Source organism: Perca fluviatilis, chromosome 13 (assembly GCF_010015445.1).
Source record: "Perca fluviatilis chromosome 13, GENO_Pfluv_1.0, whole genome shotgun sequence".
NCBI classification, from domain to species: Eukaryota; Metazoa; Chordata; class Actinopteri; order Perciformes; family Percidae; genus Perca; species Perca fluviatilis.
In genome coordinates, this window is record NC_053124.1 from 9,179,352 (window position 1) to 9,251,440 (window position 72,089).

At 40.7% G+C, this 72,089-nt stretch overlaps 2 protein-coding genes across 4 annotated transcripts in view; one reads left to right on the plus strand and one right to left on the minus strand.

Annotated features, from left to right (window-relative positions):
- The first annotated feature begins 10,614 nt into the window (after positions 1–10,614).
- Positions 10,615–49,408, plus strand: kcng2 (potassium voltage-gated channel, subfamily G, member 2). Its single transcript, XM_039820982.1, has 3 exons — positions 10,615–11,137; positions 26,697–27,596; positions 48,169–49,408. Exons 2-3 carry the CDS (start codon positions 26,808–26,810, stop codon positions 48,994–48,996), a joined length of 1,617 nt encoding a protein of 538 aa, XP_039676916.1. The 5' UTR covers positions 10,615–11,137; positions 26,697–26,807; the 3' UTR covers positions 48,997–49,408.
- A 21,247-nt stretch (positions 49,409–70,655) lies between these two features.
- LOC120571024 (solute carrier family 66 member 2) overlaps positions 70,656–72,089 on the minus strand; it is a 36,827-nt gene continuing 35,393 nt past the window's right edge. For all 3 annotated transcript variants that reach the window (XM_039819711.1, XM_039819712.1, XM_039819713.1), the window contains one exon: positions 70,656–72,089. This exon is cut by the window's right edge and continues 486 nt beyond it. The gene's annotated coding sequence lies outside the window, so the exon portion shown is untranslated.

The following is a 72,089-nucleotide window of genomic DNA, read 5'->3' on the forward strand; positions in this document are numbered from 1 at the left end:
GCAAGCAGTGCGACCAGTGCAACAGTGGCGAGGAAAAACTCCCTCTTGGGAAGAAACCTAGGACAGACCCAGGCTCTTGGTAGGCGGTGTCTGACGGGCCGGTTGGGGATGTGATGAACAGTGGCGATAATAGTCACATTAATAATGGAACAGTGACTTCAAATGGTAGTCGTAGTGGTTCATGTCATATCAGGGCACTGCAGGGCGTTACAGGATGTAGCGTGGCCCAGCAGAGCATGGATGGACGTAGCAGGAAGCTGCAGGGTTCAGCAGGACGCAGCATGACATTGCAGGGCACTGCTGAGCTCAGCAGGGAGTGCAGCAGGACCACGGCGACAGCTGGAACCAAGATCTTGGTGCCAACGTTCTCCAAGGAAATACGCTGGGGGAAAAAACATAAGGACTCCGGGGAGTAAACTCCCCAGAAGCTAGGATTAATAACAAGCATTTCTGGGACGGGATACACACAAATGGTAATAGAGAGGGAGAGGAGAAAGCAGCTCAGTGTGTCAAAGAAAGGAAGGAAGTCCCCCGGTAGTCTAAAACTATAACAGCATAACTAAGAGAGACAAGTCATAAGGAGAGGTAGCTTTTTCGGGCTTGGAACTCTCCCCTGCCGGATCGGGCTTTGCTGGCCTGCCTCCCTCTACTTTGTTATATATTATTAATCTAACAATTATGAAGAGAAGCAGGTGGGCCAGTTAGGTGGACACTGCAACTCCTCACTCTCTAACTATAAGCTTTATCAAATAGAAGAGTTTTAAGTTCATTCTTGAATGCGATTACAGTTTCTGCCCCCCGAACCCAGATCGGGAGCTGGTTCCATAGGAGAGGAGCCTGATAACTGAAGGCTCTGGCTCCCATTCTACTTTTAGAGACTCTAGGTACCACGAGTAACTCTGCATTCTGGGAGCACAGTGCTCTAGTGGGACAGTAAGGTATTAGGAGGTCTTCTAGATATGATGGTGCTAGACCATTTAGAGCTTTGTAGGTCGAGAGAAGGATTTTAAATTCAATCCTGGATTTTACAGGAAGCCAGTGCAGAGAAGCTAATACAGGTGAAATATGATCTCTTTTCTTAGTTCTTGTGAGAACACGCGCTGCAGCATTCTGGATCAGCTGGAGAGTCTTAAGGGACTTATTTGAGCAACCTGACAGTAGGGAATTACAATAGTCCAGCCTGGACGTAACAAATGCATGGACTAGTTTTTCAGCATTGTTTTGAGGCAGGATATTCCTAATTTTGGCAATGTTACGAAGATGAAAAAAGGCTGTTGTTGAGGTTTGTTTTAGATGGGCGTTAAAGGATATATCCTGATCAAAAATAACCCCTAGATTTCTGACAGTAGTGCTGGAGGCCAGGGCAATACCATCCAGAGTAGCTATGTCTTTAGATAACGTGGTTCTGAGGTGTTTAGGGCCCAGGACAATAACTTCAGTTTTGTTAGAGTTTAACATCAGAAAATTATAGGTCATCCAGGATTTTATATCTTTAATGCACGCTTGAAGTTTAGCTAGCTGACTGGTTTCATCTGGTTTGATTGACAAGTACAATTGTGTGTCATCCGCATAACAGTGAAAGTTCCCTAATGATATTACCAAGAGGAAGCATATATAAGGAGAATAGAATTGGTCCAAGCACTGAGCCTTGTGGAACGCCATGGCTAACTTTAGTGTACTTGGAGGATTTATCATTAACATTAACAAATTGAGATCGATCAGAGAAATAGGACTTAAACCAGCTTAGAGCAATTCCTTTAATGCCAACTAAGTGTTCCAATCTCTGTAACAGGATGGTATGGTCAATAGCGTCAAATGCAGCACTAAGATCTAGTAAAACAAGAATGGAGCAGTCCTTTGTCTGCAGCAGTTAAAAGGTCGTTAGTAATTTTCACCAGTGCCGTCTCTGTGCTATGATGCTTTCTAAATCCTGATTGAAAGTCATCAAATAAACTATTGCTATGTAGAAAATCACATAACTGATTAGCAACCACCTTCTCAAGGATCTTGGATAGAAAGAAAAGGTTAGATATAGGTCTATAGTTTGCTAAGACCTCAGGATCGAGGGTGTTTTTTTTCAGAAGAGGTTTTATCACAGCTATTTTAAATGACTGCGGTACATAACCTGTTAATAAGGACATATTGATCATATCTAGTAATGAAGTGTAAACCACGGGTAACGCTTCTTTAAGTAATCTCGTTGGGATGGGGTCTAAGAGACAGGTAGATGGCTTAGCTGAGGATATCTTTAACATTAATTGTTGAAGGTCTATAGGATAAAAGCAGTCTAAGTATATGTCGAGACTAGTCGTTATTTCTAGTGACCCTGCGTTTAAAGGTGAACCGTTAGAAGTTGAGGGCAAAAGGTGATGAATTTTATCTCTAATTGTTGTAATTTTATCATTAAAGAAGCGCATGAAGTCATCACTACTCAGAGCTAGAGGAATAGATGGCTCAGTAGAGCTGTGACAATCTGTCAGCCTGGCTACAGTGCTGAAAAGAAACCTTGGGTTGTTCTTATTTTCTTCTATTAGTGATGAGTAATAGTCCGATCTGGCCTTTCGTAGGGCCTTCCTATAGGTTTTTGAGACTTTCTTGCCAATCCAAACGGGATTCTTCCACTTTTGTGGAACGCCACTTACTTTCGAGGTTTCACGAGATTTGTTTTAATTTGCGAGTTTGGGAGTTATACCAAGGTGCTAGTTTCCTTTGCTTCATCATCTTCTTTTTCAGGGGAGCAACAGTCTAAAGTCGTCCGTAGGCAGGTCGTAGCACCGTCTACAAATGTATCAATTTGAGAGGGACTGAGGTTAACATAAAGGTCCTCTGTTATGTTAAGGCATGAAAAAGAGTCAAATGCAGTTGGAATATCTTCCTTAAATTTAGCTATAGCACTGTCAGATAGGCATCTAGTGTACACCCCCAACCGGCCCGTCAGACACCGCTTACCAAGAGTCTGGGTCTGCCGAGGTTTCTTCCTAAAAGGGAGTTTTTCCTTGCCACTGTCGCAATAGCCACTGCTAATGCTTGCTCTTGAGGGAATTACTGTAATTGTTGGGGTTTTGGAATTTATAGAGTGTGGTCTAGACCTACTCTCGAGATAACTCTGTTATGATTTGATACTATAAATAAAATTGAATTGAATTGAATAGTGTAGAAGTTTTTATCTAATTTAGTATAGTTAGGTAGTAAGAATTCAAAAGTAATTAAAGAATGATCTGATAATACCGAATTCTGCGGAAATATTATTAAATCCTCAATTTCAATACCATATGCCAACACAAGGTCAAGGGTGTGGTTAAAACAGTGCGTCGCCTTGTGCACACTCTGACTGAAACCAATTGAATCTAGTAGTGAGTTGAAAGCAGTACTAAGTCTATCATTGTCAACGTCCACATGGATATTAAAATAAAGAAGAATAAAAAGATAAATGGAGTTTATCTGTGTTTTAAGCCCCCAACGTCTCCTTTCAGGCAGCGCTGCCTGGAAGGCACTAAGATTAGGCAATGGTTATGGTTATGGTTATGCTTAGGGTTAGGCTTAGGGTTAAGGTTAGGGTTAGGTGCCTTGAAGTCAACGGTCGCAGCGCTGCTTGGAAGGAGACGTTGGGGGCTTAAAACACCATGGAGCATAAATGGATGAAATAGACCTACAGTATTTCATACCTAGAGATTGGCATGGTTTTATGTCGGTTAGAAAGTACCCCATGCCAATCTCTAGGTATGGTGAAGGGCATGTGATGATGTGGGGCTATTTTAATTCCAAAGGCCAAGGGAACTTTATCAGGATGCATAGTATCCTGGATCCATGAAATAACTGGTCTTTAAAAATAAAAATCTGCCTTTCTCTATGGGAATTTAACATAGGGGGTGTACTTACTTTTGTTGCCAGCAGTTTAGACATTAATGGCTGTGTGTTGAGTTATTTTGAGGGGACAGCACATTTATTATACAAGCTGTACACTTAATACTTTACATTGTAGCAAAGTGTAATTTCTTCAGTGTTGTCCCATTAGAAGATATAATGAAATATTTACTAAAATGGGAGGGGGGGTACTCACTTTTGTGAGATACTGTAGTTAGCTAAAATAATAAAAAAAACATAATTGAAAGTCCAGCTTCTGCCAGTCCAAGTGATGGTACAAAGTACTACAAATGCAAATGTAGTACAAATGCATAATTGACCAAACCAACCTAAACATTGACAATTCTGTACGAAAACAATAGTCTAACAATATACTTTTTCATCATTTTAAATGAACACATTTGGAACATGACAGGTGGTAACTGGCATACTGAAACTGAAAATAAAAACATGGCTAATTATCCTTAAAGTGCTGTGTTTGTGTCCATTTGTGGGTGTAAGCATCATTAACCGACAGCAAACTGTTCTTAGTCCTGCTTTGTCCCGATAAAACAAGCCCTTATTTTTATTTTTTTTCGCCTCCAATACAGTTTCAGGCTTGAGAGGACACAACGCTGGAAACATGTTGTAACCATAATAGCAGGTTTAGCAGCTCATTACTCACGGCCCAGTCACTTCATCCCACTGCAGAGGAAGGGGGGGTGGGGGGGCCGAGATGATGAAGGCAAAGTTTATTATGTACCCACATGGCTGATGCAGCATATTCGGAGCATGGTAATTCATCAATGTCAAGCGCTTGTGGAGAGCGGCTTATAGGTGTATCAGTGTAACTTATAGTTATTATCTATCACACTCTACGTGTAAACTCATTGGGCTGATGATTTTTGGCAATGTAATGGATGAAAACCTAAAATAGCTGCCTGACTCAGAATGGTTTAATTAAATATGATTTTACACAACGAAAATTCCATTTTTATTTCATCAAGTGATGTGAACTGAAAACACCTTGCATAACACACACACACTGGGACGGGAAAAGTCTGGAGTCTGGCTTGTGAGAGAGAGATGAGTACAAGGGAGTGGATGGCAGGTTGTTAATGTCTGCCAGCAGACAAAAGGGGCCCGGGAGGATCTCTTACCTTGATGTGAGCTAGAATTAACTGTAGAAACAAAGCCACTAAAGGCAGAGACACAAACAAAGAGGGGAATGGACTTGCAGACTTCATAACTCCTAGGGGGGACATCTAAAGGATTAATTTTTTTGGCTGACTGTGTGAGTTTCCTCACTCCATTAAAAAGTCCAATTAACTTTCCCCACATTTAAAGAATCCCTTACTATTAAATTGCTATGGTCTTTTATTCTCCCTAAAGTCATCTCATTGGGTTATTTTTAAGTTGCGTAAGGACATTTTCTACTCAAGATTACCTTGCAGATAGTGAATGATTCTAGCCTGGTTGACACCAGACCGTTCTCAGTTGTAACTGAGAGTGGGTCTGGGGAAGGTTCATTAACAGCCCATTTCCAAAGGGGGCGTCACCAACGGACGCCGCTCAAATGCCTCTGGGCTTAATTGGATAGTCCTTCAACCAATCAGAGCAACGATCCGGGTGATGTAGCAGCGACAGAGGCATCAACGGGTTACTGCGCTTCGGTGGCCGTCGTGTTGAATGTAAACAAAAAGCTGCTCGCCGTCACTGAGCTATTGTCAATGTGTAAAGCCCGCCTCAACGGTTGTGATTGGTGGCCCAAGTTTGGAAAAATTGGAAATGGGCTTGAATGGGCTCTTGGCCAGACTGACTTGCAGAGCAAATCTCTAATTTGCCGGAAGTTTGTCAGGGTTTTCCCAGGCTAGCAGGATTCAACATGCTTCTTCCTGCATGCCTTCAACGTCTAGAATCGATACTACTACGTGCAGCTCCTCTCCAAAGCCCGGACAGGAGAGACATGTCAAAGAAAAGTAAATGGAAAAAGAATACATTTACATGTTACATGTCATTTAGCTGACGCTTTTATCCAAAGCGACTTTCAATTAAGTGCTTGACGGTACAAACTCCGGACAACAAGAAGTAAGTGCAAGTATATATATTTTTTTAATTAATTTCTTTCTTTTTTTTTATCCAAGGTGCAGTCAGAAGAGATGTGTTTTTAGCCTGCAGCAGAAGATGTGTAGGCTTTCAACCATCCTGATGTCAATGGGGAGCTCATTTCACCATTTAGGAGCCAGGAAAGCTAACAGTTGGGATTTCGTTGAGTGATTAATTGCCCCTCGTGTGTGATGCAGAGCGGAGTGAGTGGGCTTGGGTGTAGGGTTTGATCATGTCCTGGATGGAAGCTGGGCCTGATCCGTTCGTGGACCTGTATGCAAGTACTAGTGTCTTGAAGCGGATGCGGGCAGCTTCTGGTAACCAGTGAAGAGAGCGGAGGAGCGGTGTGGTGTGAGAGAACTTGGAGAGGTTGAAGACCAGTCGAGCTGCTGCGTTCTGAATGAGCTGCAGGGGCCTGATGGCTCATGCTGGCAGGCCAGCCAGGAGGGAGTTGCAGTAGTCTAGACGTGAGATGACTAGAGCCTGAACCAGAACCTGAGCTGCCTTCTGCGTTAGAAGGGGACGTATCCATTTCTTAACTGTACATTGAAAGTGGAGATTCTTGCTCTCTGCCATTTACTGTACTTATAACTCAAGACCCTGTGACTTTGAAATTAGACATAACACATTCTTTATCTTACAAATGAAAGTTTGAATTCATAGCTATTATACTAGGATCTGAGTGAATACTCGATTCTGATTGGCTGCAAGATGTCCACTAAAAAGTGATATAGGACACCTACTAAGGATTTCTGGTGAAAATGACTGTTTACCATTCTAAGGTTAGTCCTAATTGCTGGAGCGGTTCACACCCCTGCTCATGTCAATACACTCTACTGAGTAGAGTCTACTCGGTCTGGTATGACCAATAACTAATGGTGGCTAATGTAACTACAGTAATACAGTAAACTCTAAAGCAAACTTTAGAGTTTTGCTGAGTCACAGACATTATTATGACTCATCTTTACTTGTGCCACTATTGCGCTACATACATATATATATATATATAATATAGGGTTTGACCATGTCCTGGATGTAAGCTGGGCCTGATCCTGTTCGTGGCCCTGTATGCAAGTACTAGTGTCTTGAAGCGGATGCGGGCATCAACTGGTAAACAGTAGTGAAAGCTGTAATAATATACAGTTTATTATCACTTCTGTCTTATTTGCGTCTCATTAAATTAGTCTAAAACACAGTCCTGTCCAACTTCTATCTGTGGACATGTTGCCAAGCTGTTTGTATGCGCATAAAACAGCGTGAAGCGTTGTTATCAACTGGTAATGCCAACGATGGCTAACCTGGATGGAGCGAACCCCACAGTCAACTTCGACTTGTTTTAATGGAACGCGGTTCACACGCGGAACACTATTACCTATCTTTTTTTTCCTGTGTTTTTCCAGCGTGTGCCCAGCTCGTCTTCTCTTGAGCCAGCATGTTTCCCGCCACTGGTTTCTTCTTTCGATACAATCAACATGCTAGATTTTTTTTCATCAGTTAAAGAACTCGCTTAAAGCTTTAATGCGTAACTTTTTATTATATATTAATGAACGTCTGTTACATTCAAGCCATTGCCAAATGAATTCCTACAAAGCTAATTAAGACTATCAGCTCTGTTTGTATCTCTCAGTATGGCTATGATCAGAAGACTGTGGCGTCCGGCGACTCGAGTGAAGATAATTACCTCTTCAAAGGGTCCATCGTGTTTTTTTTAATCCTCCGTGTCTCTTTGGTTACAAGCAAGGCTTGTATCATGTGGACGCGCCGACAGCTTTGTTGTCATTACTTCTATTTCTTCACGGGGGTGGCAGAAACTACGCACTAAAGCTTTAACCTGTCTCCGACTCAGTGGGTCCAGAACACTTAAAAACCCAACGCTTTAGGCCTTAAAGGTCCCATGACCTGGTGCTCTTTGGATGCTTTTATATAGGCCTTAGTTGTCCCCTAATACTGTATCTGAAGTCTCTTTCCCGAAATTCAGCCTTGGTGTAGAATTACAGCCACTAGAGCCAGTGCCACAATGAGCTTTCCTTAGTATGTGCCATTTCTGTGTCTGTAGCTGTTGAGGAGGAGAGAGGGGGGGGCAAGGTGGAGGGTGGGGGTGTGGCCTTGACCAACTGCCACTTTGTTCCTTTTGAAAGCCATGATGTCTCTCTCTCATGGGTGGGCCAAATTCTCTGGGCGGGCAAAGCAGAGAAAGGGGAGGTAACCTTGCTCCTTATGACCTCATAAGGAGAAGATTCCAGATCAGCCCATCTGAGCTTTCATTTTCTCAAAGCCAGAGCAGGATACCCAGGGCTCGGTTTACACCTATCACCATTTCTAGCCACTGGGGGACCATAGGCAGGCTGTGGGGAATGCATATTAATGTTAAAAAACCTCATAAAGTGAAATTTTCATGCAATGGGACCTTTAATGGAATTTGTAGAGTTTTGGTAGATGTGCTCAGATGGAGGGCAGAGGCCTGTACTACGAAGCAGGATTTGGCGTTAACGAGCTAACTTCAGGCTCAACCCAGGATTTTCTGTACTGGATTAGTTGTTATCGGGTTCAATCGCCGTAGTAACTCATGCTGAACACCTAACCTGGTCGGGAGCAGGTTAAGTTGGAGATTAGAGATCAACCGGTGTAAAAGCACCGCCTACTGACCAATCAATAGATTGATAACGGCGTCACCGTTCTTAAAGAAGATCAGGCGGAGCTCGGTGCAGAGAGAGAGAGAGAGAGAGAGAGAGAGAGAGAGAGAGAGAGAGAGAGAGAGAGAGGGGTGCGCTCATAAAAGTTTAAACATTTAGAGACCGACAACCCCGTTAACATTCCCTGATGGGTATTTTTATGAAATATATATATTTTAATGGGAGGGAATTACATATCGGCTTCTTGAGCCGTGTGTTGCCAATGCGCATATCGGTTTGAATTATGTTTTGTTATATTCTATTTGCTCTCACGATCGCTTCCCACTGCCAGGGTTGCAACTGAAACAATAGGCTAAAGCAACGACAGTTTATGGAAAGCACAAGTGTAACTATGGTCAGATCTTTGTCCTGACTGATGGGGAAGTGATATTGATAAGAGTAATTTTCGCATCTACAGCGTGATCGGCAATTTTTTTTTTTTTGCCAGCTTTCCTTCCTGTTTTAGGAAGCAGTGACTGTATTGCGTTTTCCCTGTAAAACCGAGTCTGTGTTCTTCATATTTATGTAGAATTATAATTTGCTCTTCTTATATATAACATGCGGCTCTGGTAGATGTTTGCGATTGGTCATGGTGCGCAAACCTCGCCTCTTTTATGTGAACGCGCGCGCCGCTGGATTGGGAAACCCTGAGTTGACTGAACTAGTTGATAACCAGCTTCGTAATACAGGTTATGCGGGACCGCGGTTGTTAGGTTTGGTGAAGCCGGATTACTGAAAGAAATCCAGGACATGTTGATCTTGCTTCGTAGTACAGGCCTCAGGTTGGGAGTTTTGTGGATTTAAAGGGGAACTCCACCAAATGAACACATACATGTCAGTTCACTACTCACTGAGAGTACTACTTTATCGTGGATTTTATAAGATGCACTTGTCCTATAGAAGTTAAGTCAATAAAAGTTAGATTTTCAGTTAGTAAGTTATTTTATTTTTTTTTTTTTTACTCCACATGGAAAATCCTCTCTTTTTTTTTTCTTTTTCACAGAGGGGTCGGAGGTCAAACTCAAAGCCACAGAGCAGCACCTCTGCAACTGGCGAGTGCTCATAGTTTGGCTCAAGGACATTCGAGCATGAGTGGGAATTTAACGGCATGTCATGTCGCTGACGGGTTGTTTCTGCAAGCAACGCGCAGCAGTCCCTTAAAACAACCACCTGTCCTCGATTCTATTTCTAGTCGGTGAAAACGCTTCCTATTTAACATTTTGGACAGAGTCTTATTTATTTATTTTTATGTCAGCACATTTGCAGCTTTCACCCTGAGCTGTTAGCAGGCATTTAGCAAAGCAGAGATCCTGCAAATGGATGCTTCTAGTGCCATCACCACTGTTTACTCTGGCATCAATCAGACTCCTGCAATTATTGGCTCTCTGCTCTCTGTCTTTTGAGTACACTTCGTTGAGCTCACGTTGGTGTTGACAGACCCGGCCTAAAATGATAGAGAAGCTGCAGCCAGTTGGAGACAGGCTTTCTGCATGGTCTTGCAAAGCCACACCTACTGTATCAGCTGGGTGTGACTGCCCATGACTTTGTGTCCAGTGGGGTGGATGCCTCAGCCACACAATGTTAACACTAACTGTCACAATCTATTAGACAGCTCTTTTAGTTGTCTTTTTGTCTCTTTAGGAATACATCTTAAAGAGTAAAGATGATAAACAAAGTATACCATAAATGTGTAGTCAATATAAAAAAACAACAACAACTCCACAATAATACATTATATGAGGATTCAGCTGAGCTAAAATGAACTATCATATGTTACTGATAAACTTTACAAACCGGAAATCCTTTTAATGAGCAGATTTCTTTGCCATATTTGTAATATAATGAGGATAACGCAGTGCCATTTATTCACAAGGAAAGAAACAAATAATTAGAGTCCATGGTTAACTCATAACAGTATACAGAAGCAATGCATAACAAAAACTACCCCCACCCACCCGACTCTGTGGAATTGTACTGAAGCAGTCGTGTGGTTTTGCCAGAGACGCGGTTTGGCAGAGCGCAGCGCGCTGCTCCGGACGCACCTGAACAGTCAGAGCGCTGTGACCATCAGGGAGCTGGAAACAGTCTTTCACTTGCTCCGAGCCCCACACACACACGCATGCACACACACACACACACACCCGCACACACGCACGCACGCACGCACGCACGTCGCGCTCTGCCACATCTGCCACGACGTCTCTGATGGAGAGCGGAGCAGTCTGACGGAGTCTTTGTGGATGTGGAGTTACATGTTTGGCGGCTCCTGAGGACCAGATCATCCTCATGGAGCTCTGCCCTGAAATATCTGTGAACGTTTAAACGACGACTTTAAGAAGCCTCGAAAAGAAGTCCGCGCGGCGCGTCCGCGCTGCATGTTGATCCCCGCGTTATAACTTGACCACGATGCCCCCCCAGACCAACTGCGTGGAAAACTTGAAGGCATGCCGCATGTCGAGAATTGCGAACGCGCGAGCAAGCTGAAACAGATGGACACGAGTCCAACAACACCCTGGGTAAGTCTGGCAACCAGGATTCTATCACACTGCTGTTTTTGCTTTCATAAAAGGCACGCGTAGTTCTCAATCGTCATATGCGTTTAAGGGCCATAACGAGGAAAACATTTTGACCAATCAAGTCTGTTATATATACAGTATATAATACATATTACATGTGACAAACTTCTTCCATGTCTTTGTAATATCCGATTTGTGTCCCATTAGAGGGTAGTAAAGGGGCTAATGGTTCTCATTGAATGCTTTCATAATGTGCTCATATTTTTATTTTTTTTGTCATTATTATAATAATGCTTTCATGTTCCTGAAGGGGACTCGGAGCGCTTCCAGAAGTGCCTTGTGGTACTTAATGTATGTCCTTCTGTTATATTATTACACTGTTCCTATGGGAGTACTAAAGGCTACTTACTCCCTTTCATTTAAGGACGTCTCCTCGCATAATGGATGAGCTCCTGGGATCATCACATGTAGGCTTTTTGATTCCCAAGCGCGCTCTACTTTTACATTTGATCAGATCTGTGGGATAGCTGTGGCTCTCAGTCAAAACACACTATTTATTATTTAAAAATAAAAATCTGCCTTCCTCTATGGGAATTTAACATAGGGGTATGTATACTTATGCCCTCTGTATTTTAAGGAAGGACATTTATTTATTTACAATACATTATTCATTCACAAAAGAAATTGGTGTCCTTAAATGGTCGGATTTTTCCTCATTTTTTTTAATTAAGGCATTAAGATCAATTTCCAAATGATGATTTTTTTATTCCTCTTTTTACTCAACTTTAGCATGGGTATGTAAACTTATGAGCACCACTGTGTGTATATACAGTATATATATATATATATATATATATATATATATATATATATATATATATACACGTGTCTCTGCCCCCTCCTGTGCCATGATCATTGACCTGTTGATGTGCGGAGACGGATGCTCGTGTGTCTCCAGCGCAGTAAATTGTCATACCAAAGCACACACCGGTGGGCCCTTAGAAAACCAGGGAGTCCAAACAAATGACAACAGATTGAAGCCCGATTTTTGGGCAGTCTGTTCTGAACCACTGGTGGTTTTCAACGTGTCATGTGTCCGGTTTTGCCCCGCGACCAAACACTACATTCCGCTCATTAGTGCTCCTGCTCTGTCGCTGAAGGTGAGCTAATGGGGAACCTGCACACTCCCGGGCTACACAGCCTAGAAAGCCACTGCTGCCATTCTGCGTGTTTTTGTAACATGATGAGAATGTAAAATAGAGAAAAGGGGAGAAAAAGAAGAAAGGCGATGAGCCACTGCCACGTTCTTCACGCGTTCGTAGGCGTCTGTTGTTCTTCTGTTTTGTATTCTGCTGTGATCTCTAAACTCTTTTGTCCTAATAACTGTGCTTTTCCGCAAAAAAACATTCAGACTCTCCGCTTTCATTTCAACCATCAAATAGATCCTTTCCCTTTCAGCACTTCCTCAGCCCATTATCTCCTCTCCCTGTCTCACACTTTGTTTTAAATCCAGCCCTTTCAACTGATTGACATTGACTTTCAGTCTCCAAGCGCTCGCTTCATTTTCAATCGGAGATTGTCACCGTAGTTCTGGAGGTTCTGGCCAGTCAGCGGTACTGATGAGACTGGCTGTTAACAAAAGGCAGGTATTATTCATTCATGAATGGATTACATTCCAGGAACTTTCCACAACGTGTTATAACCTTTATAATCAGAAGACAAACTCAACACAAACAAGTCAGCAGTAAATCAAGTTTATATGTTTGTCCTTGCGCTTACCTCGCGATTAGACCTTGACGACTGGGCTCTTTACTGTAGATAATAAAAAAAAAAAAGAGAGACTAGGACAGAACTCCAATTTTACTTTGTAATATATAATATGTAATAATATGTAATATTGCAACACGGACGTTCGGGCAAGACGTCCTGAAGAAGGGTGTGTTCTCTGAAAAGTCTGTGTGGCAATAAGTCAAATTGGAGTGTTGTCCTAGTCTTTCCTTTTAATATCTATAATAGCCTCTGCCAAGAAAGTTATGTTTCATGGTGTGTTTGTTACTTTGTCTGTCTGTCGACAGGATTGCGGAAAAACAACTGGCCCAATTTTCTTGAAACTTGTTGGAAGGGGTGTAGCATGGAGCCGAGGAATAACCTATTACATTTTGGAGCGGATCTGAATCAGGGGGCGGATACACAAACTATTTTTCACTTTTGTTAACATTGCGAGATGTTTGTGCTGCATTCGCGTGGTGTCAGAATAATCGGAGAAATGTATTCCCGACTGGGAGGATTGACACTGCATTAACTTTGTGAAATTGGGCATGCCTTGGCGGAGCTCCTTCTAGTTACAACATGTATTAAGATCAAACTTGCCTGGGAGGTCCAGTGAGCAGTGTCAGTGGGTCAGTGCCACACTACGTAGTCTATATCCACGACGTCCAATTTCGCAGAATGTCACTCTTTTCGGCCAGATGTCCGTTACCTTCCGCTTCCTTTGTGTTGTAATTTTAAACTTCAGTGGATTTCTGAGGACTATGGTTAACTGCTCCTCAGATCTCTGCAGGGTAAATCCAGACAGCTAGCTAGACTATCTGTCCAATCAGAGTTTTCTGTTGCACGACTAAAACAACCTTAGAACGTACAAATGTTCCACCAAAACAAGTTCCTTCCCGAGGCTATTTTGCAGCTGCACCCTGGCTCCGCTCGGCGCTTAGCACCGCCCAAGACGATTGTGATGAGGGGTGGTACGGTTCATGAAAAAACACCCGAACCGCTCGGTTCGCTAGTCTCGGTTCGGAGCGTGTGTGTACCGCACGGTTCGTCAGTACACTGTTAATGTGCACTAACCTCTTACTGCCGTAGTGCCCACTTTCGACACCTAGGTTAAAACAGTTACTGGAAATGACGAGCGGGATGGGCGTGACAAACGCAACCCATGGCAGCTGATTGGACGATTGCGTCACATGGGTCTGGCTGGTCCCAAATTTCAAAGCCAGACTGTCATGGCGCTCGTTCAGAATACGATCTCATATTGTACTAAAATAGTTTTACGAAGCGTGTTTCTGAAAACATTTTAAGCGAGAAATAGGCCATGCAGTTGCTGAATCTGTCTTCATTTCAGATCGACAAAGGTCAGTTTAAAAGATTTTCATCAGATTGTGAGACGACACCGCACCGCACTAAAGTGGAGTGGGGTGCTGCTGCAGGTCACGTCACGTCACCTGCAGAAATGTCAAGTGGGAGAGAGGCTGCCCAGAGCTGGAGGATGCGCCAGCAAGCGTCGTTTATAGTCTGGTGTGTGGGAACATTTTGGATTTCACGTTACCTATGATGAAATAAAACAATATAGAACTGCCACTGTGTGCACGTTTTGTGCAACATGCATTCAATATGCTAATTTTAGCTATATGCTGAAGTATATTCTGGAGTGATAAAGAAAAAATAAGAACCGTACTGAACCGAAAACCGTGACCCTAAAACCGTGATACGAACCGAACCACCACCTAATTGTGATTGGTTTAAAGAAATGCCAATAAACCAGAGCACGTTTTTCTCCCATCCTGGAATGCTGTGTGGACTAGCCAGACCTTCCTCCGCAGCGCTGTGTAGGAAGGTCTGGCAATGCAGGCCCCTTAGTGGATTTGCACTTGGTCTCCAGTGTGTTCTGCAAAATGCACATCTCCCAATACCTCTGAATTAGACAGCTCCAAACTCAACGAGTGAAGAGTCCAAGTCCATTTGTTTAGCTTTTAATGCTTTTTCGCTAAGTAAATAAATGGGCTTTTGGGGTATAGAAAGGCTTGTCTACTTGGATCAGCCCATTTGTAATTCATACTGTAGAAACCAGGCCATTATGTTTTGTCAAAATGGACATTGTGAATTGAATCAATAAAAAAAGCATCTCTTTCACGAGAAAAATCCCATCTGGTCAACAAAACCATCATTTCCTGTGACTCAGAATCTAAAATGTGCTCTCCGTCTCGGCCCTTCCGACTCTTCACGGATGTGATTATGTTGTAAAAGGTACTCTTTCCATGATTATTGCAGTTGGAGAGAGACGTTTTGCGTCAAATTGTTTTCTCTCTGCTGATTGCTGCTCTGCTTTTCGCAGGCAACAAACTTAATTGTCATTGACAACAAGACACTCTGGAGGAGACCACTCAGGCTGATTTTGGAGCAGGTCAGGTGATAGTTCAGTTACATTCAAGATCTCCGTGGCCCAAAATAGACTTCTCCTTCAGGCCCTTTTTACGAAGCCAATAGCCGCTTTCCGAGCGGAGGGATTTTTGCAGTTCCAAGAAGATAACGTTCCTAGAACCCTTTTTTTTTCTCCTGTTTCAACTGGACCAATTTGGGGATTATTAAATTCCTCTGGCCACAGTTCCTGTATCTCTTTCAGCTCCTACTTCAGGGCAGGGTCTTTTCCCTTTCCCCCTTTCCGCATAGTGGTGGTTAGATGGCTGTGATTATAATAACAAAAGGTCAGTTCCTATGGCCACTTGGCCAGTGTGAATGCAAATGGCAAAACCGGTTTTGGGGGAGAGTAGTTAGTAGAACTGTTTAGAAGTGGACTGTTCCTATAACTACGTTCCTGTAACTACTTGGTCGGACAGACTGAGTGGATGTGAAAGGGCAGATGTTTCGGTAACGCATGAGTTGCAGGGATGCAAAGAGGCATGTTGATTAAATTTGCATGAGCAACTGGTGGTAAAAGAATAAAGCAGAGTTCAAAAGTACTCCACCTTTTTTTTTCCATGTACTATTTCTGAAGAAGGGAAAGAGAGAAAATCCCCCTGGAGGTATTTCTTTAAAAGAAGCAGCTTCATCCGTTTATAATTGACTGTTTCGTCAGAGAGCCTGATTCAGCATGCCAAACACAAGCACACAGGCGGTCGGGGGTCACAGGTCTCGGGCAAAAGCCTTTTGTGTTGAGGATGAAAGGCAAGAACATGACTTCATATGCTGCACTCACCCTTCCCTAATGAGGATGAGACGTATGTAAAGTCTTGGAAATGAAAGCAATTTTTCACTGCAAATCATACCTAATAGGTAAAGTGTTGCATTAGTGGACTGGTTTATTAAATTCGAAAAATTGCTTTTGTGTCAAAGCCTCGCTTGTATTTGTTTTTCAGTGATTTATTGACATAATATTAGAGACACATACAGATGTTAAGGCTTACACGATTAGGAAAGTAGTACAACAGAAATATGGGTTACATCCACCTGTGGTTGAACTTCTCACAAAAGATCATCTGAGAGCTCCATTTATTATTCTATTACTAATTCACTGGACAAACATATTAGATGTCACTGATTTGTTGTCCAAATTTAATAAGTTTTTCCAACACCAAACGATAAAAAGAATGTTCTTACCTTATAGTAACACTTGGTTTTACTTTTTACACTTTTGTCAGTCTGTGTTCCTTCAGAAACAGTCCAAGAATACACAACTGTGGGATAGGATACATTTTCGAAAAGGACATTTAGTGCATTTTTCTCAAACACCCAAACTACTATACACTTACACATTCCTCTAAATATCTGCCATGAATGTAACAGGGAGAAGTCACCCACTGCCAATGTTATCAGCCAATAGACTGGCCGTAATCAGTTGTTATCACTACCATAGATATGAGGCAGTATGGCACTGCTCTAGTTAGCTCAGGAGGCCGTTATCATCTTTTGGTAAGCTGGATCATCCATCCGCTCAGAGCAACTGTTTGACCGCGGTGCTGTAACATGACATAGTAGCGAGCGACAACGGTAGGAAGTAGTACTAGAGACCATCTTCTGATGGGATCACACCAGCCGTGACGCCAAATGGGACCGCATCTTGCACGGTTGGGACGCTATCACTGTGACAAAATCTGTCCGCAGAAAGAAATATAAACACTTGGCAAAAGTTTTTTAAAAACTCCTCTGTGGCAGATCCGCCACAGTAGGTGTTTTTCAGAACCATGTTTTACTGTAATGACACAGACGCCGGAAGTAGGGGGGTTGGAAGCAGGGAAGGGGCCATTGGCCAACCTCCACTACGCTGGCCAGATTCCTCTCCCTCCTCCTTGTGGTCTAATGGCATAACAACCAATCAGAGCTGCAATTTATCAGACTTTGCGTAGCTACAGTACCTGGAGTGGCACCTTAAGTACAAACTCCTTAAAAGCACTGGCTCTGATGGCTGGATTTTAAATAAACATTTCGGGATAAACTCTGTACTATATACTGTATATTTGAAGCTACAGCCAAGAGACAATTGGCATACAAAAATGGAGGCAAGCAGCCTGACTTTGTACAAAAGTTTTGAAAGAAAACGTACAAAGAGGTGCATCCCTTGCCGTAAATCTGCAACTTCTCCTTTAAACAAATGATATACAAAATGTTAGTGAGCTTTAGGAGTGCTGGTGGGTGGATTTTGTTACCTTTGGACACATACTGTAGGTGTAATTCACAGGGGGGATGGAGGGTTACAACCCCCAATAATCCAAACTGGTCTGTGCAACCCCCCCCCCCAAAAAAAAAAACCCCAAAAAACTATTATAATTCCCTTTACATAAATAAAGCCATTTGCACCAAAAAATTCACACATCGTTGCCGAAAAATTCACCACAATGCAGCAAAATGAAGTGTTTAAACTCTTTATGACTTGAATACATTCTCTCAGTGCTCCTTCAAGCCACCCCGGGGTGCAGTGTCATGCTCAATAAACTGCTCCTGTCAGCTGTAGAGGTACAGTTTTCTGCCCCCCTTCCCTGTTTCAAAATGATTGGCCTCACAATAGATGAGCGAACTCAAAGGATAGCTAGAGGGGGCCCAATCTTAATTCGTTGCAATAATGTGCCCAGCTTCCCTACATCAGCTCCGCTGCCTCAGGTCCGTACAGTCGTCCTCAGTGAGGAAAGGACCGCTGGCCTGTTGCTGTACTAACAGCCTGTCTTATCTGGATTGTGTATCCAGATGGCCACATTAAATAAAATAAGAAGTGCCTCAGCTTGTTAAGACAGCATGGCTTTAGCAAAGTGTAATGGAATCTAAAAAGCTTTTTTTTTTTTCCTACAGATGTGAAAAGAGTCAGTGCCAACAGACGTGTTACTTTTGGATCAGGGAGGGATGACACTGGTCTGATTCAGCAAAAACAGCAGGCAGTCAATGTCTTGACGGAGTCAAAAACGTGCCTTATTTTTGCTTGATCATCAGCTTTTCTTATCTAGCTTTTTTTTTTAGATTCTATCCAACATCCAACCGAGTCACCCAACCCCTAATACAAAATATGTACTTATCGTTTTTTAATTAGATTATATTATAAGTTAAATAATATAGGCCCATTCTTGATCATTTAGAATAAAAGCTAACAGGTGGCAGATTTACAAATACATATTTAATCTAACATTTAAGATTATTCTTTTGGGCAATTTTAGACCTTTATTTTGACAGGACAGCTGAAGACATGAAAGGGGGAGAGACAGGAGGGAATGACATGCAGCAAAGGGACGCAGGTCGGAGTCCAAACCCCGGCCCGCTGTGTCGAGGCGCCCAATCTAACATATTTAAATAAACAATGAATACAATAAAATATGCCAATATGTATTTCATTTCTTTCAACATTTCGATTAGCTTATGTTTAAGTTGTACAAGGACAAACAAACAAGTGAAAAAAAATAGTCTCAGGAAGGAACTTGATTTGGTGGAACAGTAAGAGTAACGTGAGCTATTAAAATTAGCTGATACGTAGTGAAACATAATTAGCTCTTACCAGTGTATCTCCGTTGTACTTCATCCACAGCAATCCCCACCAATCGGTCCCAAAACGTCCCAGTTAGAGAGGAACTGCCGTAAACATATTTTCCTGCCTTGTTGAACGATCCAAATGTTCTTCAAAACTTGCCATTTTCAGCGTGTGGCTTGTTAACTCGAAGTTTGTCGTTTCCCGTAGCGAATGGACTTTAAGAACGGCAACACACAGAGGGCTAGATTTACTAACACTAGCGCAGTTTGCGCTGCGTCTGTTTATGCGAGTTCGGTAATAGCGCACGCTATGCTTCCACATTTTGCGTAGTATTTATCAACCCTGACACCCATCAGGCAATCAGCGTCTTTCTCTGCCCACTAGACCGTAAATTGCGCTGTAGCAAAGCGGTACTTGTGCTATGATACGGCTGAGTGCAGACTGCGATATTCCCACTGCTGATGCTATGACTGTTTGAAATGATCCTGATCCCAATATTTGTAATGTAGCGAGGAGTTTAACAACTGCTGGAATGGGATGTGAACGCTGAGTGGGAGATTCAATTTCATCTTTGATTTCTTCCAGTAACTCTAATATTGCATGTCTGCTTGATCTGTAACGCTAAATGATGTTGTGTTCACTGACAAAGTGTGGTTCTTGTGTTTAAAAATATTTTCAGTCTCGCCTATGTCTTCGTCTTGCTCAAATTACTGTTGCCATTTCACCAGCGGCATAAAGGTCTACGAGGAAACTCGACTGCGGCTGGTTTAGACCTGCTTTTACGAGGCGGAGAATTTCCCCCGCAGAATAGAGGCGTGCTCTTACTGACAGTCTTTGTAAATACCACGGAATATATAATTAGGGGCACTTTGCGCTTATCCTCCCACCTTTTTGGGTGGAACTCCCACTTTCCCCACGACCCTCCCACGAACGCATATTGAAAGCGCAACTTGTCTCTTCTCGCTCATGTGGCAGACAATCTGCGATTTTACCCAAGTGCGCCCTGTTTGTAAATAGCCCGCATCGGTTACGTCCGTCTTTGCGACCAATTAGCGCCTGGAAACAGGCGTAAACGGCTTGATAAATCTAGCCCAGAGAGCGGAAGGGGAGGGGCAAAGCTTGACATCAGGCTTTATCCTGGAAATGTACTTTCGTTGATCCAGATGTCTATTTTTCAGACTGCAAAGCTCTTAAAAAAAAAAAAATACTGAGCGAGGAAGTGGCTTGTGTTACTATGACAACGGGCAACCTTGAGTTCTCATGTCATAAGCTTGTGGCATAACTGCAAATGAAACATAGTGATTTTGATATTTATTACTTTTATCTTCTGTTTGATATGTGATATGTGATAAATATTGCAGCCCCTGGGGTTGAGGACCACTGCTCTAGAGGAGCATGTAAACCCAACTTCCATCCATCCATCCATCCATCCATCCATCTTCGTCCGCTTATCCGTTGTCGGGTCGCGGGGGGAGCAGCTCCAGCAGGGGACCCCAAACTTCCCTTTCCCGAGCAACATTAACCAGCTCCGACTGGGGGATCCCGAGGCGTTCCCAGGCCAGGTTGGAGATATAATCCCTCCACCTAGTCCTGGGTCTTCCCCGAGGCCTCCTCCCAGCTGGACGTGCCTGGACACCTCCCTCAGGAGGGCGCCCCAGGGGCATCCTCACCAGATGCCCGAACCACCTCAACTGGCTCCTTTCGACGCAGCGGAGCAGCGGCTCACTCGAGGCTCCTCACGGATGACTGAGCTTCTCACCCTATCTAAGGGAGACGCCAGCCACCCTCCTGAGGAAACCCATTTTGGCCGCTTGCACCCTGGATCTCGTTCTTTCGGTCACGACCCAGCCTTCATGACCATAGGTGAGGGTAGGAACGAAACTGACCGGTAGATCGAGAGCTTTGCCTTCTGGCTCAGCTCTCTTTTCGTTACAACGGTGCGATAGATGGAATGTAATACCGCACCCGTTCCGCATTCTCCGACCAATCTCCCGCTCCATTGTCCCCTCACTCGCAACAAAACCCCAAGGTACTTGAACTCCTTCACTTGGGGTAAGGACTCATTCCCTCCGGAGAAGGCATTCCATCGGTTTCCTGCTGAGAACCATGGCCTCCGATTTAGTGCTGATCCTCATCCCAACCGCTTCACACTTGGCTGCGAACCGATCCAGTGAGTGCTGAAGGTCGCAGGCCGATGATGCCATCAGGACCACATCATCTGCAAAAAGCAGCGATGAGATCCCCAGCCCACCAAACTGCAACCCCTCCCCACCCCGACTACGCTCGATATCCTGTCCATAAATATTACAAACAGGATTGGTGACAAAGCGAGCCCTGGCGGAGGCCAACCCTCACCTGAAACGAGTCCGACTTACTGCGGAACCCGGAACAGCTCTCACTTTGGTCGTATAGAGATTGGATGGCCCTGGAGTAGAGACCCCTCACCCCATAACTCCGCAGCACCTCCCACAGTACTCCCCGGGGGACCCGTCGCACACTTTCCAAATCCACAAAACACATGTAGACCGGTTGGGCATACTCCCAGGCCCCCTCCAGGATCCTTGCGAGTGAAGAGCTGGTCCGTTTTTCCACGACCAGGACGGAATCCGCATTGTTCCTCCTCAACCTGAGGTTCGACTATCGGCCGAACCCTCCTTTCCAGCACCTTGGAGTAGACTTTACCAGGGAGGCTGAGAAGTGTGATACCCCTGTAATTGGCACAACCCTCTGGTCCCCTTTTTTAAAGAGGGGAACCACCACCCCAGTCTGCCACTCCTTTGGCACTGTTCCAGACTTCCACGCAATGTTGAAGAGACGTGCAACCAGGACAGCCCCTCCACACCCAGAGCCTTGAGCATTTCTGGACGGATCTCATCAATCCCCGGGGCTTTGCCACTGTGGAGTTGTTTGACTACATCAGTGACTTCCGGCCCGGAAATCGCGACAATCCCCCGTCTTCCTCCAGCTCTGCCTCTAACATAGAGGGCATAGTATTAGTCGGATTCAGGAGTTCCTCAAAATGCTCCTTCCTACCGCCCTATTACCTCCTCAGTTGAGGTCAACAGTGTCCCATCCTTACTGTACACAGCTTGGATGGTTCCCGGCTTCCCCCTCCTGAGGTGGCGAACAGTTTTCCGGAAGCACTTTGGTGCCGACCGAAAGTCCTTCTCCATGTCTTCTCCAAACTTCTCCCACACCCGCTGCTTTGCCTCTTTCACGGCAGAGGCTGCAGCCCGGCCCTTCGGTACCCTGCAACTGCCTCCGGAGTCCTCTGGGATAACATATCCCGAAAGACTCCTTCTTCAGTCGGACGGCTTCCCTGACCACCGGTGTCCACCACGGTGTTCGTGGGTTACCGCCCTTGAGGCACCTAAGACCCTAAGACCACAGCTCCTCGCGCCGCTTCAGCAATGGAAACTTTGAACATTGTCCACTCTGGTTCAATGCCCCCAGCCTCCACAGGGATGCCCACAAAAAGCTCCGCCCGGAGGTGCGAGTTGAAAGTCCGTTGGACGAGGGCCTCCTCCAGACGTTCCCAATTTACCCGCACTACACGTTTGGGCTTACCAGGTCTGTCCAGAGTCTTCCCCACCCCTGACCCAACTCACCACCAGATGGTGATCGGTTGACAGCTCTGCCCCTCTCTTCACCCGAGTGTCCAAAACATACGGCCTCAGATCAGATGAAACGATTATAAAATCGATCATTGACCTTCAGCCTAGGGTGCTCTGGTACCAGGTACACTTATGAGCATCCCTATGTTCGAACATCACACGGGTGCGCTACCACCCATGTGGCAGCGCACCCGACCCCAGCGGTTCCTCCCACAGGTGGTGGGCCCATGGGCTGGAGAGATGGGAGCCACGTAGCTTGTTCGGGCTGTGCCCGGCCGGGCTCCGTGGCAAACCCGGCCACCAGGCGCTCGCCGACGAGCCCGCCGTCTGGGCCTGGCTCCAGACGGGGGCCCCGGGCTTCCTCCGGGCAGGGTCACTCCATTTCTACCTTGTTTTTCCATTGGGGTTTTTGAACCATTCTTTGTCTGGCCCCTCACCTGAGACCACTTTGCCTTGGGAGACCCTACCAGGAGCACAAAGCTCCAGACAACACAGCCCTCAGGTTCACAGAGACACACAAACCTCTCCACCACGATAAGGTGATGGTAAACCCAACTTAAAATCACCAAAACAACACATTACAAGGAAAAGCAAGCTGTCATCCATAGATAAAATAAATATATATGTACTCTGTGATACGTTGTTCGGTCATATTCCTTTCTTTCTCTTCTAATTTCACTCATGTGCCATTGCAATTACCGTAAGTGCATCCGTGGGGAAATCATTTTCAGTTTCCTGTGAAGTTTCTCCATTTCTTCTTGTGCCATTAGTTCTCTCTTTCAAACATTCTTTTTTATTGCCGTACATGAATTACAAAGAGAAATAATGACTTTCACTTTGGATTTGAATGCCTCACCATACAGTCAGTTATGCTTACAGTAGTTGTCCGTTTGATCCTCAGAATAAATGAAGAAATAAAGAAACAAACTATGTTTCATGTTGACAGGGAAGCCTGTAGCATAATATATTGTGTGATCATAAGAAATGAAAAATTAACAAACCCGTGTCACATAAATTAAACATTGAACAAACAGTATGTTTACTTCACATGTGTTGTATAATAGCAGTTTGTTACACAATGCTTTAAATTGTCTCATCCCAGAGCCTGGCGATGCGGTAAATAGAAAAACGACCTTATTCATTTCTGCAAGAAGTTGTATTTGATGTTCCTCTCTTAAAATACAGACTGTTTTGACTCGTGGGTTGTCTTCAACATTATTACTGTGTTCTGTTTTCATTCCGACAAGAAAGATGGTGTTCGGACTATGTGGATCACTTTCACACAGTTTACACGTTTACTTTCCTGTGTGGGGACTACATGTTCTTACTGTGTTTGATTGGGTTTCCTCTCACAGCCTGAAAATATGAAACTTAAAGGAGTACGCCACCGTTTGTTGAAATAGGGCTTATCACGGTCTCCCCTAGCTGTAGATAGGTGGGCCAATGCATTTTTTGTCTCAGTGCAAGTAATTAGGTTGTTTTTTCGTCTTTTGTTGGCTCACTTTTACTCACAACATGCTAACCGGCAACATAGGATTCTATTCACTATGCTAAGCTAACTAGCGGCGGTGCTGCCGGTTTTGCACCGGACTAAAACAATGCATGCACAAAAAATGCGTTGGCCCACCTATCTACAGCTAGGGGAGACCGTGATAAGCCCTATTTCAACAAACGGTGGTGTATCCCTTTAAGTGGATTGGAGAGGATCCAGTCTGATCTCACTGAAATATGTGAAATGACCACGACCTCTTAACACAGCAGATGCCAAAAAAGAAGTATTAAATTTTTTTTTTTTTAAACACCACATGTGCCAGCACCACAGAAACAATGCCAATGATAGGTCAATTAGGATCCTTTGTCGTGGTGGACACATGAATGAATGAATGAATTTTGATATATATATATACATCAGTTTTTATGAAAAAACGTAAAAGCCCAGTCTCAAAGTGTGCATGGGGGGAGGATGGATGGGTCAAACAAACACAGGACTTTCAGCCACGAGACGACAGTGTCCCGTGTGAAACCAAAAGTTAACATTGATTATTTTTTACCTAAGTAAAATAGGTTAAAATACCCAACATGCTTAACTTATGCCACATAGCCTACGTAGTGTACTTAACTTATGTACTGTACGTAACATACTTAACTTTCAGGTCAAGTTGACCTGAAACGTACGACGATATTAAAAATCCTCTTCATACTAACAGACCTTTGGCTCTGGTATTCCCCTGATTTCCCGTCTAAGTGCTCCCCAGACAATGTTTGTTCTTTGCTATAAGTGTTTTCCAAATGCTTTGGCTCTGTGTGCCTTCTTTCTAGTAGCTGTTGTTTTCACTATTTCTCAGAATAACTTGGCTGCAGTCTCCTGAGTCCTTACCCCAAGTGAAGGAGTTCAAGTACCTTGGGGTTTTGTTCGCGAGTGAGGGGACAATGGAGCGGGAGATTGGTCGGAGAATCGGTGCAGCGGGTGCGGTATTACATTCCATCTATCGCACCGTTGTGACGAAAAGAGAGCTGAGCCAGAAGGCAAAGCTCTCGATCTACCGGTCAGTTTTCGTTCCTACCCTCACCTATGGTCATGAAGGCTGGGTCATGACCGAAAGAACGAGATCCAGGGTACAAGCGGCCAAAATGGGTTTCCTCAGGAGGGTGGCTGGCGTCTCCCTTAGAGATCGGGTGAGAAGCTCAGTCATCCGTGATGAGCTCGGAGTAGAGCCGCTGCTCCTTTGCGTCGAAAGGAGCCAGTTGAGGTGGTTCGGGCATCTGGTAAGGATGCCCCCTGGGCGCCTCCCTAGGGAGGTGTTCCAGGCACGTACAGCTGGGAGGAGGCCTCGGGGAAGACCCAGGACTAGGTGGAGGGATTATATCTCCAACCTGGCCTGGGAACGCCTCGGGATCCCCCAGTCGGAGCTGGTTAATGTTGCTCGGGAAAGGGAAGTTTGGGGTCCCCTGCTGGAGCTGCTCCCCCCGCGACCCGACACCGGATAAGCGGACGAAGATGGATGGATGGATGGATGGAACTTGGCTGCATGGACCCCGAGACCACCATTTGACATATATATTAAATTAGTTTATGCATTAAATAAATAAATATTATTAAAATAAATAAATATTCTATACTTGCGTAACATACTTATTTTAACCTAAACCATAATCTTTTCCTAAACCTACCTAAGTAGATTTGTTGCCCAAACCTAAAGTGTTTCCTTGGCGCTGGCACATAATTTTAACACATTCAAATTACGTAGTGGCAGCATTACTACTGTAAAGAAGTTGGTCGTTTCACGAATTTCTGTGAGATAAGGTTGCTTAAGTCACAGTAAAGGCCAGGATATGCTCAAAGTGAACTATCTGACCATATCTAAAGCCAAAAGTGTTTTTTTGTTTGTTTTGAATGGCCACACTTAGGACAAGGTGGGACAAAAAGCTTGCGATCTAAAGATCTGATCACACCCTCCAAATTAATCCGCACATCTACGCAAAATATTTAATTTTAAAAGCTAGGTGACATACAGTAGTGTACACTCGCAAGGCTGACTGCTAGCAAACTAACTAACTGCTGTGGGCTGCCTAGGTGCCGATTTTACGAATCAAGGAGACCAAGATGGTGCAATACAATCAGACCAGAGTAAGTCTACAGATAGCAACTGAAGCCTATCTCAGCATTTGTTTGTTTTATACATTGGGAAAGTGGGCTCTTACTCAATCACCATACGTCATCTTCTCATAAAACTGACCACATACATCCCATGCATCTAACAGGACAATCCAGACGGCTTGTTCTTGGTCAACAGCGTGGACTAGACACCAAACACTTGTGCTGGATGTACTTCGCCTCCATGAGCGAATGCAAGAATCAAGGGGATTTAACTGGAAAGAATTGCATGAATTTAAATGCTGACCAACATTATGACCAGGCCTGAAGAAAGGGGGTGAAACACAAGACAAATCATACAAGTAGGGACAATGGCACACACATTCTCCAGTCCCAGTTCAGATGTCGGAAACGGTTTAGGGAGAGGGGATGTCAGACATTGTTCAACCATCCAACAAGTACTTTGTCTGAGGCAGACTGACACTTTTAGAACTTTCATAGACGGACCTGTCTTGGATGATAGAATAGAGAGAGAGGGACATATAGATAAAATTAGGTCCTGCTATCCTAAAAATTGTGTAAAGACACTAAATAAATGTAATTGTTGACTGGTCTTTTTTTGTCCTACAGAGACGTGCTGTGTTGCTGAATGGGTGACAAGCTCCCAGTCACCTCACATACCCTGAAGCCCACCTCCCATCGCATTGTGCAGGACAGGGTCCCCCCAGCTCAGGGGCAGTGATGTACCAGGAGGTGGCCTTCCTGGCTAATAGCACTGAGCACCAGTTCACCCCCTTCCACTTCAAACGTGTGGAGAACCCTCAGGAGGTCCAGTCCAAGAAGGGCTTGTTCTACAAGCGAGCGCAGCTCCTGCTCCAGCCGCAGTCCTGCCAGCAGGATGGAGACGAGATCGGCCTGGCTGACGGCGCGGCCATTATAAACGTGGGGGGGATCAAGTACCGCATCCCCTGGTCCACGCTGGAGGAGTTCCCCCTGACGCGGCTGGGCAAGCTGCGCGGCTGCAGCAGCGAGGCTGAGATCATGGACCTGTGCGACGACTACGACGGCAGCCGCAATGAGTACTTCTTCGACCGGAGCCCGTCAGCTTTCCGCACAATCGTGTCTTTCTTGGCGGCGGGGAAGCTGCGGCTGCTGCGGGAGATGTGCGCCCTGTCCTTCCAGGAGGAGCTGCTGTACTGGGGGGTGGAGGAGAACCACCTGGACTGGTGCTGCCTCAGGAAGCTGCGGCTCAGGCAGGAGGAGTACAAGGAGCAGCAGAGGCTGGAGGAGGAGGAGGCCGAGCTCACCTCGCCGCAGTCCTGCGAGGAGAGCCAGCAGCCGCCCGGAGCGGGGGAACAGGAAGAGGGCGGTGCGGGGGGCTGCATGCGAAGACTGAGGGACATGGTGGAGAACCCCCACTCGGGCCTGCCGGGAAAGATCTTCGCCTGTCTGTCAGTCTTATTTGTAGCCATCACGGCTGTGACGCTGTGTGTCAGCACCATGCCAGACCTCAGAGAGGAGGAGGAGAGGGTGAGTTCACTGTCAGTCTCTTCACTAATCAGCAGTGGTGGAAGAAGCATTCAAATCCTAACCCTAACCCTAACCCTAACCCAAACCCTAAATCTACTTCAAAAAATATATAAGTCCTGCATTGAAAATGTTACTTAGATAAAAGTATGTAAGCGTCATCAGGAAAATGTACCTAAAGGATTAAAAGTAAAAGCACTCAATTAGGGCTGGGCGATATGGAGAAAATCAAATATCACGATATTTTTGACCAAATACCTTGATATCGATACCGCAACAATAGTGTAGTGTTGACTATTGGTGCTTTCACAAAATATTTACACAATGAGATTTTTGATAAATAATCATCAGTAATGTGGATATAATGACTAAGTGGGTAAAGGCAAATAATAGAACAGTCTGGTAAGTTCAGAAAATGTCATCACTTTACTGTAATGCAGCCTTTAAAACCAGGAAAAGACAACACTTATGTCATATCATGATATTACGATATCCAAAATCGAAGACGATATCTAGTCCCATATCACGATATCGATATAATTTGGATATATTGCCCAGCTCTACACTCAATGCTGAAAAATCTCACATTCTCACATTTTAGAAACTGGAAACGATCCAAACAGTTCTGTCAACCAACTGATTGTTTAATCGGATAATCATTTCAGCTGAACTTGTAAAGGTAGTTTAATTTATAATAAAAATCGTATTTTATAAACTACATGTGTTTTGTTTGCAAAAATCTTAACTCGTAAAGTAACTGAAGCTGTCAGATGAATGTAGTGGAGTAAAAAGTACAATATTTCTCTCTGAAATGTAACGGAGTAGAAGTAGAAAGTGGCATGAAAAGAAAAGACTCAAGTAATGTACAAGTAGTAAAAATTTGAACTTAAGTACAGTGCTTGAGTAAATGTATTCCACCACTGCTATTCAGTTTCAGTAAAAACGTTTTTCTTTGCCCTTCTTTATTCATAGATTCAATTTAAATGATCCCAAAAAGTCCAAACTCATATCTGGTTCCCCATATTTAGTTTCTGGAATGAAGTCCTGACAATTATTGGATTGGAATGATTTGACTCGACAAAAGCAGCAGCAATCAGCATCAAACTCACTTAGCTGCCATGGCCATTTGCACAAAGATTCAAAAGTGAGGCATCTCCGAATTTTGACTGTCAGTCAGGCTCAAACGAGCAATTTTAGAGGGGTAAAAAAAAAACCCGGACAGTATGTATATCAAATATCAAATATTATGGCTCCCGCAGAGTAAAATAAAGTACTCTCTGTGGCGTAAAATCATCCCATGCTGAACAGATTTTCATAATGAACACCGCAGTTATGGCATTATACAAAACACATGACTATAAATTTAAGGAACCTCGCTCTCACGATTCCTTTTTGTTCCTATCAGCGTTGAGTGTGAGTGCTTCACAGCTACAGTGTAATTCAGATTATGTTGATGCAGCAGCCCACATACACAGTCTTCCTGGGCTTTACTGTAATCATTGTGACAGAGACAGAGGCGAAGGCTCAGGGACACCGAGGCTTCCTCTCCATTCACTTGAATACCTGATTATTGTGTTGCTCCGCTCACTGTTTCTGCAGCATTAATTCCTTCACTGCAGTGGTAATTGACAGTGCGTACACTACACGAAGATGAGAAAAAAAAGGACTATATATTCACAAATCTTCAAATGAAAATATATTTTCTGGTTTGGCGGCTTCAGTTCTGTATTTGCAAAATCCCACAGATATTCTGTGCGGTTGATTTTAATTCACCTGCTTCCAAAAATGAATATGAAACACGATCAAATGAATAGGAAATAAGCTCATTATTGTTATATAACATTATGATTATGCAAATTATAGCCATGCAGTCTTAATCCAAACAGTAAAAGGCTTTTTTACCCACACCTTATCTAAACCAACTGACCAGTAAACACATTTTTGTGGAGACGGAACGCTCGTTTCTCCTCCACTGCATTTCATTTATTGCAGGTGCAGCAGTAAACAAAGAAGTAGGCAACTCTACTAGGGCTGGGCAATACTTTGTTATTATATTGCTATTGATATATGAGGCTAGATATCGTCTTACATTTTGGATATCGTAAGTGTTGTCTTTTCCTGATTTTAAAGGCTGCATTACAGTGAAATTATGTCATTTTCTGAACATAGGGACCGTTCGGTATTTATGGAAAGGACCACCGGAGGAAAATTTTTATTCTTTGTTGAGGGGAAGGTCATCCAATTTTTTTAGTCTAGTGGGGAGGGTCACCCAACTTTTGTATTCATGAGAACAGCAACATTTCAAATTGGCTTGTTTGGTGCATATTTATCCATGTAGCTCCATGTAGTTCTCTCAGTCTCAGCCCCTATCGCTAGCAGATGGGTCCCTGCCTGTTTAGTCAGCCAGACAATTTGAGCTGTAGCTTTAGAGACCGTGGGATTTCCCAAACTGAATAAATCCCGCTCGCACATATAAACACAAAACTGCTTTGCTAGCTCCATCATGTTGTAACTAAGACATCTGATGAAAAAATTATTTTATTCATTAGCATGATTGCCGTACTTTTTAGTTAAAAAACATCGAAAACATAGCGGACCAGACGCAAGCTTTTATTTTGAAAAGTCGAAGCGGGGATGGCATGAGACGGGAGGTCTCCAGGCTGCAGCCATACCCGACTCAAATATCCTTTCGGTCCCGGTGATATTATATTTATATATTATATATTATATAAACGACAGCCTTTTCAAGGCATTTGAGAAGGAAGGAGTGGTATCATGCAAGCTCCCAAATTGAGAAATGGAGTTTTGGATAATTCAGCTTTGGCAGCTTTACCTATATGCTGAAATATACAATGACTGAGGAAGCCTAGTGACGAGTCCATACCAACCAGTGTTGAATTTGTTATTACCCAGTGTGCTTTGCTGAATGGTCTCATTGTTTTATTGTTTTATTTCATGTGAATACTAGTTTACTAGAGGAGTAACTTAGTATTTGAAGTAATGCAGGAAGTGTGCATTTAGTTTCCATGATTATTGTGTTTCCACAACAATGTTAGTGAGTAAATCTACTGAAATGGCCATCACACCATAACAGTGTGATGCGTATTGTGTAAGATGAGAATGCAGAGGTTTAATCACATATGTCATGGCTGTAAAAAAGCATTGACTCTCTGTATATCTTTGCCAAGCGCAAACCAGTACAGAAGGCATCAATAACTTATTGGGGAGGGTTATCCCTTTTTTTCATATCATTTTGGAGGGTCATCTAAAATGTATTGCTGGTGAAGGGCTGGTCAGGTCTATTTTGACTAAAGGTCCCAAAACTCCTCTGGTGGCCCCTGAAATAAATAACAAACAGTCCCTTACCAGACTGTTCTAGCTGTTCTTGTATTTGCCTTTAACCACTTTGTCATTATATCCATATTATTGGTCATTATTTATTAAAAAGCTCATTATGTATGTTTTGTAGGGGTGGGCGATACTCGGAATTTTGGTATCGATCCGATACCAAATAAATACAGGGCTAGTATCGCCGATATCGATAACGATACTTTTTACTTGTAACGTCAAGATTATTGAATAATTTTGTGATTTTTCCATTTAGTTAGTTGATTATGATTAGGATAAAACACAGGACAAAGATTTTAGGCAAATCTAAATGTTATTTACTAACTAGAACAATATAAAACAATGTAACGGTATAAAAATAATTTTTTTCAACTGGCTGAATTTATGATAATAGTTCTATCAATCTGTTAAAATTGCCTCTCTGATCACTGTGAACAACATTGCTTAATGCTGGAGATTACCTGGATACTCCTGATTTCTTGGCTGAAAAGCCTCTGCCATAGACCTCTGTCTCTGTGTTGGGGGTTTGGTTTGGGGTTCTCCCCCCTCCTCCTCCTTCTTCAACTTTTTTTGCAGCTCAGAGTTCTCTCTCAGGTGAACTGCTTTAATGTGTTTATGCAAATTGGTGGTGTTACCACAGTGGCGAAATACTAGAACAAAAGTATCAATCTCATCACAACAGTATCGATCCGATACCAATACTCATCTTGGTGTCGATACTATCGATATTTAGATCGATACGCCCTACCCTAATGTTTTGTGAAAGCACCAACTGTCAACCCTACAATATCGATATTGAGGGATTTGTTCAAAAATATCGTGATATATGATTTTCTCCATATCGCCCAGCTCTGTACTCTAGTATCGATTTATGAACATTTTAGGACGAAGGGAGAACTTTTCTCTTTGTTTGAAGTTAAAAAGTGTTGTCGGATACCTGACTCATTTAAAAAAAAGACAGAGACTAAAAGATAGATTTGTGTGAGCAAGCCACTGAACTGCTGCTTTGCATCACACTAATTCACCTCTTGAATGTCATCAGCAGACCAGTGGATGATTAAAGAAGAGCCCTGCAGCGTCTCTCTTTGTCAGAGCTATGTCTTCATCAGCAGGCTGGGTGGGGTGTTAGTTAGCATGAAGTGTGCAAACTTCAAAGGGAAAATCAATCAGGAAAACAAAAGCGGATGCAAGCTGAACTAAGTCCATCTTAAACATAGTCTAATTTCGTCTCCAATTAAGTGTCATCTGTCGTTACACGCCCGTATGAATCTGCAGCTTTAATAATTCAATCAGAGGAGCAACTGGAGTGATTACTATGTTTCAAACTCTTGAGAGCTTAAAACGGTGTCATTGTGGCCCCAATTAACCGCCCACAAGAGAACATTAGGTGGTGGTGGTTCATTAGAAGGGAAAATCTAATCTGAACCAACCCCGAAATGCAAGGGTTTATGGGTATAATGAGGTGGCTGTGTCATTCTTGGAAAAGTTAGCTAGTTAGTTAGATAGCACAATGAAGGGAGGTAAACCGCAATCTGCCACTTCTTTGCATATTTTTAACCACCTTGAACTCCAGAAGCGGTACATTTAACAAAGTGCCACCCCAAGTACCAAAGTCTGTTTAATACGAGATGACACATTAGAAAAACGTTGTTCTACAAGTATTGTGAGTACACTTTTGTACACGCACAGAAAAAAAGCAAAAAATAAACTTTCTCCTAATGGTTCAAGAAAAGAAATAGAGGTGTGATCGCACCATATGATTCCCCTGTTATGTTCCCAACAGTCATGGTGTGTACCGAGGTGACAGAATTGGCTGTGGAGCATCTGCTCTCCTCATTACCATTTTAGGGAAAGAATTTGGCCCTTGCTCTGAAAACGTATGTATGTGCTTTGTCAGTGGTCTTGATTCACACTAATGTCGAGCAAAGCATTTAGGTAGCTCACCGCTTTTCTTAAATCAAGCTCGAATTGGTTGAATTTCTTTTGCTAATTACCAAACCTCTTTCACTCGAGTCCACCCACTCATCCTCCCCCATTACAGAGCTTCCCAATATCCATTAGCTTTGATAGCTAGCCATTTACATCCGCACAGATCCTCCCTATAATAATGAAACTAATGAAATGATCATTTCCTCAGATACCAATCTAGAGTGTAATATATTGTGTATTTGTTAGGTTGCCCTAATGTTTTTAAGCTGTATGACACTTTGAGAGTTATGGCTTCAATTCAATTCAATTTTATTTATAGTATCAATTCATAACAAGAGTTATTTCAAGACACTTTACAGATAGACTAGGTCTAGACCACACTCTATAATTTACAAAGGCCCAGCAATTCCAGTAATTCCCCCAAGAGCAAGCGTTCAGTGCGACAGTGGCGAGGAAAAACTCCCTCTCAGAAAGAAACCTCGGACAGACCCAGGCTCATGGTAGGTGGTGTCTGACGGTGCCGGTTGGAGGTGTGATGAACAGTGGCAATAACAGTCACAATAAAGATAATGGATCAGTGACTAGAAATAGTAGTTGTAGTAGTACATGGCATAGCAGGGCACTGCAGGGTGTCACAGGACGTAGCAGAGCACTGCAGGGCGTAGCCGGACGTAGCAGGGCACTGCAGAGCGTAGCAGGTGTAACAGGACATAGCAGGGCGCGCAGCAGGACCATAGCGACAGGCTGAAACTATGATTTAGGGGCCACCCTAATCCAAGGAAACATGCTGGGCGAAAAGAATACATATGGACTCCGGGGAATAAGCTCCCCAGAGCTAGGTTAGTAACAAGCATTTCTCCAATGGCCAGCAATATGAAGGCAGCAGCACTCCACGTTTTATACACTGCCTGCTAAACCCACCTGGATTTCTTGTTAGTTTTTAAATGATACCACCCCATTTGCCATTCTGAAGCTTCTGATTTGAGTTATATTGTTATTTAGAGCATTTTAATGAAATTAATTGTATTAACCTATTATTAATTTAAAGTGCCCATATTATGAAAAAAACACTTTCTGGTATTTGGGGTGTTCTTTTGTGTCTCTGGTGCTTCCACACACATACAAACTTTGAAAAAAATCCATCGATGCTGTTTTGAGTGAGATACGGTTTCTGAATGTGTCCTGCCTTCAGTCTCCTAGTGAGCTGTTCAAAATCGGCTCGGACTGTGACGTCACAATCCGAAATGAGCTGGCTAACCGCAACCGTTAGCTCGTAGCGTTAGCATTAGCATGCTAACGCTAATGCTAACACTAGCATGGTACCTCGTTCTCAATAGCAAAGCACTGCTACAACACACACAAGTTCACCATAATCTACAAAAGAACTACTTACATGTGCTCCCTCATTTAGAAGTCTCCCAGCTAATCCTGCCTTGTAACTGACTGAAGTTGGAGAAACAGCCTGTCTTTTACTTCTATGGAGCTAGCTGACATGCTCTACATCTGAGCTACTGAGCATGTGCGAGTGCAATCAAAGATAGTACAGAAGAAGAAGAAGAAAAGAGGTCTCACTCTGTAGCTAAAACAGAAACCAGGTGAAAAGAGGATCTACAGCAGTGAGAGAGAGCTGTGCAGTACAACAAAAATATGGTGTTTTTTGAAAATTAAACCATGTAAATCTATTCTGGTACAACCTTAAAATACAATTATGAACCTGAAAATGAATATAATATGGGCGCTTTAAAACTACAATAACAGATTTTTTTTTGTGCAATGGAAATAAGCTTTGAAAATGACACTGACATATTATCACCATAGGTTTACATGGCTAATGTGCAAGCAAGCAGCAGCTTATTTACACATCCAGCATCATTAGCACTCACGATGCTGTTCTGACCATTTGGTGAAAGTAATCTAATATTCACTCTACTTTAAGCTCCGTTGTTGGTGTACAACCATTCCTGAGAAAAATATCTGGCTCTAAAGCAGCTAAATGCTAGCCTGGTCAGTTGTAACTGAGAGTGGGTCAGGGGAAGGTTCATTCACAGCTCATTTCCAAAGGGGCGTCACCAACGGACACCGCTCAAATGCCTCTGAGCGCAATTGGATAGTCCTTCAACCAATCACACCAACGATCCGGTGACGTAGCAGCGACAGCGGCATCAAAGGGTTGCTGCGCTTTGGTGGCCGTCATGTTGAATGTAAACAAAAAGCTGCTCGCCGTCGCTGAGCTTGGTGCCTCGATTTGGAAAAATTGGAAATGGGCTTGAATGGGCTCTTGGCCAGAGTGACTTGCAGAGCAAATCTCAAATTTGCAGGAAGTTTGTAAGGGTTTTCCCAGCTTAGCTAAATGCTCACCCAGTCAAACAAAAACAGGAAACAGACCGCTGTTTGTGTCTCGTTTGAAGCTAAAAGTCAACGCAACAAACGTAACTACGTCACGTTCTACGTCATGTACGTAATTATGTCATGTACTTTTGTTTGGAAGTAAAGTAACGTAACAAATGTTCTGATTTTAATCCAAACCACGATCTTTTCCTAACCCAAACAAACTGAGACTGTTTCACAATGTTATCCACGTGTTTAAAACCTTTGGGTATTGCGCGATAATTGAGGAAACGCTCCAGTGGATCGTATTAAGGATCTGACACACCAACCCGACGGCCGACCTTCGGCAGAGAAAAGGCAGTCGGACTGACTGCCTCCCCGAATTGGTCCAAAAAGTGCCTGGCCTGCGTCTGCGCGTGCACGAGACGCAATACGTCTCCATAACAGCAGGCGCCACTAATCTGTATTGTCGCCCAAAAAATGAAAAACGGCAGCTGATTGGACGATCTCATATTATTTTACATAGTTCACCGAAAACGTGTTTCTGAAAACATTTTAAGTGAAAAATAGGCCATACAGTTGCTGAATCTGCCTTCATTTCAGATCGAAAAAGGTCAGTTTAAAAGATTTTCGTCAGATTTTGAGAGGCGTTAGTCAGGCTCATCCCGCTCGTCATTTCCAGGTTAGCGCTCCACCAATCAGATTGGCCATTGAGATTCAACATGTGAAATCGGCCCACATGAAGGCCGACGGCTCCTCCGACTGACGACGGCACGGAACACACCGAACAGACTCGAGTCACTCACCTCGCCGGACTGTCCGACAGCCGATAATCGGGTTGGTGTAAGGGCCTCTAGAGGGTAGAAACAAACGACCAATGTGGTCGTTTGGGTTAGGACTTGTTGCCATTCACATATAAGTAGTTATGTAAGACGCTTAAAGCATCTTTTCTTAAAGCATTTAAAGCATTTTTATTTGCCAGTGAATTAATTTATGTTATGAAGCTCTCAGACATGTGAATTCCGGCCTTTATTAAATTGCATTCTAAAGCAGAAGGGCAATGCAACCTAAACCCAGGAAGTGTCCATCTTTATGCACTCGGTCACTTGAGGAGAGCGGTCAGACAGAAAACAAGACATTTTTAAGGCGGCCACTGCAATGCAAAGCACTTAGCCTGGCTTTCTAATCTAATGTGGCTTTTAGCAAAGCCTTCGGTGGCTGAGAGGCCTTTCTCTACCCCTCTCTCTCACACACATGCAAAAAGAAAAAAGAGGCTATATTGCATTTCACATTTCATGGCCACTCGTTGCACTCTCTGGATGAATAGGGGATTAAACATCTCAAGTGTTTTGTCGATTTCTTTCCCCCTCAGAAATGCTTACTCTGTTCACATAAGCATCTTTGAAAACTGTGTTCTTGTCCCATATATCTCCTGCGAGAGCCCCGGCTGTGGATCTAACCTTTCAGGGACTCTGCTCATGCCTTCAGAGCCCTATATGCTCCATTCTGATTTAAATCCCAGCCACTTTAAAGTACACCCTCACCACAGCCGTTTATCATCACCGGGGAATGGGGAGCCAGGGCTCAGAGGGTGTGGACGGGTGGAAGAGAAATGCGTGCCAATGCTGTAGGAAAATAGCGATAATTTTGACGTAGTCTATGGTGAAAATAGAGGGGGAACATCACTCATTTTCTCCTGACTGTGAGACACACTGCTGTTCGTGCTCAGAGAAGTATGCAATCCTGCATGGCTGTGATGATTTGTGTTTCTCATTGAATGTTCGGTGAATCATTTCTGGTGAGTCGAGAAGTGATTTCTTTCTAAGTGCAAACTGTAAATCCAGTAGATTCTGATACACATGTAGACATCAACACGGGCATACTGCGCAGGCGCCAACACCATTCAACAGGCGATTATTTGAGCCCTGCTACAACGCGACACTGTGGTACCGTCCGTCATTGCAGCCTACCGTGAAAAATCACAAATAAAGGATTCCAAACCATAACTACACAATGTTCCATCAGGAATGTGATGCGAAATTGGTGAGAAATAAACCACATCGGCAACCAAGATCGCAGGTTTCCCTGACATTATAGGATGTAGCTAGATTTAGCAGTGTATGTAAAATATAAACACTGCAGTAACAGTACGTCAGTTAAATGGTGTTGGAGCCCAAGTGTTGGCGCCTGCGCAGTCAGCCTGTGCAGACGTCGACATGTGTATCAGTTGCGAAGTAGCACCAAGGCTTCCCTGTAAATCACCAATGAAATGTTGTCATGTTTTAAGCTACAACTTTAGCAAACCTTCTCAACTCTTAATTTTGAAATGCCATAGGTGACGAACAGCGATAGGTTGAGCAACTTATTTGTATGGAAATTTAATACAACATAAAATGGTTCTTTAAGCTGTTGCTGTAAATTGTTGTGTACTTTATGTAACCGAGTTAAAAATATTAGACATTTTCATAAATACGATGTTAATCTAAAGATATTTTCTCATAAAAAAAAACAAACACTAGGTAATGTAATACATATGGTTAAAAAGTTATTTAATGAAAGGGTTAAAAAGTACAGTGTAATAAAAAAGTTGAAAAGACACAGATGTATAGTTATATATATATATATATCTTGTCTTATTTTGAAGAGTTCATGGTTATAAGAGTAAGTTGTATTCATGAATTAATTGGTTAAGGTGGGTGGGATTGCAGGTATATAGGAAGTGAGTGTGAGAACGTGTGTTAAGAGTGATGGCTTGATGGAAAGAAGTCGGAACACGGGGTGTGTAAATGTTTGCACAAAAATATGTAGCTGTTGTCTTAGACTATCAACTCAACAGTCTTCGCCCAGACATTCAGTCTACATATATTTTGTGAGCAGCTGGATATAGTTCTACTCAAGGTCGGGCGCAACTTCTAGGCAAGACCCGCCCTTCAATAGCATTCACACGCTACTATAGGCCAGGCGTCCATGCTTACGCAAGGTAACGGAACACTATTTGTTCAGGTCCTATCCCCTGACCAGTCGGCAATCCTAACCTTAACTACTCGAGGTCAATGCCTAACCCCAACCAATCAGTCTGCTTCATAGGGCGGGACTTGCCTAGAAGTTGCGTGGGATCCATAAAAACGCATATCGCGTAGTTGTTCATGTGTGTTGCTAGCTCATTAGCTACTAATGTATTTTGTTAGCATTCATTAGCAAAGTGAATGTACTTTTAACAAGCTGCAACACTGACGGTTAGAGACATTGGAATAGAGAGACCACACCAGCTTCGGACACCTGCGTTATCCCATTCTTCACCAGAGACCGAGAGACGGGTAAAAGCTTCCGACACCTGCTTGCCCTCTCATTCTTCACCAGAGAGCGGTACACGTGCAGACTGGACTCTGCACTTTTAACCAAGGTACCATTATTGGTCTTTTTTGAGTGAAGTGGACAGTGGACTTCTCTACTCTCAAGCGTTGCATCAGGCCTGCAACGGGGGTTGGTGTTTGATGATATGCCGGCTTGTGTGTGTCTGTGTATGTGCTTGAAGTGTGGGCCGACTGAGTTTAGGGTGAACTTGAACTTAAGTAACCGGATTTAAGTGTTCTTGTGTGTGTTCTTGAAGTGAGGGCCCGCTGAGTTTAGTGTGAACTTTTACTTAAGGTAACCTGATTTTAAGGTGTGTTTACAGTTAAAGAGAATCATTATTGGGGTTATACAGTAATTGTGTTTCCAATTGAAGGTAATTATAATTGTTTTCTGTAACTCCGTTATTGAAGGGAAAGAGAAAAGCTAAGTTTAAAGGAGACTAATACCATTTTATTTTATATATTTGGCCGTTTTCGAAAGTAAATATTGGACGTTAACTGTATCTAGAAGTGATTCCAGTGTGATGTTTGGTTATTTCCTTTACTAGAGGTTTTCAAGCTAAGGTGCTAAAGGTTAGTATGTGTTAAATAGGTGATACGTTAATTTCATTGCCATATGCTTAATCCTTAAAAGCCATTTCAGTGCATTTATTTAAGTGGGTTAAGTAAACTAAGCCTAATAATAGTGGTTACAGATGATTTAAGGCAGCTAAATGAACTCAAGACATTTAAAAGTGTAAATAGGTAAAAGAGAAATAGTACAATATTACTTTAGGTATTCTTGATTGTAAATTACTTTTACTGATTTAACGAACTCGGGGCCCTCCCCTGACTAGACTGGAGATAGGTGGGCCATATTTACAAAAACCTAATTAGTAGGGAATGTCAATTAATAAAAGGCTCAGTCAAAGTTACCCTACTGCACAGCATCAATTTGTCATAGATTTTAAAATGTATTTAGTGTCAAAATGTTGATTTCTTTGCATTAGTAAACATTTGAAGCTCCAGTCTGCCATTAACTGAAACAATGTTCAGTAATGATGACTAATGTTTAAAAATGATTTCTTCCAGTGTAACCACAAAGAAAGCACTTTGCTGCGTGAAAAGGATGAAGAACATTGAGTCATGATTCTCCGGGAATATGAGCGTACAGTTGTGCCAAAAATCGAATCAAAACATGGAGAGTCCCAGGAAACTGAGCTTTGAAGTTGTGTCCAAATGTTCTTCTCCAGCGGGATATCACTCAAAAAGAGAATCACGTGATGCCTAGCCCCATTGAATTGCATTAACCATGCTCTTAAATGTTGTCTGTTCAAACTTCAGCTGTAAAGAACCAAAATTAGAGGTTAACACTGGACCACTTTTACTCATAACAGAGAGAGAGTTAAGCCATAGACTGATCAGGCAAGAGCCATCAATATTTATGGTAGTTAGATAAGGTTAGGTGAGATCAGATGAAACTGTAAAGACCCCAAGGGGAATTTGGGTTGTCACAGCTGCCGAGAACAGGATATAAATAACGTGTGTATGGTCATACAGTGTAAAAACACAGTGTTCCTGTTGTTGCAGGCTAAAGTGGATGGTTATCTATTCAGCTATACTATTATCAGGTGTACAGACAGAGCAGTGCATTCATGTGTCAAGGAGTGCAAACAATGCAAGCTATTAGCAGAGCAGTAGGTAGTCTTGCATTGCCAGACCTATCTCCACAGCGCTGTGGAGTAAAGTCTGGCTACACCACACATACGCTCCAGGATAGAAAAAAAAAACGGTCTGGCTTGTTTGCATTTCAAACCAATCACAATTGTCTTGGGTGGCGCTAATCTCCGGTGGCTCTGCAAAATAGTCTCGGGAAGAAACTTGTTTAGGTGGAACATTTGCACACCGCAAAATATTTAATGAAGTTAACTGTCCACACAATACGGTTATGTGAGCTATATAAATTAGCTGGATACATAGGTAAAGGTAATTTTGCTCTAACCAGTGTATCGATGTGTGTATTTTGTCCATAGCAAATCCCCGCCAATCGGTCCCAATACATCCCAGTTAGAGAGTAAATGCCTTCTTTGTGAATCTTCACAATCATTCCCCAAAAGAGCCAAGGAGGCCTGCCTTGTTGCGCGATCCAAATTTTCTTTAAAACTTGTTTCTCGTAGCGACTGGAGTTTAGAAACGCAAAGAAAGCGGAAGCATAACCGCAACTCTCCGGTAAATAATCCATCGTCGATCCAGACTAAGCAGTAGATAATAGCAGGTAACATGCATGCATTAAGGTGTGTAAATGAGTGGCTTTAACAGAGGGAAGAGGATGTATTCTGAAAGCTGCAACATATTGGGGATGGAAGGAATAAGAACAAAATGCATTTGTCATAAAGTTCCGCCGCCCTCCCCAAAGAACCGAGCATAATTAATACATATTGACAAGCAACAAAACTGCTTAGGCCGGAGCCAGTGGGTGAGAGTTATAGCATTGTTTTCAGGCTATTGATAGATAAATACATTTTCCATATCTCCATGGCGGTGGTGGATTAGACCTCTTCTTCTTGCCAAAGACAATGTTTATTACAAACTCTAAAAAGTTCCAGAGGAAGTAATCATCCATCCATCCATCCATCCATCGTCAACCACTTATCCCGCGCACAGGGTCGTGGGGGGGCTGGAGCCAATCCCAGCATACGTCGGGCGAAAGGCGGGGTACACCCTGGACAGGTCGCCAGTCCATCGCAGGGCCACACATAGACGAACAACCACTCACTCACACACACACACACGTCCTGAGGAAATTCACAAAACCAGAGTGGAGGAATGACTCACAAATGAGAGTTTTTGGTCATTATGAGAAATGATTAGACACGCAGCAAGTCAATAAACTATTGACTTAGTGGGAACATCGGTCATATTTGTTATACAGTAATTTGTGTGAAATGACTCGAGCAAGCCTCTATCTGCTTGGGTTTCTTCCTGAGGCAGGTTTCCCTGTACCATCCTGCTCTCCAGATTCAACGTCTCCTCTTTCCAAGGCAACTTGCAATAATCTCAAAACCAGCAGCATTCAATGTCACAGATTTTACACCGAATTAAAGTCATTTCAAGGTGGTGGAAGAAAAATTAAGACGAGGCTAGAACGATATACTTGCATGACAGTGTTTAGATATGCAGTAGACGGGCTTGAGGCCCGGTGCTGATGGTGAAATGTGGCATGTTACTTATGTAAGTACTAATGGTTATTGAATACGTCGTTAACTGTGAGGGGCAGGAGCCTATCCCAGCATGCACTGTGTGAGTGGTAGGAGGCCAGTCAGTCTTTTACAGGGCTATAAATAGACAGACAAATATATTTCCTCTTTGGGCTATGTAGAGTTTCAGCCTGTTCTAATGAACCATAAGTTCAAAAAAATATTCTATGAAAAGTTAAGCCCTGTAATTTGTAAGTTTTTTGTTGTTGTTGTTGCTGTATGCACCACAGTAGCTAAGTTTCCATCCACTGTCAATCGAATTATCTGAAGTTCGGTAAAAAAACTCAGGCGAATAAAGCTGGTGAAAGTGTGTTTCCATCCAACGGCTTTAAAGTGAATAAAAACCTGTGTGTAATGACGTCACATGCTGTTTTGTGATTAAACTGGTATATCGAATTGATTTGAGACATTTTAAGGTGTTTCCATTCATTTTCGCACTGAATCACATTCAACATTCAAGCAAACATTTGCGAACAAAGTTTTGCCAGACAAAAGTAGTTGTTGTTGTTCATATTAGAAGCCAAGGAAGCTCCGATGGGCCTTTGGCCGAGGATCTGATCCAGCTCATCAAAAAGGTGGAACTTGCCTTTTATTTTCCCTCCGGCACCGCTGCGAGACAACTCTCTTTTTTAAGACATGTATCGCTGTTTGAGCGCCTTCCATTTACTCCGCAGGATGTCCCACGGCTTGTTGTAAACTTTTTTGGCCATTTCCTTTGCGAGTTCCTGATAAATTATGGCATTTCTTAGATTTTTGCTATCTAAAATAGCCGTTATATTTTGCTCGTAAATTAAATTGTCTCCTCGTTCGTCCACTTCCATCTGTCTTTGTTGACACCTGTCGTGTGTGCAAACAGAGCGGAAATACTGGGTGGAAATCAACTACAACTTCTTCTTCTTCTTCGTTTTGTGGCTGGTTGCAACCATAAAATGACAGGACTTTCAAGCCAGGGAGCGGAGTTCGCCCCAGGGAAAACACAAGACTTCATACCCCAGGAAATGGGTGTTCCTTAGGAGTGTTTTAATCCAAACCACAATCTTTTAAATAAAATAAACTAAACTAACCAAGTTCCCATGACACGAAGGACAATACAAGGGATAAGTAGCTAGTTTTGGCGCCTAAACTTTACTTTCCTCGCAGAATATAGCTCACTTTTTGCTCACTCTTCTTTTTTCACCCGTTCATGAGAATGCGTTGAGCACTGCTGTGCATACTGCAGCCGATGTCTCACCTCTCCCGATTGCTTCCATTTGAAATTAAAAATCTTCGTTGGAGGTGGGGAAGTTAAGCAGACATGCAGTCGCCAAACCTGTCTTCGTCTTTGAAGCCTTCTCTTTCTCTTCTCTTCTCTAAAGCCCCGAAACATCCTCCCTGGATGCTGGTAGTCCTCCCTACCAGCATATTTAAACATGCAACAGGAACGAGGGAGCAGTGAGTACACAGTGTTTGCCGCAAAGGTTGTGGGGACAGGCTGTGACAGGCAGTGTGTCTGTCTGTGCGGGAGTGTCAGTACAAAGCACATACTGTATAGTATGGCTGTAACCCTGCTGTTTCTCGCAGTTACTGTTACTGTTCGTCAGCTCTAAAAAATCTTGTTAGGCTCTGAATATAGCACAACTACCGGGGCCCATATGTTGTGTTTACTGCCATAGAGGAGGAGTATAGCTCCCTCATGTACATCGCCTCTCCGCTGGTGCTTATGAGGATTGCTAACCCTACCAACAGTTGTGTGAGAGGCACAAACTGGGGCTACGGTTAGCCAGTATTTTAATATACAACGTGCGAGTCAATGTATACAAAATAGACCTTGGAGTCTTGCCTATTACATCACGTTAAGGGAAGGGGAAAGAAATTGGGCTGACCTGAGCGTGTTCACATCCAAGCAGACGGATACAAGCTTGTTTTGGGAAGAAAAAAAACACCAACAAGAATCCTGGATTATGTGTAGTAAGATTTAGTGTGGTGTTCCTCTTTAAGCATCTATGTTTTGCGTAGCTAGTCCAATTTTATTTTGAGTGTGGTATGTGCTTAGTGTTACCTTTTATGGCTGATTGAGAATAACTCTAAGGGTCCTATCTTGCACCCGGCGCAGCGCCGCGCAACGCCCGACGCTAAGCCCGACGCAAGTGTCTTTGCTATTTTAAGACCATCCAGCGCCCGCGTCGTTTAAACAGCAAATGCACCTGCGCCCATCTTTGCGCCCATGGGCGTGCTGGTCTTACAGGGAGGTGTGTTCAGGTGCGTTCTGGGCGTATTGCTATCTTGAGGCAGCGGGAAGTGATCGCGCCATTGACCAACAAAAACCTGGTCTAAAGTCAATAATGCGGCATTTCAGTGTTATTAGTTAGTTAGTAAAATGTGCCAATGCTCGTGCACACCGCACGCACACTATGCTTGTTACACACACACACACAAGGAAGCGCAGTAGCACACAAACATGCAAAAGATTACATATAATAATAATAATGTTACGGTGCAAATCCGCCATCATGATAGCAATGCGCCAAGGTACAAGCTTGCCTGGCTTTTAAAGGGAATGGGAGATGACACTCTGATTGGTTTGTTGCATGTTACGCCCAAAACACACTTATGAATTAATGACGATACTAAGTACAACCCTTTTGAACCATGCGCCTGGCGCACCGACCCTTTTTTCCGGTGTCAAATTAGTCAAATTGGACACGCCCTAAATGCAGCTGTGCCAGGCGCTTCACACCATGCGCTTAGATCCTTGAAATAGGGCCCTATGACTGCAGTTCTCACCCAACTGTAGTTCCAATGGGGTTTTTTTCCGCATCAGGGGGTAGAAATCAGCCTGTTAAGGTTGCCGCACCAGAATGAGACGAAGAAGACGGCGCAATAGTGAGGCGAAGTCCCTTCCCTTCCCTTCCAGTGGACCCCATGGGACATTATTTTGTGCAAATTATGTACGGTTGGGAACTGGGATAGACAAATCATTTTTGGATCCCGTTTGAATTGAGCCGTAAATTACACATATGATGTTTGTCAATTTGAAAGATAATTTTGCAAGTGATGAAAGTCTTTTCTTAGACAAGCTTTTTCTTTGCTTTTACAACCAGTGCTAAAATGAAACGATCTTAAATCTGCCATCTCTTCTTATGGATGGAAATGACACTTGCTTGACCTTAAAATCCTTAGGATTCACACACAATCACGTTATTGTTCTGTAATATGATTCTTGCATTTTGAAAATGCATAATAGATGTTTTCTGGAAGAGAAAGAAAAGTGTTGAAGCTCAATCTGGCCAGGCAAAACAAACACACAGACCACTCAGTACACACAGTAGAGCCCAGTGAGGTCAATAAATACATCCATTAAAAGCATGTGTGCGCCCGAGACTCTGTACTTGAAGCCTGCCTATTTTTGAATCACACCCCCTCCAACTTATCGGTGGGGATCAGAGGTGAGCCGCCTCCTTCATTGTTTGGTTTACATGCTTGTCTTCAGCTGTGACAGGGTCAGAGTCCCCTGATCGCTGAGACGGATAATTGTGTGTTTTTAATTTGCTCCGCCACGCTGCTGCCTTTATCAGAGGCTTTTCAGCGTGGAAAACGGGCAGGAGGGAGTGGAAAATGCACTCAGCCAGAAAGCCTCTGACGGAGAACAATACAAATACTGTACGCTGGTCAAATTCAAGGGAAGGGATCAGTTGCAAATGTGTCACAAACAGACATAATCCCATGTGGATGCAGAAGAGCCGAATGACAGAGGAGGTGTGAAACATACTGGTTAGCATGTGAAAACGAGTGAGCTCCTTAAGGATTTGGACAGTAGCACATTTGTTTGTTTTGGCTTCAGACTCGTATTACTTTGGATGTGAAATGACAGCATGTGGTTAGAGGGTGGCTCAAATTAGAATCGCTCGGCTGCAACAGCAGAACTTCAAGATTGCCATGCGCCTTAATGTACCCGCATTTCAGGAAATCTGGCATTAAGAAAACTACTTTGCATGAGGGTGCAAAGGTGGATTGATAATGCAGACATCAAGAATATAATGGGTTAGAGAGAGAAACGGAAAATATGCATCTGACGATATGAGACTGAATAGAGAGGCTGTTTCACTGAATATAATAATATTCAGCAAAGTACAGTCGCCTCTTTAATTTATCCAAATGTTTTTGGCATTCTGAAATGGGAGAATATGAACAAAAAGTGTTTTTTTCTTTTAAATGTCTGGTCCAATTCGGCTTAAAATCCCCTCAAAGTGAAGTTGGCAATCTGTAACCTGTATTTATCTTTTCACATTTAAAAAAGTGTGCTGAGGCCTATTCATTTTATTTTTTACTGCCAATGGAGCCTTTCTGATGTGACTAACATAAACTAAAATGATATCTGTCCTCATGTGCTACTTTTACTCACCTTCACTGTGGCACATCACCCATGCAGCACCACTGCGATGTTAATAAAGAATTTTACTTTTTAACAGCTTTTGACCAGCTTTGGCTAAGAAATATTTCTAGGAGATCCTGTACAATCTGTTAGTCGTTGAAATGCCATTTGGATGAAGCTTTTAATCTAACAATGCAAAGAGTCTACTGAGATCAAACGCGTCCTCTTGTCAATGGCTGTACTTGAGCTAAATGCTCACATCGGCATGCTAATAAGTTTACAATAACTTAACTTATAACTTAATCACTTCTAATGCTAGCATGTTGATGTTTAGCATGTATAATGCTTGTCTTATTCACAGTACTTTTTTTTTAGCATGTTAGCATGCAAACATTTGCTAATTAGCACTGAAGCTGATAGGAATGTCATGAGTTATGTTGGAATTTGGTCATAAACTAAAGTATTGGACAAAAAACAAATGTTGACTAGATAATGGCGCTATATGAAAAGTAAGAAATATTAGGATCTTCATTAAGGAGTTATCATTAAGTAGTTATTAGAATTCATGTTTATGTCACTGTTATGTAGATACCTTCAAGTAAAGTCTAACCCTTTGAAAACACAATGATATGTTTGTATGATAAGTAAGTAATGCAGGCTGGCGTTTCATTATTACATAGCCTTTCTCATCCATACTGTGAAGGTTCAGACAGAACCTATTTATTTCGGCCGCGCGAAACGGCTTCATCTGTCAGAGGGGGGCGATTTACTACCGTCATCAACCAAAACAATTCATATACCACATAACATAAATCGGCCGGCAGATCTATACCACTTTTGATCATGATGACTACTTTTCCAAGTCCTTTGCGGCTGCTGCTTCTGCTGTGGCTGTGGCTGCTGTGTAAAAAACTGCAACTCCAGCATTGCTGATCAGTGATTTACATGGTCCTTAATGGGTTTAGCAAGTTTGAGGTCTCTAGGGCACAAAAGCCATGCTATATGCAAAACTAAGTGTATATACGAGAGTCACTCTGAGAGGAGGGCAGTCAGTTGGAATGACGTCTCAATGGAGCAGAGCTGTTGACCGAGCAAATAATAAGGGAAATGGTTTGCTTATATATTCACGCTGGGGCACGTTCACACCTGGTAATAACCTTTACAGCCGCAGTGTATGTGGTTGGTCTCCCTAATGTCATCATATGTTTCTGCGCAACCTCAAAGCGTTTTTGGTGTTTACATCTGAGCCACAAAAACCGTGGAATGAGACTGAAGATGTTTTAGAGCTACCTATTTTACAGTATTACACAACATGTCAAAGACGAAGGCTTTTAAAGTTTTTAAAGAGTGAAGAAAGTATTTTTGTTGTTGCTCCAGATTTTCTAATTTAATCCACACAGAATAAACTAGTGGAGCAAAGACATTTTTGTTGTTGTAATTAATAACACTTAAATGCAACAAAAAAAGAAAAGTAAAGCACATTTTCTTTTTTTCAGCGTCCTCCAGGGGTGACTTTGACTTAATAACCAAGTAATTTCTTATAATTATATTTTAAAATATTTATGAACGCTATTTCAGCGGTCTCGGAAAAATAGATTATCATTAAAAGAGTTGAATATTTCAGCGGTGGCAGCTTTAAGAATCCACAGTGTGGGTTTTTAAGCTATGACCGACTGCGGTGAGACAGTCGGCACGTCTCCAGCTCTCACCTCTCCATCGCTCAGGTTTGATGCGGGAGTCAGTGTTCACTAAATGAGATAATCAAGGCCTTTTTGTTTCCCACTTCATGAATCTTTCAGCACCTTCTCTTTTGTGTTTTCTTCACTGTCACCTTTTTGTTGTGAGATCAAACGCGTCCTCTTGTCAATGGCAAACCCACAAATCAAACGGCTTTGAAATAGATTCCTAATTACTGACTTTATTGGAGTTCACGTCTCGCACACCGAAGGCTGTCACTCCTGTTGCGTAATGTAACACATCCCTTAATGTCTGTCTTTATGTGCTTTTTTTCCCCCCCATTTTCTCCGCAGGGTGAGTGCTCCCAGAGGTGCTACAACATCTTTGTGCTGGAGACGGTGTGCGTTGCCTGGTTCTCCCTGGAGTTCCTGCTGCGCTTCATTCAGACGCCGAGCAAGTGCACGTTCCTGCGTACGCCTCTAAACGTCATTGACGTGGTGGCCATCCTTCCCTACTACATCACCCTGATTGTGGACTCTCTGTCAGTGGGAGGGAAAGCTACGGGCTCAGGGAACAACTACCTGGAGAAGGTGGGGTTAGTCCTCCGAGTCCTGCGAGCTCTACGGATCTTTTACGTGATGAGGTTGGCGCGCCATTCCTTGGGCTTGCAGACGCTCGGTCTGACAGTGCGCAGGTGTACGCGGGAGTTCGGCCTGTTGCTGCTGTTTCTGTGCGTGGCCATGGCTCTTTTCTCGCCACTCGTGTTCCTAGCTGAGAGCGAGCTGGGCGCCAAGCAGGAGTTCACTAGCATCCCCGGCAGCTACTGGTGGGCCGTCATCTCCATGACCACGGTCGGCTACGGAGACATGGTGCCCAGGAGCATACCGGGCCAGGTGGTGGCGCTCAGCAGCATCCTGAGCGGCATCCTCCTCATGGCCTTCCCCGTCACGTCCATCTTTCACACCTTCTCTCGCTCCTACGTAGAGCTGAAGGCAGAACAGACCCGCTCGCTGAGGCAGAAGCCCGACTCGCAGGACAGCACCAAGTCCCAGAACAGCGAAGACTCTCAGGAGACGGACAGCTACCACGGCATCACCGAGGCTGCCGCCTCCTCCGTGCAGCGGAGGAAATCCATGGCTGTTCAAAGGGCTGCTGAGATTAGAGGGTCCATGAAAATGTAGCCGCTGCCTGCCTGTCTGGTTGTGGCCGTGACACCCAGCGCTGAGACTGCCTGCCAAGTTGACAAGCTGCAGGATTGTGAGCAGGGAGGAGATTTTGTTCTCTGGAGATTGAGGTCTCTGCTTTGATCGTGTGCAGCGCTTGTGCACCAGAGTGTATCTGAGTTTCTTAAGTTTTACAGAGGAGCTGCAGCTGTTTGTTTTTTTCTTCATAAATTTGACTTGAAAATATGGCTAACTGTACAATATTCATGATAAGACAACCAAGTCAAATGAGATTTAAGAAGTGACAGAGACAGTACTCTCACTGACTGCTATTCTGACTAGAGATAAATGATCTCAGACTAAAAACTAATGTTCCTCGTGTAGCTGCATATCAGAGGATTGTCTGAAATAAAGGTGTTTCTGAGTCAGACATGCAGTTTATTATTGATGTGCAATATCATCTCCATTGACTCTGTGTTGTATTTGGCCAAATCAAATAACTTATAACTTTTGTTATATAAGGATCACACATTATAATGTCAGCAAGTTTATTTGCAGTGGAGCAGAGCTCACCCTAACCCAACACTTCGGTCAAGTGCAACTACCATGCCATGCAAGTTGCCAAGAAATCTGGTATGGCTAGTCATATTACAGTAACTTCCAATTGATTATGGTGATCTTAACGTTTGTGTTGCACCATCATCAGGTCAAATGGTCTACTTTTCATGTATTGCAATAACAAATGGCCAAATTTAATTTAATTTCCCTAATGTGGAAATTAAAGATTTTGCTGTTCATTTTTAGGCCCATTTTTAAAAGTTCATACATGTTATTCCTATGGTCTAAGACAGACAAAATATATTAGTAAACAAAAAACAACTCTCCCAAATCCCAAAACTCAAATTTGTGATGTCAAGTAAAAAGTATCCATAGGCAATAAATTGGGAGAGATGTTATAGATAGGGTTGGGTACCGAAACCCAGTACTGATATGGCACCGGTGCTTAAACGACAGGTACCTACCAGACCAAATTGCAATGTGGATTTCGGTGCCTCATTTCGGTGCCACTGAAATGCCTGCGCTGCTCTCTGGTGCTCTGCAATGGACATTAGAGGCAACAGAAGCATCGCTCGCAAGAAGGAATTAAGAAATTATACTTAAGAGCAGGTAATGTTAGCCTACATTTAGCTAGCAGCTGGATTAAACACGGTGAAAATGCTGACAGCTAAGGTTAAAGGGTGTGAAGTGTGACTGTATTTCACAGTAGAGGATTCCACAGTCTAGCTGCCGTTGTCGGAAAAACAACACAGACAAGACTAAATGATGCGTTCACTTGAAACTGGTAGCGTAAGCCTCGTAGTGCATTCAAAGTTATTGTAAAATACCCCTTTCCCATCTGGTCGTTGTTTTGTTTAACAGCATTCTACTGGTGAAATAAGTTATTGTTATTACATTTAATTTCGACCATATGGCCAATAAACAAGCCGTTCTTTAATGTCGTCAACTGTCGTTGTGTGATCCTTTTTTTTTATTTTATTTGTTGTACTTTTCAAAAAAATGTTCGGTTGAGGCACCGCTTAGGCACCGGCACCATTTTAAAAGTATTGCTTTAGCACCGGTATCGGGATACCCAACCCTAGTTAGAGATGACACTGAGATCTCCGAGAGGAATATTCTTAGTATATGGGTACATTTTCCGTTTCACAACTGAGAACACTGCGATCGAATAAAGCTCATTTGCGTATATTAAAAGAAAACATCAGCCTGCCATTTATTGTTTATAGAGCAGCTCCAGGCTTTATCCTTATTGACATCATACGTGTGAGACTTACTTCTCTGGTTTCTGGCTTTGAGAGAGAGAAGCGCATGTTCACAAATACTGATTGAACTTTCCTAGGCCATGGAATTTACACATTGGAATTCCTAATTTAGGTGGTGTCGTTTAGCTGCATGTCACATAGGAACTGCATATTTCTGCTTGAATCTTTTTTTTTTGTCTTATTGCCCAATCATCGACACCATTCTGGCAGGTTTTGAATGTATTATTATAGTAAATAACCACCCAAAGATGGAATTAATACACTATCCCTTTTTGGATATCATCTCTGATTACACAGCATCCTTGATACTAAAAGTGGTGGAATCTGCACTGGTTAGAGATACTGTATCTTTAGGAGATTATATAAATATATAAAGTGACCAGTGGACCACAAATTGAAAGTAATTCTTTAATGTAAATGAAACCATTCAGAAGCACACTTACAGAGAGGTGTAATTGTTGTTTAATTCTCTTCAAAGAGTTTGACTGACTGTGACAAATATTATTCATCCACCTTCATGCAGTAAAAACAACAGACCCCAAATGCTTAAGTCCAAAAACATTTCAGATGATTAATAATTTTCATCTTAATGTTCACAGTCCGACACAATTTCCTCATTTAATCACAAATGCAGCTCTTCATTTTCTAAGACTTGAGTGCCTTGTGCTTCACACATAAGTCACACATTAAAAAAAACATTTGCCCAAATTGTTGTCAAGTTGGAACTTGACAACCAAAAGAAGACGAAATAAAGAAGAAAAAAACAGAAACTCAAAGCAGCGTTTGTGCACAAGAGAGTTTGCTATGCCATACAGGTTGGAAGGGCACATTTGATCTGCTAACTCTGAATCGCAGTCACTGGATTAACTGACTCCTTAAAAAGCATGGCAAACACTTAAAACCATTATATCTAGGTATTTAGGTTTAAGAAATTAAAATATTGTGTTGATGTGGAGCGGATGGTGTTGCAATGAGACATAATTTGATCAGAAAGACATTTCAAATGGATCTGTGCTTTGCCATATGAATCCATAGCCTGAAGAACAGTTGGAAAAAAAAAATGTAATAAAGATTATAATGAACACAGTCCCATGTGGAGAGTCTTTGATTTAACAATAGAATATACAAGGACACTCTCACATTCGCAAATGAGAGTGCTGTACTACTGCACTTAGAACTAGGTCTGGCAAACTCGATTCCTTTTAAGGATTCTGGTTATTTTGAGTCACTCACTGAACTGATCGGGTTGTGCGAGTCACTTGAGTCAGTATTGCTAAATCGCCAAGGAAACGCCTAACCCATTGTCTCTAACCACTAACGTAGTAGGAAGGTCTGTGGATTCACTCAGTGCAGACTCACTATTTCAGATCTGATATATAGACTTTCAATGTAGACATAGAAACAGGAACGGAGAAATGCCCGCAGTGAATACATTTTTTACGATCGACCTAATTTTGATATGCTACATCTATACACCAAACCTATAACCTATTAGCATGCTATTTCAGAAGTATAAGAATGGCTTTTGGTGTGGATTTGCTTTTCACCCTGACTCGAGGAGAGACTATAGTTGCTTGTCTGCTACAGATCCACTCATGACAACGTAGCCGGCTGAGTCGACTGACTTTAGTACTCAAGAGCTCATGAGTCCCATGGTCTACCGAGCTTGAAATGTTTCGGACTGTCTGCTGGACCTAATTGCATTTTAATATACTACATTTATACACCAAACCTACAGTAGGCCTAGGCTATGTGCAGAACATTGTATGTTATTTCAGAAGTGAAAGAATGGCTGTTGTTGTGGATTTGCTTTTCACCCTGACTCAAGAAGAGACTTAACTCGCTCTACAGATCCACTCATGACAACGTAGCCGGCTGATTCGCGCGACTGACTGACTGACTCAAGGACTCAAGAGCTCATGGCTCATGAGTCCCATGTTCTGCAAGCTTGCAATGTTTCCCGGCTCTGCGGGAAGTTCCTAATCTCAGACTGTCTCTGCTCACTCAGTCGCTTGAGTTGACTTGTGGAGTTGTGGTTGCCTACGAAATTGTAAGTTACAAAGCTTTTGGCAGCTAAGACGGCTATGGCTAGTAATAGCTAATGTTGCAAGAGGTTTGTGTGTGGCGCTGTTATCATTTTAGATTGAAATGTAGTAGGACTCAACTGATCCGAGTTTATGATGCTAGAGACTCGAGACTCATGAGTCAATTTAAAGACACGGGTGAAAGATCCGAGTGAGTCACGACTCAAACAGGTTTAATTAGAACATCCTAAATTGGTTGGTCTATGGTTTGGTTCATGTCTTTTTTTTTTTCTCAAATCCGTTATTAATAATAAATTAATTCTGTGTCCAGCAGAGGTGTTGGCACAGTGCACTGTAAATTTGATAAATATTGACAGCCAGTGCTGCAATGAAGTGTTCAACAAAAGGAGCCTGTTCACATTGCTAGCACTGTGAGGTCAAGCTAGACAGCATACATTATACTCTGGTTCCAAGGTAGAGGAATTATCCAAGACATATCTTAGCATATTGGCTAAAGGTTGCCTATGTACCCACCTGGCAGACACAGACAGACAGTTTGGTCGCCAACTCCTGAAAAAACATTTTCAACAAACTATACCATGACTTTTTCAACATACTATACTATGACTTTTTATGACTTTTTTTCAACATACTAAAATTTGACTTTCATGATATTTTCGATATACTACACTATGACTTTTGTATGACTTTTTAATGATTTTTCCAACATACCATACTATGACTTTTTATGACTTTTTTTTTTTTTTTTTACAAGTAACTTACTTACACTCCATCATTTGACATACTGTACTATGGCTTTTTCGACCTACTAAACTATGTTTTTTTCTCACTTTTGTCAACATACTATGAACTTTTATTACTTTTTTTCCGACATACTATATTATGACTTTTCATGACTTTTTGACATACTATTTGTTTTGCAGAATCAAAATCAATATCAGCTTTAATGGCCCAGAAAGTGTGAACATATAGCCTACAGGAAATTTGACTTCAGAGTTTTGTTGCAGAATACACAGAAAGTAAATACACAGAAGTAGACATACGGCTTAAAACAAGGACAACAAAGCTGAACAAGTTAAACATTTGACTTCTATGTGTAGATATAAGTTTGTATAATAATTAAGTGTATAGAGCCATATACACATGCATACTGACATGTAAACTAACAGCTCTGAGGATTGTAAACAGTAATACAATAGTGCAGTGCCTGTTTCCTGACTTTAGAGTCCTGGATAGAGGGCAGGTTGCCACCAAAGTTTTTTTTCTGTAGTCCTGACTGTCCATTGTGGTTTGTTCCTGTCCTGTTTGGTGGCCGATCCAAACTAAGCAGTGATGGACATGCAGAGAACAGTCTGAATTACTGCAGAGAAAAGGATCTGCAGCTCCTGAGGTAGGTTGGACTTCCTGAGCTGGCGCAGGAAGTACGCAAAAAGGCCCTTTTCCTGATGGTGTCGATGTTGGACATCCACTTCTCGTCCGGAAAGATTGTGGATCCCAGAAACCTGAAGGATTGCACAGCAGACAGCGTGTGGAATACTTTTCTATGACCTTTTTATGACATTTTATGATGTACTATACTACAACTTTTATTGATGTTTTTTTTATTCTATTTTATAGTACAATATGCCATAAAATGCTAGATGTCATCCCCCCTCTTTCTCCTATGCCTTTTCTGTCTCTCTCCAAATTATCAATATCCAATAAAGCAGAAATGCTGATGAAGGATCAAAAATTCATAGTATAGTGACGACTCACCTTTTTTGCTGGGCTGGCTTCCTGTCTTTGTGTGTACTGTTGTAGATGTAACTAGGTGTGGTAGGGTTGTTGTTCATTTGGAGCACCTGGGCCTGTTGTTCCCAATACTATAAGAGCACGAAACACTTACTCCACGATGGAAGGAGAGAGAAAGGGGAAAGTACGCTCCATCCTCCCCATCCTTGTCTTTGTTTGACCTTTTACCATACAGACCGCCACACTCGCTATTCTTTCGTTCATGAACACACACTTTCACTACTGATTACCTGACTGCCATAACTCATAGTGTTTAGACAGATTGTTTGTTTCAAATAAATGAATGGTTTTGTTTGCCTTGACTCTTTTGTCCCTTTCTGCTAAGAGTAATAGAATGCTGATTGGAAGAACACAGCGGTTGTGGGTTTAATCCTCACCAGAGACTTTAAAGGTCTAACAGTGAAAATGAAGATGTCAAATACGCCAGAAGAACAGCCCTAAGAGTAGCGGAGTTGGGTTAGAGAGTAGTCCGTGGCACATAAGGAAAAGCTGGTTTAGGGTTCAATACCAGCTTAGATAGTGGTTCACTTCTCGCGAGGCGCGTTGAATTTTATGGTCTAACAGTTAAAGCGAAAAACTGAAATATGATCTAAAACATTTGTAAAGTGTGTCAGATTGGATGGCTCAGAGTAATAGAATGCCGGTTTAATGAACACAGCGGTTGTGGGTGTATTGACTTTTAAGGTATAATACTGAAAATAAAGATGTAAAATATGCCAAGAGAAGTGATAAAGCCATAGTATATTATGTCGAAAAAAAGTGATGAAAAGACATAGTATAGTATGTCGAAAAAGGTCATAGCAAAGTATGTCGAAAAAAGTAATAAAAAAGCCATAGTATAGTATGTCAAAAAAAAGTGATGAAAAGACATAGTATAGTATGTCGAAACAGATGGATAAAAAAATCATAGTATAGTATGTAAAAAAAAGCCATAGTAAGTATGTCAAACAAGTGATAAAAAAGCCATAGTATAGTATGTCGAAAAAAGTCATAGCAAAGCATGTCGGAAAAAAGTGATAAAAAAGCCACAGTATAGTATGTCGAAAAAAGGGATGAAAAAGTCTTAGTAAAGTATGTCAAAAAATTTATAAAAATGCCATAGTATAGCATGTCAAAAAAAATTATAAAAAAGCCATAGCATAGTGTCGAAAAAAGTGATAAAAAGTCATAGATAGTATGTCGAAAAAAGTGTTAAAAAAGCCATAATATAGTATGTCGAAAAAAGTGTTGAAAAGGCCATAGTATAGCATGTCAAAAAGATTCATAAAAAGCCATAGTATAGCATGTCGAAAAAATTTATAAAAAAGCCATAGCATAGTGTCGAAAAAAGTGAAAAAAGTAACTGTTTAGTATGGGAAAAAAAGTGATGAAAAAGTAGTATAGCATTGTAAGGAAAGCCTAGAGTCAGGATGAGAGACATGGGTTTTGAGACAACTGTTATGAGTGTGGTCATGTGAGAAGTCATGTAAGAGTTGCATGACTTATGCTCCTCCCTAGTATAGTATGTATAGTATGTTGAAAACATTCATGAAAAAAGCCATAGTATAGTATGTCGATAAAAGTGATAAAAACGCCGTGATATAGTATGTCGATAAAAGACATAGTAGAGTATGTCGATAAAAGTCATAGTATAGTATATCGAAATAAGTGATAAAAACACCATAGCGTAATATGTCGATAAAAGTGATAAAAACGCATTAGTATAATATGTCGAAAAAAGTGATAAAAACGCCTTAGTATAATATGTCGATAAAAGCCATAGTATAGGATGTCAAAAAAAGTGATGAAAACACCAAAGTATAGTATGTTGAAAAAAAGGATGAGAAAGCCATAGTATAGTATGATGAAAAAAGTGATAAAAATGCCTAGTATAATATGTTGAAAACATTTATGAAAAAAGCCATAGTATAGAATGTCGAAAAAAGTGATTAAAACGCCATAGTATAGTATGTTGAAAAAAGTGATAAAAAAGCCATAGTATGGTATGTCGATAAAAGTGATAAAAACACCATAGTATAGTATGTCCAAAACCTGAAAAATATAGTCGGAATATAGTAGGTCGAAAATAGTGATAAAAATGCCATAGTATAGGATGTCGAAAAAAGTGATAAAAACACAATAGTATAGTATGTCAAAAACCTGATAAAATAGTCATAATATAGTAGGTCGAAAAAAGTGATAAAAAAAGCCATAGTAAGTATGTTGTAAAAAGGATGAGAAAGCCCCACATAGCATAGTATGTTCGAAAAGTGAAAATAAAAAACGCCTCATAGTATAGTGAAGGTGGCATGAAAACACCACACTCCATAGTATGGGTCGAAAGAGGATAAATCCCAGCCGAGAAATCCAGACAAACAGACAAACAGCCAAGGAGCAAAATGAGAAAATGGAGGAACGAGAGACAGACACACTGAACAGTGGAGAGACAGACAGACAACCCCGAGAGACAACGCACAGACAACCCCACACGAGGACAGGACAGACAGACAGAGGAGGAGGAACAAACGACCACCACTGAGGCACAACCAACAAGGAGGAAACAGACAGAAATGGACAGAAAGGAGGAACGGACACAAGGAGGAAGGAAAAGACAGGAGGAAAATGAAATGGACAAAGACAGGAGGAAGAAGGAATGGACAGGAGGAAAACAAAAGGAAGGAACGCCGAAAAGGAGGAAAGGAAAATCAAGGAGGAGGTGGAGGAAATGACCAGGAGGAGGAAAGAGGAGGAGGAAAAGGAAATAACAGAGGAGAAACAAAGAAAATGGAATGGAGGAAGGTGGAGGAATGAGGAAAGAAAAAGGAAATAGTGGATAAAAATGGAATGGAGAAAGAGGAACGAGAGGAGGAAATGGAATGGAGAGAAGAAATGAGGAATCAAGGAAGGAATGAGGAACGGAGAGGGAGGTGGAGGAAATAAAAGAGGAGAAATGGATGAAACGACAGAGAGGAAGAATATAAAAGGAGAGGAATGATAAAGAGGAAATGGAGGAAGGAGAGAGAGATAAATGGAAATGGAGGAATGAGGAAAATGAGGTGGAGAGTGGAGGAAGAGGAGGAAATGGAGGAACACAGGAGGAAGTGGAATGGAAAATGAGAGGAAACACACTGGAATGGAATGGAGGAGAAATAGTGGAAAGAAAATGGAAGGAATAGAGTAATGAAAAAGAGGAGGAATGGAGGAAGGAGAGGAGGAACGATGATAAAGAGAAATGGAGGATAGTGAATGGAGGAAAGGAGATAATGGAAATAAATGGAAGGAATGGAGGAGGAATGGATGGAACGAATGGGAATGAAAAAAGAAAGTGATAAAAATTCATAGTATAGTTGTCAAATTACTGATAAAAAAAAAGCCATAGTATAGTATGTCGAAAAAAGTGATAAAAACGAGCAGTATAAAAAAGGTCGAAAAAAAAAGGGATGAAAACGCCATAGTATAGTATGTCAAATTACTGATAAAAAAGCCATAGTATAGTATGTCGAAAACAGTGATAAAAACGCCATAGTATAGCATGTCGAAAACAGTGATTAAAAAGCCATAGTATAGCATGTCGAAAAAAGTGATGAAAACGTCATAGTATAGTATGTCGAAAAGTGATAAAAACACCATAGTATAGTATGTCGAAAAGAGTGATAAAAACGCCATAGTATTGTATGTCAAAAAGTGATAAAAACACCATAGTATAGTATGTCGTAAACAGTGATAAAAAAGCCATAGTATAGTATGTCGAAAACAGTGATAAAAAAAGCCATAGTATAGCATGTCGAAAAAAGTGATAAAAACGCCATAGTTTAGCATGTTGAAAACAGAGATAAAATGCCATAGTATAGTATGTCGAAAACAGTGATTAAAAAGCCATAGTATAGCATGTCGAAAAAAGTGATAAAAACGCCATAGTATAGCATGTCGATAAACGTCTTAGTATAGTATGTCAAAAACAGTGATGAAAACGATAAAAACGCCATAGTATAGTACTGCGATAAAAGTGATAAAAACGCCATAGTATAGTGTGTCAAATTACTGATAAAAAAAGCCATAGTATAGTATGTCGAAAAAAGGGATGAAAACGCCATAGTATAGTGTGTCAAATTACTGATAAAAAAGCCATAGTATAGTATGTCGAAAAAAGTGATAAAAACGCCATAGTATAGTATGTCGAAAACAGTGATAAAACGCTATATAGAGTTTCGAAAATATGATAAAAAGCCATAGTATTAAGCGTCGAAAACAGTGATAAAAACGCCATAGTATAGTATGTCGAAAAGTGAAAAAAAGCCATAGTATAGTAGTAAAGGGAGAAAACTATAGCATGTGAAAACAGTGATAAAAAAGTCATAGTATAGTATGTCAAAAAGGATAAAACCCATAGTATAGTATGTCGAAAACAGTGATAAAAAAAGTAAAGTCGCAAAAAACAAATAGTATGTAAACAGGTGATAAAAACACATAGTATAGTATGTCGATGGATAAAGCAAGTATAGTATAAGTGATAAAAAGACATAGATAAGTATGTCGAAAAAAGTGATAAAACGCCATAGATAGTATGGGATAAAAAGACATAGCCATAGCATGTTGAAACAGTGATAAAACGCCATAGTAATATATCGATAAAAGACAACTCATAGTATGTCGAAAAAATGATAAAAAACGCCCATAGTATAGTATGTATAAAGACATACATAGCAGTGAAAAGGATGAAAACGGTATAGTATGTCTGATAAACGTCCTTAGTATAGTATGTCAAAAAGTGTAAAAACGCCATAGTATAGTATATCGAAAATAGTACATAGTATAGTATGTCAAAAGTAGTAAAAAACGCCATAGTATAGTATATCGATAAAAAGTCTTAGTATAGATTCAAAGTGATAAAAGCCATAGTATAGTATGTCAAAAAACTATATAGAGAAAAAGTGATAAACCTATAGTATAGTATGCCATAAACCTAAATAAAAGACAATTCATAGTATGAAAAAGTGATAAAAGCCTATATAGTATTCAAAAAGTGATAAAAAGCCATATATAGTATGTCAAAAATAGTGAAAATCAAAACAAAGGAAAAAAAAAAACAAATCATAGAAAGTAAAAGTAAGGCAACTATGAAAAATGACAAAAGCCATAGTATAGTATGTTGAAAAGGATAAAACCATAGTATAGTATGTCGAAAAAGTGATAAAAAGCCTTATAGTATAGTATAAAGCAAAACCTATAGTATAGTATGTCTAAAAAAAAGTGATAAAAACGCATAGTATAAGTATGTCAAAAAAAGTGATGAAAACGCTAATAGTATAAAATGAAAACAGTATACAAGGAAAGAAACCATAAAGAGAAAAAGATAAAAAATAGTATGTAAAAGTGATAAACGACATAGTATAGAGGCAAAACGTGTACAAATAGTATGTGAAAAAAAAACCATAGTATAGTATATCAAGATAAAAAGCCATAGTATAATATCAAACAGAAAAAAAATAGTAAGTGAAAAATTAAAAGCCATAATATAGTATGTCGAAAATACTGATAAAAAGCCATAGTATAGTATGTCGAAAATAGTGATAAAAAAAAGCATAGTATAGTCGAAAACAGTGATAAAAAGCCATAGTATAGCATAGTTGAAAAAGTGGATAAAACGCCTTAGTATAGTATGTCGAAAAAGTGATAAAATGCCATAGTCAAAACGTGATAAAAGCACTAAATAGTATGTCGTAAAATACTGATAAAAAAACATAGTATAATATGTCAAAAACAGTGATAAAAACGCACATAGTTAGTATGTCGAAAACAGTGATAAAAAGCCATAATAGCATAGTTGAAAAGTGATGAAAGATGTTAAAGGAAGAAAAAATAAGAAGGAAAAAGGGAAAGATGAAATTAGTATGTCAAGTGATAAAAAAGATATAGTAGTAGATGTCGAAAAGAGGATAAAAACTGATAAAATAGGATAAAAAGCATAAAATAAGAGGTATGAAAAAAAAAGAGAATAGTATAGTATGGAAAAGTAAGGAAAAATATTGGGAAATTAAAAGCATAGTAGTATGTCTAAGTGATAAAAACAGCATAGTAGCGGTCGAAAAAGGGGATGAAAAACGCCCATAGTATAGTGTGTCAAATTACTGATAAAATACATAGTATAGTATGTCGAAAAAAGTGATAAAAACGCCATAGTATAGTATGTCGAAAAAAGCCATAGTATAGTATGTCGAAAATACTGATAAAAAAGACAAAGTATAGTATGTCGAAAACAGTGATAAAAAAGCCATAGTATAGTAAGTCGAAAACAGTGATAAAAACGCCATAGTATAGCATGTCGAAAACAGTGATAAAAACGTCATAGTATAGTATGTTGAAAAAAGTGATAACGCCATAGTATAGCATGTCGAAAACAGTGATAAAAACGCCATAGTATAGCATGTCGAAAACAGTGATAAAAACGTCATAGTATAGTATGTTGAAAAAAGTGATAACGCCATAGTATAGTATGTCGAAAACAGTGATAAAAAAGCCATAGTATAGTATGTCGAAAAAATGTATAAAAAAGCCATAGTATAATATGTCGAAAAAAGCCATAGTATAGTATGTCGAAAATACTGATAAAAACGCCATAGTATAGTATGTCAAAAATACTGATAAAAAAGCCATAGTATAGTATGTCGAAACAAGTGATAAAAACGCCATAGTATAGTATGTCGATAAAAGTGATAAAAATGACATAGTATTGTATGACGAAAAAAGTGATAAAAACGCCATAGTGTAGCATGTCGAAAAAAGCCATAGCATAGTATGTCAAAAATGATAAAAATATAGTAATGTTGAAAAAGTGATTAAAAACGCCATAGTATAGTATGTCAAAAAAAGAGTTAAAAACGCCATAGTATAGTATGTCGATAAAAGCCATAGTATAGTCTGTCGAAAAAAGTGATTAAAAAGCCACATTATAGCATGTTCAAAAAAGTGATGAAAACGCCATAGTATAGTATATCGATAAACGTCTTAGTATTGAACCTTCTTACTGCGAGGCCACAATGCTAACCATTGGGCCACCGTGCTTGTTAAATCAATAAAAGACATACTATAGCATGTCGAAACAAGTGATTAAAACGCCAAAGTATAGTATGACGATAAAAGACATAATATAGCATGTCGAAAAAGTGATAAAAAAGCCATAGTATAGTATGTCAAAAGAGTGATGAAAACGCCATCGTATAGTATATTGATAAACCTCATAGTATAGTATGTCGAAATAGGTGATGAAAACGCCATAGTATAGTATATCTATAAAAGTTACAGTATAGTATGTAGTGTAGGTGATAGAACCCTAGTACATGCTTTTGATGGTGGGGGAAACCGGTGAACCCAGAGGAAACCCACGCAAACACGGGGAGAACATGCAAACTACAGAGCTACCTGGATTCGAACCCAGAAGCTTATTACTGCAAGGCCACAATGCTAACCATTGGACCACCATGCCTGTTAATTCCATAAAAGACATACTATAATATGTTGAAAGAAGTGAGAAAAAAGCCATACTATATTGTATGTTCAAAAAAGTGATAAAAACGCCATAGTATAGTATGTCGATAAAAGCCATAGTATAGTATGTCTAAAAAAGTGATAAAAAGCCACATTATAGTATGTTCAAAAAAGTGATGAAAACGCCATAGTATAGTATGTTGAAAAAGTGATAAAAAAGCCATAGTATAGTGTGTCAAAAAAAGTGATGAAAACGCAATAGTATAGTATGTCGATAAACGTCTTAGTATAGTATGTCGAACTAGTGATGAAAACGCCATAGTATAGTATGTCAAAAATAGTGATGAAAATGCCATAGTATAGTATGTTGAAAAAAGTGTTAAAAACGCCATAGTATAGTATGTCGGTAAAAGCCATAGTATAGTATGTCGAAAAAAGTGATTAAAAAGCCACATTATAGCATGTTCAAAACAGTGATGAAAACGCCATAGTATAGTATGTTGATAAACGTCTTAGTATAGTTGTCGAAAATAGTGATGAAAACGCCATAGTATAGTGTGTCGATAAAAGTGATAAAAACACCATAGTATAGTATGTCGATAAACGTCTTAGTATAGAACCTTCTTACTGCGAGGCCACAATGCTAACCATTGGGCCACCTTGCTTGTTAAATCAATAAAAGACATACTATAGCATGTCGAAAAAAGTGATAAAAACGCCATAGTATAGTATGTCCATAAACCTCATTGTATTGTATGTCGAAAAAAGTGATAAAAATGCCATAGTATAGTATATCGATAAACGTCTTAGTATAGTATGTCGAAAAAGTGATAAAAAAGCCATAGTATAGTATGTCAAAAGAGTGATGAAAACGCCATAGTATAGTATATTGATAAACCTCATAGTATAGTATGTCGAAATAGGTGATGAAAACGCCATAGTATAGTATATCTATAAAAGTTACAGTATAGTATGTAGGTGATAGAACCCTAGTACATGCTTTTGATGGTGGGGGAAACCAGAGAACCCAGAGGAAACCCACGGAGAACATGCAAACTACAGAACGACCTGGAATCGAACCCAGAACCCAGAACCTTCTTACTGCGAGGCCACAATGCTAACCATTGGGCCACCGTTCTTGTTAAATCAATAAAAGACATACTATAGCATGTCGAAACAGGTGATAAAAACACCAAAGTATAGTATGTCGAAAAAAGTGATAAAAACGCCATAGTATAGTATGTCGATAAAAGACATACTATAGCATGTCGAAACAAGTGATAAAAACGGCATAGTTTAGTATGTCGATAAAAGACATACTATAGCATGTTGAAACAAGTGATAAAAACGCCATAGTTTAATATGTCGATAAAAGACATACTATAGCATGTCGAAACAAGTGATAAAAACGCCATAGTATAGTATGTCGATAAAAGACATACTATAGCATGTCGAAAATAGTGATGAAAACGCCATAGTATAGTATGTCGATAAACGTCTTAGTATAGTATGTCGAAAAAGTGTTAAAAACGCCATAGTATAGTATATCGATAAATGTCTTAGTATAGTATGTCGAAAAAAGTGATAAAAACGCCATAGTATAGTATGTCCATAAATGTCTTAGTATAGTTTGTCGATAAAAGTGATAAAAACGCCATAGTATAGTATGTCCATAAACCTCAGAGTAACGTATGTCGATAAAAGACACTATAGTATGTCGATAAAAGTGATAAAAACGCCATAGTATAGTATGTCGAAAAAAGTGATAAAAAGCCACATTATAGTATGTTCAAAAAAGTAGTGAAAATGCCATGCCACGACCATGCAAACTCCACACAGAAAGGCCCTGGAACGACCTGGATTCAAACCCAAAACCTTCTTACTGCGAGGCCACAATGCTAACAAGTGGGCCACCGTGCTTGTTAAATCGACAAAAGACATACTATAGTATGTTCAAAAAAGTGATAAAAACGCCATAGTATAGTATGTCAAAAAAGTGATGAAAACGCCATAGCATAGTATGTCGAAAAACGCCATAGTATAGTATGTCGAAAAAGTGATAAAAACGCAATAGTATAGTATGTCAAAAAAGTGATGAAAACGCAATAGTATAGTATATCGATAAACGTCTTAGTATAGAACCTTCTTACTGCGAGGCCACAATGCTAACCATTGGGCCACCGTGCTTGTTAAATCAATAAAAGACATACTATAGCATGTCGAAAAAAGTGATAAAAACGCCATAGTATAGTATGTCCATAAACCTCATTGTATTGTATGTCGAAAAAGTGATAAAATGCCATAGTATAGTATACTCGATAAAACGGCCTTAGTATAGTATGTCGAAAAGTGATATAAAAAGACATACTATAGCATGTCGAAACAAGTGATAAAAAGCCACATTATAGTATGTCACAAAAAGTGATAAAAACGCCATGTCGATAAAAGACATAATATAGTATGTCAAAACAAGTGATAAAAATGCCATAGTATTTTATGTGGAAATTTTTTTTTAATTTCCCCACTGGGGATCGATAAACAGTATAAATGATTAAATTATTTTCAAAAAACAGATGAAAAAGCCGTAGTATAGTATGTTGAAAAAAATCATAGTATATAGTATGTCAAAAAAAGTCATAGTTATAGTTTGTTGAAAAAAGTGATAAAAACGCCATAGAATAGCATGTAGAAAAAATTTGAAGAAAGCCATAGTATAGCATGGTGAAGCCACTGTTAAAAAGTATGTCGAAAAAAGTGATAAAAAAGCAATAGTATAATATGTCGATAAAAGCCATAGTATAGTATGTAGAAAAAAGTGATAAAAAAGCCATAGAAAAACCTGATAAAATAGTCATAATATAGTAGGTCGAAAAAAGTGATAAAAAAGCCATAGTATAGTATACTGAAAAAAAAGGATGGAAAGCCATAGTATAGTATGTCGATAAAAGACATACTACAGTATGTCGAAAAAAGTGATAAAAACGCCATAGTGTAGGATGTTGAAAAATATTGATGAAAAAAGCCATAGTATAGTATGTAGAAAAAAGTGATAAAAAAGCCATATTATAGTATGTTGAAAAAGTTATAGTATAGTATGTTGAAACAACAGTTAAAAAAGCCATAGTATAGCATGTAGAAAAAACTCCTAGTATAGTATGTCAAAATAGGTAATAGAAAGCCATAGTATAGTATGTCCAAAAAAGTTATAAAATAGCCATAGCATAGTATGTCGAAAAATGTGATTGTATAGTATGTCAAAATAAAAAGCCATAGTATAGTATGATGAAAAAAAAAAAAAAAAAATCGATAAATAGTATAAATTATTAAAAAAAAAAAAGATTAAAAAGCCATAGTATAGTATGTAAAAAAAGCTGTAGTATAGTATGTTGAAAAAAATCATTGTATATAGCATGTCAAAAAAAGTCATAGTTATAGTATGTTGAAAAAAGTGATAAAAACGCCATAGTATAGCATGGTGAAACAACTGTTAGAAAAAGACATAGTATAGCATGTAGAAAAAATGAGAAAAAAGCCATAGTATAGCATGGTGAAGCCACTGTTAAAAAAAGCCATAGTATGTCGAAAAAGTGATGAAAAAGCCACAGTATAGCATGTCGAAAATAATGAGAAAAAAGCTATGGTATAGTATGTCAAAAATATGATAAAAACGCCATAGTATAGTATGTCAAAAAAAGTGATGAAAAAGCCATAGTATAGTATGTCTCAAAAAAATTAGAAAAAAGCTTTAGTATAGTATGTCAAAAATGTGATAAAAACACCATAGTATAGTATGTCAAAAAAAGAAATAAAAAGAGATAGTATAGTATGACGAAAAAATTGATAAAAAAGCCATAGTATAGTATGTCGAAGAAAATCATAGTATAGTATGTCAAAAAAGTCAGTTATAGTATGTTGAAAAGAATTGATAAAAACGCCATAGTATAGTATGTTGAAACAACTGTTAGAAAAAGCCATAGCATAATAGCTTGAAATAAATTATAAAAAAGCCATAGTATAGTATATCAAAAATGTGATAAAAACACCATACTATAGCATGGTGAAAAAGCCATAGTATAGGATGTTGAAAAAAATTTGAAAAAAAGCTTTAGTATAGTATGTCAAAAAAAGAAATAAAAAGAGATAGTATAGTATGACGAAAAAATTTAGAAAAAAGCCATAGTACAGTATGTCGAAAAAAGTGACAAATAAGCCATAGTATAGTATGTCGAAAACAGTGATAAAAACGTCATAGTATGGCATGTTGAAAAAAGTGATGAAAAAGCCATAGTATAGTATGTCAAAAAACAGTGATAAATAAGCGATAGTATAGTATGTTGAAAACAGCCATAGTATAGTATGCTGAAAAAATTTATTAAAATGCCATTGAATAGTATGCTGACAAAAGTGATGAAAAAGCCATAGCATAGTATGTAGAAATAACACCTAAAAAAGCCATAGTATAGTATGTCAAAAAAAAGTCAGTTATAGTATGTTGAAAAAAGTGATAAAACCGCCATAGTATAGTATGTTAAAACAACTGTTAAAAAAAAGCCATAGCATAGCATGTCGAAAAAAGTCATATTATAGCATGTCAAAATAGGTAATAAAAAGTCATAGTATAGTATGTTGAAACAACAGTTAAAAAAGCCATAGTATAGTATGTCATAAAAGTGATGAAAAAGCCACAGTATCGGGGCGGCCTCTAGCTCCCCCAGTCAGAGAGTTCGCCCCATGTTGGCTGAGTCCTATATAAATAAATAATAAATAAATCAAAAAAAAAAAAAAACATAGTACAGTATGTCAAAAAAGTAACAAAAAGCCATAGTATATTATGTCGAAAAAAAGTGTTAAAAAAGCCATAGTATAGTATGTCGAAAAAAAGTGTTAATAAAGCCTTATTGTAACTTTTTTGATATTTCTCATCAAAGACATACTATACTATGACTTTTTTATCTTTTTTTTCAACATACCATACTTTGGCTTTTGTATCACTTTCGACATAGTATACGATTGCTTTTAAATCACCTTTTTCGACATACAATACTGTGACTCATGTTGACATCCTATACAATGGCTTTTTCTTACTTATTTTGACATATTATACAATTAGTTTTATAATTTTTTTCAACATACTATGCTGTGGCTTATTTCGACGTACTATGGCATTTTCATCACTTATTTCGACATTCTATACTATAGCTTTTTTTATACTTTTTTCGACATCCTATAACATTTTTTTTATCATTTTTTCCGACATGCTATACTATGGTTTTTTTATCATTTTTTTCGACATACTATATTATAACTTTTGTATCACTTTTTTCGACATACTATACATTTTGACATACTATACTGTGAGTTATTTTTACATTATATACTTTGGCTTTTTTTTTTTACTTTTTTCGACATACTACACTATGGCTTATTGACACTTTTTCAACATACTATATTTGGCTTATTTCGACATCCTATACTATGGCATTTTCATCACTTATTTTGACATTCTATATTATGGCTTTATTTTTCACTATAAGGATTTCTATACATCCGATCGACTGTGAAGAAAAACGATACCGCTCAAGTAGGTAGGCTAGTATCTGGAAATGAAAATACATCTATAGTCGGGGGCCTCAATATCATCTCCCGACATGTGTTTATTACATAGTTAATAAACCAACCCTGTTTTTTTTATTCATGCAGATAACATGGTAAAATGCGCCTGATCCAGACTGAATGAGGAAATGAAAGAGCGCTGTGTCAGAGGGAGGAGACTGAGAGAAGAAAACCTGCTCCCGACCAGGTTAGCTTCACAGGCTCAGTTACCATAGTAACTGACTCTGAGGTTAAGTTACCTCTCTTTCTGAAACGGGCCTCTCCCTCAGGTTTAAATAACCTCCCTTTCTGAAAGAGAAAACCCAGAGTTACCCTCATCTCAGGGTTAACCAACTCAGAGTTTTCACTAAACCTGCTTTCTGGAACAGATCTAGCTGGGTGTGAGCTTGTGTTTATGTTCTTGTCTTTTAGCATTAGTATAATCAACTTTTATTGTATAGGGCCCAAACTGTTCGCATTATAGATAGCTTAATAGTTTTATCTCGTTTTAGGGTGACCTCTTACCACCAGTCCAAGGACAGCGGATGTAAAATAGCCTCCAGGCTAATTCTGGCACATTTCACTTTTATGTGTTGTTATTGACCCTGATAAATAAAGCTGAAATAAAAAAAAAAAAGAGAGTTAATGGCACGATGAAAGACTTCGAAGGAGAGCATTATAAATTCGGGTCTGCTTTTAGAAAATGCCTTTTCGAATCCATTGTTTTTTTTAACCACCCGGCTGGCACATCTTATCATCTGCGTCCTGCCCCCTCTGTGAACCACTTGAGAGCCTGGCGTGACAGCCGTGCACGTTACAATTCATGTGCTTAGATGGCACATGCCCAAAGACGGACCACGGCTGGTCGGCTTATTCTTCCTTTGACAACCGATGTCTGCCAGAGCTGCATCTCTGATGGGGGGGGGGCAGCAGCGGGGGATTGAAAGTGGAACGGTGGCACGACTGACACTAAACATTCTCCATAAACAAAGCATGACGTGCGAGCCTCTCCTTGTCCTATTTATTGGGTGCCAATGCCACGCTGGTACTTGGTGTTTAAACAGGTGTAGGACACCAATTTTATTGAGATGGACAATTGGCAGTTTAAAAGAAAAGTGAAAACACAAACCAACAATGTAACATAGTAAAAACTGTAAAAAAACAACAACAAAAAAAACACAAACATAATGGTAATAATATTTTTGGTACATTAACCAACAAAGGTGTGGGTTTCTCACACACAGATGGCAATGGACAACATGGCAGTTTCTATGGTAAAATACCTTCACATGATACAAATGAATACACAAAATGATACAAAACGCAAAGTATAAAAACAAAATAATACATGGAATGAAAGAGGAAATGAAGTGAAACTGGGGGGGGGGGGGGTCATTTTGATCCTGTTGAGCAGAACAACAACAACCTGTCAGGTATCGGACATTATCTAAACACAGTCACCCCCACCACTGCCTGAATAAACAGCAGGCAGGCACTACCTTACATCGGCATTTGAAGATTTATAAAAAAAAAAAAAACCAGATAAACAGAATAAATAGTGTGAACAAAAAGGTGCACATCCACAACAACAAAAAAAACAAGTAGCCACCACATCTCCCCTGCCCCCAAATGTATATTTAGAGCAAAGAAACAAATATGTATAGAAAAGTCTTGCCACGTCCCTCTGGAACAGAAGGGAACTTTCCATTTCTTGAAGCTTCGAGGAGGAGGACAGAATCAGGTCACTGAAGGCCTAACACAGTCCTGACACCTCCTGGTTTGTTTGTTTGTTTTTTTGGCATTTTACTCCGCTCCCCCAGAGAAAGATTACAAAACAACAAGAATAACAAAGAAAGTCAGTGTAACGCTTATCAGTTCAATTTTCTAAGCACAAACGGACATTTGGAAAAACAGAAAAATGGGTTCCAATATCCAGTTTTTCATTTTTTTTGAAAATGATTTTTGAAAAACAAACAAATTGGATCTTTAAGCTTTCCAATTTTCTGTTTTTATTCAGAGGATCAGAAATTTAGAAAATTTTCGCAAAATTGCGTCTGAGCTCCAATTATTCAATACTGCAATGGTATTCTCTCCCTCGTTCCGCCTAGCTGCGCCCCCCCCCCACCCCCGAAACCATCAGTTGAAAGCACCTGTTAGCTTTTTTTTTTTATCCATATGCAGTTAATGACCTGCATATTCCACAAAGTAGAGGGAGAGAATACCATTGCTCAGACGCAATTTTGTAATTTTCTCAATTTCTGATCCTCTGAATAAAAAAACGGTTTAAAGATCCAATTTTTTAATTTGTCAAGGTAGAAAAAAAATTGGATATTTGAACCCATTTTTCTGGTTTTCCAAATGTCCGTTTGTGCTGAGAAAACTGAACTGATAAGCGTTACACGGACCCTTCACCATCTGAACAGGAAATGAATTTCTGGTGACAAAATGGCGATGATGCTGTGATGGTGATGTAAGGGATACCAGGGGATGTTACTGGATTTGGTTCAGCAGAACCAAATACTCTTAAAAAGTCAGTGCCACCCACAGCCAACATGATGGGAAGTGGATACTTATGATTGGGCTGGACATAATGAGAAGTATCAATCACTCAATCAATCAATCAATGAAAAAAGTGAACTTGCCTAAAAAGGATCATTTGGCTGCAATTTCTACCGGCAGTAATAACTTTGTATCATCTTTGTAGCGACGGCGCTGCATTTCCAGATCTCAGCAATTAACTCGGTGCCTATAATGTTATTCTTACAAATAGGAGCGATGGGTCACATTTGAAAAAACAATGCCGTATCTACGTCATGTTATTCAGACCGTAAATCAGAGCAGCCAAGATACCACTCCGCTGTAGCTAGCAAGCAGTGGATGCATACGAGTGGATGCAGAGTTTGTCAAGCTCAGTTGATCTGAGTTGAACTCCAGTTCTTTCTGTTATATACTCCAGTCTTTCTCCTTTTTTCTATTGTCCCTGTACCTTTTGGATTCATAAACCCGCAGGATGAACCAGATTTAGCTCAAACGTACACATTTTCAACTCAGGCGGACTCGTTCTTGCTTCATTTCATTAGGGTTGGGCATAACAATTCTGATTCCGATTCTGACTCTTCCTCTCGATTCTGATTCTTATTGATTCTTTGAGGGGTGGAGTTCAAACGGGCCACATGCTTATATCACAGATACGAGGAAAAAATTGTATTTTGAGTCAATGGTGATTTACAGTTTTACCGGGCTTTTTCCAACATAAAATAAAGCCACACTTTAGAGCGCCGCTTTACTGCGCTCCGTGGCTGCAACACAACAAGCGCCTGGAAGTACGTCGGCCGCTACGGAAACCCAAACTTGCGCATGTTAAATTTGGAACCGATGATCGGATTCGTAACCACATTTTTCCAAAAGATAAAAAAAAGAAAAAAAAGAAAAAAGAAAAACATTTTTTTCCATTGGAAATCATAATTTTTGAAACGATTTGAAAGTTGGAAGCGGTTCTCGATGCCCAATCCTACACTTGGCCCTCGGCCCCTGGCCGGAGCACATTCCCGCCCAACTTGTATTAATGACTTTGTATGCAATTGTGCTTTGCACTAAATCCGCTTTGTGTTCAGTCTAAATGCACCTCATGAAAATGATCAAAATGATATACACAAAATGTCAACATCTTCAGTACAAAAATCTTGGCGTCTGCCTTTATGCAGCCTGAACACCGGTCATGATGCTTTAATGATGCTTCAGATAGAAGACTGCCCTTATGTTCTTTTTTATTCTTTATTCTTTTTACAAAGCTCTGATTTTCTCATTGCTCCGTTACCATCAAGGCCACAGATATATTATGATCCTTTGTTTTTTTTATAAAAGCCAATACATTGCATCTTCAAGCCTTTGGGATTTATCTTCATTTAGCGAAGGGCGAGTGCCTCTACTTTCTTACAATTCCATTCCTCAGTTGTCTGTCCAACAAGTGGTAGACTGACCCGCATTTCTCCACGGTGTTGGGGGAGGAAAAAACTCAAAACATGTAATTTTGTACATTCAGCAATGTTGTCTAGTAGGATTTCTTTTCCTCCCTTTTGATTGATTCATACACGTACAGTATATTGCTTGTAATGCAGCGAGCCATGTTTGAATGGGTGGGTTTTAAGGCAGAGGGGTCCATGCAACAATCATCAGCTGATGTGGACGACAGCAGCTGGTCCAGGTTTCCTTCGAGCACGGATTTCAGTGCATGCTGTATATCTCCAGTTATTTACTGTATACACTCATGTATGTGCATACTATTCTCCACATGCACGGGTGGATTCAAGGATATATTCTTTGCGAAGTCTGCATTCCAGGACAAAAGCATTCGGTCGCAGTGAGGAGAAGTCAGTAGGATAAATAAATAAAAATGAAA

Coding starts and splice junctions, on each gene's coding strand:
- kcng2 (XM_039820982.1), top strand. CDS start 26,808: ATGTACCAGGAGGTGGCCTTCCTGGCTAATAGCACTGAGCACCAGTTC. Junction 27,597..48,168: donor TCAGAGAGGAGGAGGAGAGG/GTGAGTTCACTG, acceptor TTTTCTCCGCAG/GGTGAGTGCTCCCAGAGGTG.